This window comes from Ovis aries, chromosome 22 (assembly GCF_016772045.2).
Source record: "Ovis aries strain OAR_USU_Benz2616 breed Rambouillet chromosome 22, ARS-UI_Ramb_v3.0, whole genome shotgun sequence".
NCBI lineage: Eukaryota > Metazoa > Chordata > Mammalia > Artiodactyla > Bovidae > Ovis > Ovis aries.
This window is the reverse complement of record NC_056075.1, coordinates 29,125,329-29,197,417: the sequence shown is the minus strand read 5'-3', so window position 1 is coordinate 29,197,417 and position 72,089 is coordinate 29,125,329. Positions and strand designations below refer to the sequence as shown.

The following is a 72,089-nucleotide window of genomic DNA, read 5'->3' as shown; positions in this document are numbered from 1 at the left end:
GTGGGATTCTCCAAGCAAGAACACTGGAGTGGGTTGCCATTTCCTTCTCCAATGCATGAAAGTGGAAAGTGAAAGTGAAGTCGCTCAGTCGTGTCCGACTCTTGGCGACCCCATGGACTGCAGCCTACCAGGCTCTTCCGTCCATGGGACTCTCCAGGCAAGAGCACTGGAGTGGGGTGCCATTGCCTTCTCCAACTCCAGTACTCTTGCCTGGCAAATCCCATGTACGGAGGATCCTGGTAGGCTGCAGTCCATGGGGTCGCCAAGAGTCGGACACGACTGAGCGACTTCACTTTCACTTTTCACTTTCATGCATTGGAGAAGGAAATGGCAACCCACTCCAGTGTTCTTGCCTGGAGAATCCCAGGGAAGGGGGAGCCTGGTGGGCTGCTGTCTATGAGGTTGCACAGAGTTGGACACGACTGAAGTGACTTAGCAGCAGCAGCGGCGGCAGCAGAGTTGATCCCAGAAGAGGCAGGTAATGATCCAGTGCAGGTGTGCCTACTCAGGACCCAACTGCGGGTTACTTTACAGCAGGCCAGCACTCTCTGATGACTTGTGCTCATTTAAGCTCATGACCACTGCACCTGGGTGCTCAGACTTTTCTAATAGCTCAGTTGACTATTTGACTTGAGCGATAGCAACACCAGATTTACTGCCTTGGGGATTTGATGTTTGGTTGCCTGCTTATGGCAGAGACATCTCATGGAAGATCCCAAGGAAGTAAAATGTGGGACAAAGAAATACTAGCTTCTTCACTGTGCTCCTAGATATAAGGTAAGAGAAAATACTGAATTTAACTGTTCATCCTTACCAAACTTGACATCGAATGCAAATGTGACCTGATGTGACCTTATTTAAAATGTTTGCTGGAATATAGATCAGTGGAACAAAATAGAAAGCCCAGAGATAAATACACACACATATGGACACCTTATCTTTGACAAAGGAGGCAAGAATATACAATGGAGTAAAGACAATCTCTTTAACAAGTGGTGCTGGGAAAACTGGTCAACCACTTGTAAAAGAATGAAACTAGATCACTTTCTAACACTGCACACAAGAATAAACTCAAAATGGATTAAAGATCTAAATGTAATACCCGAAACTATAAAACTCCTAGAGGAGAACATAGGCAAAACACTCTCCGACATAAATCACAGCAGGATCCTCTATGATCCACCTCCCAGAATTCTGGAAATAAAAGCAAAAATAAACAAATGGGATCTAATTAAAATTAAAAGCTTCTGCACAACAAAGGAAAATATAAGCAAGGTGAAAAGACAGCCTTCTGAATGGGAGAAAATAATAGCAAATGAAGCAACTGACAAACAACTAAATCAAAAATATACAATCAACTTCTGCAGCTCAATTCCAGAAAAATAAACGACCCAATCAAAAAATGGGCCAAAGAACTAAACAGACATTTCTCCAAAGAAGACATACGGATGGCTAACAAACACATGAAAAGATGCTCAACATCACTCATTATTAAAGAAATGCAAATCAAGACCACAATGAGGTACCACTTCACACCAGTCAGAATGGCTGCGATCCAAAAGTCTACAAGCAATAAATGCTGGAGAGGGTGTGGAGTAAAGGGAACCCTCTTGCGCTGTTGGTGGGAATGCAAACTAGTACAGGCACTATGGAGAACAGTGTGGAGATTCCTTAAAAAATTGCAAATAGAACTGCCTTATGACCCATCAATCCCACTGCTGGACATACCAAGGAAACCAGAATAGAAAGAGACACATGTACCCCAATGTTCATCGCAGCACTGTTTATAATAGCCAGGATGTGGAAACAACCTAGATGTCCATCAGCAGATGAATGGATAAGAAAGCTGTAGTATATATACACAATGGAGTATTAGCCATTAAAAAGAATACATTTGAATCAGTTCTAATGAGATGGATGAAACTGGAGCTGATTATACAGAGTGAAGTAAGCCAGAAAGAAAAACACCACTACAGTATACTAACACATATATATGGAATTTAGAAAGATGGTAATGATGACCCTGTATGTGAGACAGCAAAAGAGACACAGATGTGTAGAGCGGACTTTTGGACTCTGAGGGAGAGGGAGAGGGTGGGATGATTTGGGAGAATGGCATTCTAACATGTATACTATCATGTAAGAATTGAATCGCCAGTCTATGTCTGACGCAGGATACAGCATGCTTGGGGCTGGTGCATGGGGATGACCCACAGAGATGTTATGGGGAGGGAGGTGGGAGGGGGGTTCATGTTTGGGAACACATGTAAGAATTAAAGATTTTAAAATTTAAAAAATAAAAAACTAAAAAAAAAGTGCTGAGAGAAAACAAAACAAAACAAACAAACAAACAAACAAAAAGAAATAAACGGTAAAATAGCAGCTGACAGGAAAGTTTTTTAAAGATTCCAGTTTCTTTGTGCTTAACACTTCTCCAGCTGAGGGAGCAGCCAGGGGTCCATTATGTCTTGGAGAACTGGGCTAGGAGCTGCTGCTTCCAGACCCCAGCAAGCATTTGCAGTCAGGAGTCCTCTGCTCCTGGGGAGGTAGAGAGCTGCGCCTGAAAGGGTCTGTGCTTCCAGCACGGTTCCATCACTTGTTCTTCATGGGGGAGAGGATGGGGAGTGCATTGCTAGCAATATGGGTAGGAGCCATTGCTTACCAGAGAGCAAGCCTTTTCCCCTCTCAGGTCTCTGTTCCTGAAGAGAGGTTTGGAACTGTGACATTGCTCCTCACTGCTCATGTTTCATTGCTGCTGCTTCTGGCCTCTGTGGGGAAGGAACTAAGATTCCATCTCTACTTCCTGGCAGAGACTGACCCCATCTCAAGGCCCCTATGTGCAGGGGGAGAGAAAGGCAAGGATGTCTTGCCAACTCACCAGGACAAGGAACCCTGATGTACTCTTGAGGGTCTGACGGGGTGGCCTTAGTCCCTCAGCCTCTCCTGGCTGGAGGCCTGAGTGGACAGGGGGCTGTCAGGGGTGACCAAGCACTTGTCAGGGTCCTGCCAAACTGTGAAAGGGCCTGAACACTCTCACAGTTTCTCAGGACCTTGGCAAGCACTCAGGCCAGTGTCTGTTCCACAGTGGGTGTTCAATAACTATTTGCTGGTGGAAAAAGATGAATTCCACCAATCCTCACCCCAGTGGGAGGAGACCAAACTGTGTGGCCTGAAGTCCTACAGAGGGCCATTCCCTGCTGGCCACAGAGTGCTGGCTAGGGCTGGGCCCTACTCTGCAGAAGTCCTCATCTGCCGGATAGCCACAGTCAGCTGCATTTCATCCAGGAATTATGTCTTTCACTTATTCCTTCATTTGGAATTTGTTGAGTATTCATTGTTTCAGTGCTGGAGATTCATTAATGCATGAAATGGTTAACAGTCTATACCCTCCTGGAATTCACATTCTAGTTCAACCAATCTGAACTCTTCCAAATTATGTGACCTCCATAAAGGCCAGCTTACAGGAAAGGCTTTCTCCCTGTGCTGTGAGAGATTACCATTGGTGTTTTATCACTGAGGGTAACACAGCAAGTGATAATTCTCATTACTAGTATGGGCATGATAATGCTTTGCTTCATATAGCCCATTAGATTCAAATGGGACAAAATTCCATCCTATTTGATGTTTAAGATTGAAAAAAAAAATTATGCACATTTAACATGCAGACATCACCTCATATATTTGTATTTAATCTTTGCTTCAAATAGATATTTCCGTCACACTCCCAGCCTCATTTAACACCTCCACCCATGGTTTTAAAACACCCCTAAGGCAACACCAGTGTCTCATTTTTTTGTGTGTTTGTTTTGTTTCTTTGTTTCCTCCAACAGCAAATAGTGCTGAAAGAGAAAAAAGGCCACCCAATCCAGGTTCTGTCATAAGTAGACTCCCCCTCTTGGTGGAACCTGACATTATTCACCCTTGGGTTGCCTAGATTCCTGGTTCTCCTGGTGATTTTTCACTGGGAAATGCTTTTATTTTCTCCCATACCTCTGCTCACTTTTGTTTCCCACTCTTGCTTGTCAGTTCCTTTATAGTTCCTTTTCATTTTGATAAGGATTCTGCTTCACGAACACTATAGATTTTAGTCCTCAGATCACTCTTCGGCCTCCCCTACTTGAGTACAAAACTATTTCCCAGTTAAATTAATTAGGTTCAACTTACAAAAGTTCATGAGGTCATAAGCTGTGTTATTGTGCCTAGTTAAACAGTTTTAAACAAAAAATGGCATCATACTCCAAAAGTATTTTGTGTCTTCTTCCTACTCTATCCCCACTTACCGAAATATCATGGCCGTTTTGTGGAATCACTAAAGCATATTTTATGTGGTTTTAAATTTATTTCATGAATTTGTTATGCCAAAACTAATATTGCAGCCTTGGGTATGTAGGGTCTGTAATTTACTATTTTACATAAAGCAGTAATGAGGAATTTTAGTGCCGCAACATTGACTCTTGCCTAATATTTTTCTTAGGATGAAATGTGTAATTTGAATCTCTGGATCAAAAGGTGTGCATAGTTTTATTGAACTTTATTTTGGATACCTCTTGCTGAATTCTTTCTTCAAGTATCAATATTTAGAATAGGTCCCCCCCCCCCACCCCGCCCATGGCATGATGGTTTAGCTTAGTTTTAAAATTATCTTAGTGGGATAAAAAGCTTGTTGCATTTTGAAGTTCCTGAAAAAGTGTTGTACCAGACATGGTTAGAAGAAAACTTAGAGTAAACCTTAAAAACAGTTTTTATGGCTGCCATAATTTGATTTTACTCAAATGTGAACCATCCAACAGAGTAACTGTCTTGTCACCAATATTGTTCAAAGCAATCATTATTTCTTTTGAATCACATCAGATTCATTAACTGGATTGGGAACTTTTCTCTAATTTTTGAAAAACTAGCACCAGTATATATTTTAAAAGGTAGTGTGTTTGTCTGTGTATATATATATGTATGATGGATATTGATATTGTTATAGCTATAGCTACATACAGTGTTTCTCTTCCTGAATCTTCATCTTTGTCTTGCAGTTCAACAGTCTTAGGAGGCAAGGGAAATTGAGTGTGTGTGTGTATTTCTTAAGAGCTCATCCCATGATGACTTCTAGGAACTTTCCAATATCTTATTTGCTATCGTTCCCCCTTTCCTTTTCTCTTCTTCCCTCCCTCTTGTGCTTTTTTTCTTCCCCACTCCACTCCCTCCCTATGTTGCTTAAGAAGTCAAATACCTCAGCTTAGTAGTTCATGGTAGATTTTGGCATGAACTTTGAAACAATCTACACTCATGATTTTATGATTAGAGAACAATTGATTATAGCTGATTGCTATGCATAACAGTGATATGTTGGGAAAAAGAGCAAATTGAGGTTCTTAGAACATCATAAAGATAAAAAGATAAAGACAGAGGGATCTGAGAGAAACTTGGTTAACTTGAGCCTCATTCCTTAATATTGTAAAGTTGAAAAACATGGAAAGTTTATTATTTTTTTTTTTCTTTTTCTACAAGTAGGCATTGTAACCCTTTTCCTGCCCATTAGCCTTTGGTTGTTTACCCAGTCCTGGGTTAGTAGGGGAACAGAACTCTGCAACATCCTGGTGCATGGTAACTGTGGTCCCTTTTGAATCATCCAGCAATAGCGTGAGGATCCTTTACAGAGCCAGGCAGACAAGCTACAGGCAGTTAGGTGTAGGTCACTTTGTTCTGTTTATCTTTCATTTTTCAAACAGGGATTTGCTTTGGCTAAGAATAAGAGTCAGGGTAGAAATAGCTTCCTCCATATCAAAGTTCCTTATTTAGAGGGGCAGACAAGGTTCCAGCAGGTCTTCTTTCTCCACTCAAACTGAAGTGTAGGATTGCTTGTTCCTTGTTTAACTTTGGAGGCTACCCAGAGGAAGTCTACCCTGACACTGAGAATAATGTCGGCTAGAGCCGCAGCTGGTGGACAGGAAATGTGAGTGAGAACTAAGTCTTTTGAGCCACCTCAATTTGCGAGTCTTCATTGTAGTATAACCTGGCCTGTCCTTATTTTCAGAGACACACAGGGATGGGTGTGTGGGTGCGTGTGTGTAAGGGAGAAGAAAGGTGGAAGGAGAAGTAGAGAGGAGGGAGGAAGAGGGTTAGAGTCCCTCTTTTGGGCCTTTTGTTTTTAACTGAAGAAAAAATGAGCAACTTTAAATCTGTATTCTAAGCTTTTGGAAAGTTTCAGCTGCGTCACATTATTTAATTTATACCCAAACTAATTTATCATATACTATGCAGAGCCTCATTTTGCAAAACAAGATTCTGAGACATGGTTTGGTTAAAGCACTCAATTAAGGTCTCACAGTAAGTAAGCAAAAACCCAAACCTTAGGCTGCCTGTAAACCTTAGGGTTTACATTTTAATGGTTTGCATTTAAAACTGTATTAAATTTATATGGCTTGAAGTTGTTTAAATGATAATTGATCACCGACCTGATATTGGCTATTAAATCTTTGTACTTGGGGATTCTGGTTGACCTGGAATAGAAACATTAGTTCTCCTTGTCAGGCTCTGCTCTAGATATGGTAAAAGCTAAGCAGATAAACAATTCCCAATATATTTTCAAAGAGGGTGTATTTTCTCTGACAGAAAAGAGAAGATAAGAGGATAACATAAAAAAACTCTACAGTGGGATAAACTATAAATACCATAAGAAACGAATATACAAAAGGCTATGAAAATCTAGAGCCATGAGGGATTTCTTCTGGAGTGTATGAACCTAAGTCCTTTTATATAGTTAGTATGAGTGTGAACGGTAAAAAAAATTGCTCAGGAAAACTGTGAAACTAAGCATTAAAGAGTCTATAATATGACCTTAAGAATATATATTTTATCCAAAATGTTGTCATTAAATAAATGAATTTGGAGCACTTCATTTGGAAGGCTAATTTCTAGATGCATTGATAGTAGAGGTTTGTGAAGATGAAATGAGGTGATGCTGGGAGATGAAAAGGGATAATGTTTTCAAAGAGTTCACTGCTAGGTCAATAAATTAGCAATGGCAGTACCAAAGCCCTGATGGCATTTCTCTGGAAACTTTTAAAATCCTGCCTACAGCTATTTTTAATCACAGACATGAAAATTAGCATCACTAGAAACTACAAACAGATGAAAGTGGACAGTACAGCTATGACTTAAAATATGGTCTGATCCTGGATTCTCTCCAATTGCCTTCAAGAAGAAAAGGGGTTATCTTTTATCAGGAGCTATTTATGATTTCCAGAACATAATTGGCAATAATTTGAACCTGTCTTTTTCCAGAATCGAAAGCAAGAGGAACTCTTTGACATTTTGTCCCGTGAATGTAGCACAGTGAAGACAAATTATCACTTTTCAGTGTGGCAAAACTTTTGACATTTATATTTGACTGGTGTTCGAATTTAACTTTCTAGTAATTCCCAGCCTAAGGCATGTTCCAAACCTGGGCTGTCACTGCCAGGTAAGCCTTCTCTCTGGTGGACTTGCAGCATCCTGATTGTACTGATTCTCCCCTTTGTCCCCTTAATCCCCCTGTCTTCCCCTCACCAACATCTCAGACAAATCTGAAGAAAAGAAATTTTCTGAGTGTCTATGATTTTACCAGTCAGTCTGACAACTCTAGTGGGCTCCTGGAGACCACAATGGTGTGGTGGCTAAGGGTGCCATAGAATAGAGTAAAAGCATCTGAAATAAAGCGTATGAAAACATTCACTGAAATTAACAGGGGGATTGGCTGTCTCCACTTATGTAATTCATCTAAGTCTTGGCAAATAATACTTATTCTTTATTAAATAGTACTTACGTGTTCCATATTATAATTCTTGAGGTCAGTACCTTGACATTCTGCTTTGCCTTTGTGTGATTGCACTCATGTTTCTGTTACTTCTTTGTTAAATGAGAGTTATGTGATGTCTGACTCATTCCTGATTTATATGTTGTTCAAAGAAAAAGAAAAAGACAGTATTTCAAATATTTGGGACATCACAGTGAGCAGGAAGTAAAGATATCAATAATTTGAGATTCTTTATTTTTGGGGGCTCCAAAATCATTGCAGATGGTGATTGCAGCCATGAAATTAAAAGAAGCTTATTCCTTGGAAGGAAAGTTATGACCAACCTAGACAGCATATTCAAAAGCAGAGACATTACTTTGCCAACAAGGGTCCATCTAGTCAAGGCTATGGTTTTTACAGTGGTCATGTATGGATGTGAGAGTTGGATGGTGAAGAAGGCTGAGCATCAAAGAATTGATGCTTTTGAACTGTGGTGTTGGAGAAGACTCTTGAGAGTCCCTTGGACTGCAAGGAGATCCAACCAGTCTATCCTAAAGGAGATCAGTCCTGGGTGTTCATTGGAAGGACTGATGCTGAAGCTGAAACAAATGCTTTGGCCACCTGATGTGAAGAGCTGACTCATTGGAAAAGACCCAGATGCTGGGAAAGATTGAGGGCAGGAGGAGAAGGGGACGACAGAGGATGAGATGGTTGGATAGCATCAGCAACTCCATGGACATGGGTTTGGGTGAATCTGGGAGTTGGTGATGGACAGGGAGGCCTGGCGTGCTGCGGTTCATGGGGTCGCAAAGAGTCAGACATGACTGAGCGACTGAACGGAACTGATCCTAGGGAAATACCAGTATCCAACCAAAAACCATTCTACAGTTTGTGTTAATGGTAAGAGGAATGTACCCCAGAGTGGGTTCCATAGGGGTTCTATATAGCAATAGATCCCATAAACAAATTATAAATAAATAAATACATGTGGGAAACATTGGATTAAAACTTTTGTTAATACTATAGGATTACCAAAGGCTTTAATATGGTAATTTGCATTAAAAATCCTCTGATTAATTTTTTCTAGGTCATCTTGCAGGATGATTGTTCTATGAAACCCACTGGAAATAGCTTGTTCAGATGGAATTTTTCTTACTGTTATATTAATATTAAAAAATAAGATCAAACATTATAGTTTGAAGGTGACAGTTTTATCTTAATGGATCCATCAGAGAGAGTTTTGAATCAAAGGTAGCTTACCACCCAATAGTCATTCTTTATTTTTTCCCCCAAATTATTTTCTAACAGTCTTTGGCTTTTTTAGGGGATGTGGTTTTAATTCTCTTACCTTTTGTTGGATACTTATTTTCTAAGTTTCTTACATTTAAGCATATCCAAGTAACTAATTCTGGAGAAAGAAAAATGAGAAATCTATTAAGTTTCTGGGAAATATTGCAATTTCTAGTAGGAAGGCACATATGAAGGAAGAGCTCTTAGACGTCAACATTTCCCCCACCTTCTTGCCTTGAATGTCTTTGGCATTGTGTGAAGTGCCATCTTGGGAAGGTAAAAAAAATCCAATGAGTAGAAAACTGAATTTTAGTTTGTTGATAGTCACAACACTACTGCACTAATTCTGGAATCACTTTCCTCCAAATGGTTTGTTACATAAATGATCAATGTCCTTAGGTTTATGGAGCTACTCAACTACTTTCCTGTGACTTTTAGTTGAAAATACCCTAATACTAATTTTCTTTTGTTCTTAATTGTAACTACTTCCCTGTAGTTCATTTCTTAAATTTCTGCTCCTCAGGTTGAAAGTGTTTCAAAGAAGCAAAGATCTTTCCTTGAAATGTTTTTATAAGTGCCTGAGTTTGGTTTGTTTTCATTTGTTTTCTTTTTTTCAGGTCAAACTGAAGAGTGTTTTAAGAGTACTCTCCTCCAACCCTATATTCCCTAAGATTTTTCAGGTTGGTCTCTGTCCCATTCCCTCACAAGAAACAGGCAAAAGAAAAAATTTTGATGGCATATGCTATATAGGTCTAGCTAATTAACGGGAGCCAATATTCACTTTATAATATTATAATAGTACAGTAATTACTGCTACATTAAGTTGTAAGCATTTTCCTGCACTTCACATAGAATTTGAGTAGCAAAGACTAAGCTTGCATGGAGCCTTTGAGGAACACATCCACTGAATTGGTTGAGGTTTGCCCTTTATTCTCTGTGTTGTTTCTGTCTTTCCTAATAGCTGGGCAGTCAGTTTGCAAGAGGGTTGTCAGGAGCTGAGTTGTACTTTCCCCAGGTCTTGAGGGAATCACTACATAATGATGTATAATTTAGGATTCAGGGAATGCAAACTGAGATAAGCTAAAAAGCAATTGTAGATTACTTAGGATCTCTTAATTTATGGCCATTTTGTGCATAGTGGATAATGTATCCCTTGTCACCTCCTACTAAAATTAAGTAACATTCATATTCCCAACACTAAACCTGGCACAAGATTGTCCTATTCAAATTAGTACACCTTTAAAGAACTCAGAGTGGCCATACCTGCTTTATAAGAATTTGAAAAGCTAGGAAAATAGAAGCAGAAACATGGGTAAATTTTTTCTACCAATCTACCTGCTATGCAGTGGTACATCTGGTGTTTTTGACATCAGAATGCATCATTTTTGGTAGGCCCCTCATCTATGTAACAAAATTATTTTATTAATGATTATATAAAATGAGCAATAAAAATAGTGACCAAAAACAGAGTGAATTTCTTCATTTATCAAGTTTTATATGTATAATCATAATAGTGAAAAAACATTATAGTACAGAAAGTAAGTAGCTCAGACAGTAAAGAATCTACCTGCAATGTAGGAGACCTGGGTGCAGTCCCTGGGTCCAGAAGATCCTTTGGAAAAGGGAATAGCAGTCCTCTCCAGTATTCTTGCCTGGAGAATCCCATGGACAGAGGAGCCTGGCAGTTTATAGCCCATGGGGTAACAAAGAGTCAGACATGACTGAGTGACTACCACTATCACGGCTACTACAGAAAGTAAAAAGAAATTAATACTTTGCAATGACATTAATGTATTTTTTTAAAAAAAGCTTTCATCTGTGTATGAATGTGTGATAACACTGAATAAAAACATTAGTTTGTTTTTTCAAGATTTGACTTCTGCAGATCTGTTAATGACTATATAAAGTTATTTTTCCTTTGTATATCCTTGTTCAATAGTCTATAACTCCATTTGGTACTTGGCTTTGCTGTGCGTGTATGCTCAGTCATGTCCAGCTCTTTGTGACTCCATGGACTATAGCCCACCAGGCTCTTCTGTCCATGGGGATTTTGGGGGGGCAAGAATACTGTAGTGGGTTGTCATTTCTTTCTCCAGGGGATCTTCCCCATCCCGAGATCCAACCTGCATCTCTGCAGTCTCCTGTGTTGGTAGGTGGATTCTTTACCACTTAGCCACCTCAGAATCACCTTTACTTAACTTTAATCTGATAAGCTTCTTTATTTTAATTTTAAAAAGTTCCTTTTCTATGAAGCAACATATATATATATATATCGGGTAAATATAACTATCCTTAGGTAAAATTTTAAACCAAACATAGTTTGCCATAGATTATTAAATATCCCAAATTACAAACAAATCAAGAAATTTCATGTTTTTGGTTCTTCTGAGATTTATTTCTAGTGGCTTTCAAAGGTCTCTGCAGTTTAAAAAATTCTCTACTAAAATATCCATACCAGAGAATTCGTCATAAGTTTATTTTTTAGAGTTTATGAATTGTTTTCTTTTTGCAAATATTCATAGAAAGAGCCTAAATGATAGCAAACATTGAAATTATATTCATTTGTTTAGAATATCCAGTTCTAGAGTAAGTACTTAAAGCATACAGATATTATCTGTTTGAATTTTTCTGTCATTGTTACTAGTTACTTTCTTTTTAAAACTTTAAAAATCATGCTAAGGTATTGTTTTGCAAACCCTGGAATCTCCCACATGAAATCTGAAACTGCCCTTCATACACAGTGGGCAATGAGAGACCAAAGAAAGAGATCACTCCAGATTAGTAGGTAGTAAATCTTATAAGGAAATCTTATAAGGGAAACTTACATATTAAGGTAGTTCTGGGGGGCCACAAGACCAAGATCTCTGTTCCTACCTGCCAGAATCTTCATATAGAGGCCTTAACTGGGTTCAGTCACACACATCATCCAGATAATTTTAACAACACATTCTCTCTCAAGGCTGTATTCTGGAAAAGGGCTCCCTCTGTGGGAACAATGGGCAGAATGTATATTCCTAGGACAAAAGAGGGGGTGAAGAGCCTCTAATCGCCCAGGTTTAGCCCTTTGGTCGGAGAAAGCAGCGGCAACCCACTCCAGTACTCTTGCCTGGAAAATCCCATGGACAGAGGAGCCTGGTAGGTTGCAGTCCTGGGGTTGCTAAGAGTCAGACACGACTGAACAACTTCACTTTCACTTTTCACTTTCATGCATTGGAGAAGGAAATGGCAACCCACTCCAGTGTCCTTGCCTGGAGAATCCGAGGGACGGGGGAGCCTGGTGGGCTGCTGTCTATGGGGTTGCACAGAGTAGGACACGACTGAAGTGACTTAGCAGCAGCAGCAGCCCTTTGGTCAACCAGATATCACATCGTCTTGATCCTTGTTGTTGTTGTTCAGTCAAGTCAAATTCTTTGTGAACCCATCGATGACCAGCTTCAAAATGTGACGTTTGCTTTCCTTCATCTCGGCAAATCCTACACTGTTGCTTCTCAAAGCTAGTTTTCCGAAACTAAGTCATAGCTTGTTCTTCCTTATTGCCAATAGCGACGTGTGGAAATGCACGTGGTGGTGGTGGTGAGTGTGAAGAGTACAAGAAATAAACAAGACCATGGGTCAGATAAAAAGCTGTTGAATACATGTGCTAGTGGAATTGCTTTAGCAGTTTATGATGCTAACTTTTAGTGACAACAGCATTTAAGTAATCCAATATTGTTCGAACTTCTAAAACTTTGAATTGTTTTTTGAGAAGCTTATTTATTTGCGGCTTGTTTCATTTTCTTCCTAATTCTTCGCAGAGATTCAACTTCACCTTAAGATAAGGGCCTCTGCCATTTATTAGCCCCTGCACCACATAAACCCATCACTAAGTTGAAAGTCAAAGCAGTGCTGTAGGCTAGAACACAATTTGTTTTTAGTGACTGGATTTGCATAATAATACCAACAAACATTTACAGGTTATAAATTATGATGTGAGAAGAAAAGGGAAGAAGAGTCCTTCTTATCTCCCAAGGGAGAAGAAAATTATTTTGATCCTTTTATTGATAAATCTATTGTAGATCTAGAAGCAGAGTTTATTCAGCAAAAGGTACACAAAGGCAATAAGTCTCTTTTATTTTTATGTTGCCAAATAGGCTTTGTCAAGACATTTTAGAAAATAGAGAGCAGCTTGCTATACTAAAAAGAATAACAAATAAGGGAATTATTCCTGAGCACTGGTTCTGGCTCTATTGTTGATGAGCTCTGTGACCAAATCACCTTCTATCACTGAAAACTAGTTTTTCAGGATTATGTGAGAGATCTGGACTGGAAAATTTTCAATCTTTTTCAGATCAACATTCTATGATGTGTCTGTCTGTCTTGTCTTAAAAATCCCCAAACAAGGCAATTTCATACCTTCTTCATTAAGGCATACTTCAATTTTTGGAGTTTGTGAGCAGCCTGTATATTCCTAAGTAGCTTAGGATATGAGATAAAAGGGAGATGCAAGATAAGGGAGAATTTGAAGTAACCCCCATCTGTACTACTTATTCAGCTGCTCTATCATCTTGTCCTTGGTGTATGGAGAATGGGTGCTATATTGGTTAAGCACACGGGTGCTGGAATCCTACGATCCAAGCTGGAATTCAGGTTTTTCATTTACATATCATCTGACCTTGGATGTGTTATCTGACCTCTTGGGCTTAGGTTTTCTCAGTGAAATTCAATTCAGTTCAGTTCAGTCACTCAGTGGTGTCCGACTCTTTGTGACCCCATGAATCGCAGCACGCCAGGCCTCCCTGTCCATCACCATGTCCCGGAGTTCACTTAAACTCACATCCATCGAGTCGGTGATGCCATCCAGTCATCATGCTCTATCGTCCCCTTCCCCTCCTGCCCCCAATCCCTCCCAGCATCAGAGTCTTTTCCAATGAGTCAACTCTTCGCATGAGGTGGCCAAAGTACTGGAGTTTCAGCTTTAGCATCAGTCCTTCCAAAGAAATCCCAGGGCTGATGATCTCCTTTAGAATTGACTGGTTGGGTCTCCTTGCAGTCCAAGGGACTCTCAAGAGTCCTCTCCAAAACCACAGTTCAAAAGCATCAATTCTTTGGTGCTCAGTTTTCTTCATAGTCCAACTCTCACATCCATACATGACCACTGGAAAAACCACAGCCTTGACTAGACAGACCTTTGTAGGCAAAGTAATGTCTCTGCTTTTGAATATGCTGTCTAGGTTGGTCATAACTTTTCTTCCAAGGAGTAAGCGTCTTTTAATTTCACGGCTGCGATCACCATCTTCAGTGATTTTGGAGCCCAGAAAGATAAAGTCTGACACTATTTCCACTGTTTCCCCATCTATTTCCCATGAAGTGATGGGACCAGATGCCATGATCTAGATTTTCTGAATGTTGAGCTTTAAGCCAACTTTTTCACTCTCCTCTTTCACTTTCACCAAGAGGCTTTTTAGTTCCTCTTTACTTTCTGCCATAAGGGTAGTGCCATCTGCATATCTGAGGTTATTGATATTTCTCAGTGAAACTGGGTAACTAATATACCTGTCATATGAGGTAGTTGATATAAATGGAGAGAATCCATAGAAATAGCATGTTTCTCATGCTTTTTCATGAATATTTTCTTTTCAAAGCATCTTGTGGCACTAACTGTGCTTATGCTGCAAAGCTTCCCTTTGATTCTTTGTGTTGACTTCAGTCAAGAAAGCTCTATGAGTTACTCTTTCAGTTTGACAAGTTGTTAAAAACAGTAATATACTCCTTTATGGTACAAATACTTATTCAGCATTTACTGTGATCCTCACAGCTTAATGCAAGAGTAGAACTGAGGAATCTTTATAAATCCAGTTTCCTTTTGCCTAATTAAAGCAAATTTGTCTGTGTGATTTCATGTTTATGGGTGGCAGAAATCAAATGTTCAGTATCATGTGAGATTCAGAGATGATAGAAGGAATATGTGGACAAGTGGACACTAGACAGGCTGTTCCTCTCTTACAGGGATTCTGGGATGTTCACTAAAAAAAGGGATATAACCTGCAAAGGTAAACAAGGCTGAATCCTAGAAGAAAATAGATTTTGATTTGTGCAAAAGTATTTTTTAGGTTGAAAGGGTCCCTGCCTCCTAGAATTAAACCTCTGCCGGATTTTCCCCCCTATTTTAAAATCCTATTTTAAATCCCTATTCCCGCCCCCCCCCCCCCCCCCGCAGTTTTTTAATCTTATCTCTCTCCTATTCTTAAATCCCCATTCTTCAAGGCTATCAATTCTGTTCCATTTACTGCCCTTCCTCTTTTCATTACTATGTAAAAATGCTCCAAAACATGCATTTAAATTTTTATGTACTACTTGTTTATTATACTAATAAATTCTCTTTTTGTTTGCCAATGGCCTGTAGTGGATATGAGAGTTTATATGTAAATTAAGAAAGCACTTTGTCATTTTCATGATACAGAGCTGTATATATAAGAGCTAACAAGTACTGGTTGAAAGAGAAGGCGAGCTGGGAAGTGAGTTTCTCTTCAGTCATTTTTGTAGGTCAGTCCTCCAGGGTTGTTGTCTCCTCGGCTCCAGCGTGGTGGAGTACCTCCCTACTCCAGCAGAAAGAGGGGCATCTCTTCCTTTCTACACAGTTACTCTTTCCTACCTAACCATGATACAGATAAAGACTCACATAATTGAAACAACTCAGGTTCCGTGAAGAAATTCAGCCTTTTCACAGGCAGGGTGGTTTTGAAACCTGGTTTGAAACCTATTGATTTTAATAAGGGCAGGTTAAAAATTATTGTCTGGGCCTCATACAAGAAAAGAATGATTAATAAAAAAAAGTGGTAGAAATAGGGTTTATCATCAGAATGATTTTAAAAGTTTACACGTTATCTGCTTTGCATTCAAGTCCTAAAAAATTGCTTTCCTAAAGATCTGTTTGATAGCAACACAGTAATTTAGGAGCACTGCTGGACTGAGTAGAAATTTCTCAATCCTTTCCTTTGTTAAACACACAAAAAGTCAGGCATATGCATAGAGTTTCAAAGATAGTTTTACTGACAGACAGACTTAATTGGAGACATGCATGTATAGCCCCAGAAATACCGTGAGATACACAGTCATATTCCAGGATGCCCACTGGCACAGGCTCAGAGAATAGACATACATATTCACAACACAGGTGCACACACAGACATAAAGGTATACACAGATAGAATGCAGATATACACAACACAAAGACAAACATACAAGCACAGATACACATACGAAGACTTGTGTAAACACAGCTGTAAGCACATAGAGTTGCCCATAATAAAAATATCCAAGGGTTCACACATAGAATCATCTATATAGAGATATAGAGAGACCAGTCAGGAAGCCATAAACTCACATAAATAGAGAGAGACAGTCAAACTGACCTTGGAAGAGTTTTCCTGTTGGCTCTCAACAGGGTCATGGAATATCATGGGATCATCTGCTGCCTCTCTTTGGATATGATTTGGCCCAACTCAGTGCAAGCTCATGGATCCCTCACTGAGATGGGTGTCATAGAAGCTGGGGTGGCAACTGTAGCCTCAAAGGAGGAAAACACTCAACCTATCAATGAAAAATGAAATTGTATTAAATTGTCCCACACAGCATTGAGTGCGAAGGGACATGAATAGCAGACTAAGAAACCCCCAAAATGATAATTAACAATTTCTTTGAGTGGCATCATACATTACCCAATTGCTTTCATTCCTTCAAGCTCATTTTGTTGTACCTATATTTATAGGTAGCTTTATAGATTTTATTTTAATCTTACCTAATCTTCCGAGCAACTCAATTAGATGGGTAGATTTATTATCTTCATATTATACTTTGAGATTTAAACTGACATTATGATTATTCTTAACTTACAGATGAAAAAAAAAATCATTCAGAGAGACAAAGTACCCTATTCAAGGATAACCCAGGAAAAACCCAATTCCTAGTTCAGAGTCAGTTTCACCATTACAATGAGCTGTATAGAGCTTGATAAGGTATAATAGAAGAGAGATAACTTAGATATAAACCTAGCTCTAGACATAAAACATCAGTATGCATGCTTCAGTGACTTAAAATCAAGTTTCCAACCCCTAGAAGACAATAGCATGCTTAGTCACTCAGTCATGTCCAACTCTTTGCGACCTCAAGGACAGTAGCCCACCAGGGTCCTCTATTCATGGAATTCTCCAGGCAAGAATACTGGAGTGGGTAGCCGTTCCCTTCTCCAGAGGATCTTCCCGGCCCACAAATCAAACCTGGGTCTGCTGTATTGCAGGCAGATTCTTTACCATCTGAACCACCAGGGAAGCCCAAGAAAACGATCGGTGAGTGCATAGCAAAATATGTGCAACTATGTTTGGTCACATGGATATTTGGAATTGTCTTTTAAATCTCTCCTTTATGTTGGACTCTAGGGGATATCTGTGCACTCAAAGGCTTGGTTATAAGAACTTCTGCCAACCTGCCCGTAAGTATGGATTTATTGAGCCATTATCATGCACTTTTCTCTGAGACTGAATCTGTGGTAGATACAAATGAGAATCTCTCTACTTGAACAGCTTCAGTTTTTATTTAAGAGACAAGTAGTGACTAGAAATTATAGAATGATTAGACAAAGATAAATCAAAGATGACAGGTTGAGGCTAAAGAGACTAATTCAGAATATAGTTAAATTTCATTGATTTTACTTTAAGTGAATTGCTTTAAATTACATGGAATCACTTTACAACATGTAAAAATAAAGATTTTTAGAATAGAAATACAGATTCCTAATGATATTTTTATTTATGTACTTTCAAATGATTAGCACATCTGGGTTTATGTTCCCATGTGGCTAAGATTGTTAGGAACTGCTCTGGTCTCCATATTTTCTATTGACTTAGTTTGGTTCCACTTCACCCATTTGGGTTACCTTCCTGCCACTACTGGTCTATGAGTTTACCATCTCTAATTAAGAAATAATGAAGTCCAGACCCAGTGACTGATGTCTTGGGAGCTGAGAGAAGAGAAGGTCAGTGAGATCTGGAATAGTCAAGGGAGGTCTCACAAGGAAATGGGAACTAAATCCTCTTGTAGAAGATTGAGGACTTAGACAAGGGAAGGGATATATGCAGTGTTCTTGAGACCAGAGTTCCTGAGAACATGCAGAAAAAACTGAATGAAATTTAAGTTCCAGATGGATTAAAGTTTTCCAAATGGAAATAAACATTTGAAACTTTAAGGAGACAATATCAGAATTTGGAAAGATGTTTTCCTCTACTCAGAATAATCACAAATTAAAAATTATGTTTGATGTTTTCTAAAAGTAAAAAAAAAAATTTATCCAGTGTATTATATGGGTTTTTATGTGTTGGATATACACTTACATAATAGACCTAAATTATATTTTTACATAATATTCAATATTAAATTTCATATACACATCGTATGGCCCTTAAAAAAAACTAAGGGGCACAATATTAAAGAGTCTTTCAATAAAGCTGATTCTGTGAGGGGCAAAACTAATGTAATTCAAATACATATCCTTATGTAGTATAGCTGGTTTTGATCTATAATGAAATGTAAGTGCTGAGGAAAAAATATTTTGATCCAAAAATAAATCATAGATTTAGAATACAGTGGATTCCTTATGTTGAATGAAATTGGCAAATAATTATATAATGTACAGAGAATTCCTACAAATCAATATGGAAAAGGCAAGTTACTGAAGAGGCACAAAGGAGTGAAAATACCATTCAAGGAAAAGGAAACAAATAGTGAAGTTATGAAAGCATACTCATCTCTTAAACTAATGTTGCTGTTGTTCAGTTACTAAGTTGTGTCCAACTCTTTGTGATGCCAGGCTTTCTTGTCCTTCACTGTCTCCAGGAGTTTGCTCAAACTCATGTCCATTGAGTCAGTGATGCCATTCAACCATCTCAGAATTTTCCTGCAATGTGGGAGCTCTGGGTTAGATCCCTGGGTTGGGAAGATCCCCTGGAGAAGGGAATGGCTACCCATTCCAGTCTTCTTGCTGGAGAATTCCATGAACAAAGGAGCCTGGCAGGCTACAGTCCATGGGCTGCAAAGAGTCAGAGATGACTGAGTGACTAACTTAAACTAATAGGATTATATAAATTGAAATACCAGTGAAATGTCATTCTGTAATAATTATAGTTTCAAAATTCCAGACAGTTAGCAGGGATAGGATATGGAAAGATCGTAACTCTTATAGGCTGCTGGTAGGAATGTAAATTGGTAAAATCCTTTTGTACTTTTGCATGTTTTGTAAAGTTGGACATTCATTATAAACATTTGCACAAGGAATCGTGTGTGTGTGTGTGTGTGTGTGTGTGTATACACAAATCACCTAGAGAAATTATCTCATGTTTACACAAAGAATCATTTGGATTCAATGTAGAACTGCATGTAAAACCCAAAATAATTAGAATTTAATGTTCCTCAGCAAGACAATAGCTAAATAATTGGTGGCAGACATACTTAAGGCGGGGGGGGGGGGGGAACACACAAAACAAACCTATACCATAGTGAAAATGAATGGGCTAGTACTACATAGTTTAACTTACCAAATGAAAATCAAGGTTAGGAGAAAAAAAAAAATCAGTTCCAAACAATATATATTGTGTTGTACTATTTATACCGAATATCAAAACATGCAATTCACAGCAAACAATCCTATAAAAGACTGAATAAATGTAGCCTGTTGGGAGGAGATATTTTAGCCTAGAAATATTTTTTTGTTACATAAGATAAGACTGGCCTGATCTGATTCAGAGACTCAGGGAGTCCTGGAATGGGGCAGCCTCTGAAATACAGGCTCTTTTTTTTTTTCTTTTTTTTAAATTGGCGGTATAGTTGCATTACAATGTTGTGTTAGTTTCTGCTGTACAACAAGTGAATCTGCTTTATATATACATATATCCCCTCCCTCTTCGACCTCCCTCCCTTCCCCATCCCACCCCTCTAGTTCATCACAGAGCAGTGGGCTAAGTTCCCTTTGCTATACAGCAGGTTCCCACTAGCTCTCTCTTTTATACACAGTAGTATATATATGGGCTTCCCTTGAGGCTCAGCTGGTAAAGAATCTGCCTGCCATGCAGGAGACCTGGGTTTCATTCCTGAGTCGGGAAGATCCCCTGGAGAAGGGAAGGGCTACCCACTGCAGTATTCTGGCCTGGAGAATGCCATGGACTGTATAATCCACGGGATCGCAGAGAGTCAGACACGACTGAGCAACTTTCACTCACTCAATATATATATGTCAGTCTTCCAATTCATCCCCTCCCACCCCCTGCCACCCCATGTTTGAAATGCAGGCCTAGAAACACAGACAGGCTCTATTGTGGAATTTTGAAAACCACTCTACTTTCATTTTCTGCTCAAGCAGCCATTGCCACTGTCTTCTTTTCAAAGCTGTTACCTGGAGGGAAATAGCTGTTATAGATTCATGTGTAAGACACCATTCATGTATGGTTACAAAACATTATCTGAAGAAAGATGAAAGTCTTTGTAGAGCAGTCAGCTCTGAGGGATAAATGAGGAGTAACGAGGCATTTTTCATTCTTCTCTCACCTGGGGGGAAGGTTCAAACACTCACTCAAGATCATTCACTCAATCAGATAAACACTCCCTATCGCTTGGATGTTTTCAGCGGCCTCTTCAGCTGCTCTTCCTGCTTGTGTGGCTGAGCACGGTCTGCTGCCTTCATAGCAGATGAGTCTCTTAACAGCACAGCTCTCAGTTTATACCCAGATTCTGCCCTCTCCCACATCTGGCTTCATAGTCTTTTGCTGGTCTTGCTACCTGCCTCCTCCACAGGTGTGCGCCAAGACCCAGTGTTGTGCCAGCTTCTTTGTGTGCACTGGGGGCTTGAGACAAAAGTGGGCAAGGATGCTTTCCTCAGAGCACTTTCATTCCAGATGGGCTACAGACAGCAAACAATGAAACCACAAATGGGTGACCACACACGACACAAAAGCTAGGCGTTTAATAAAGTAAGTGTGATGGTGAGTGATGGGGGACATGACTATGTGTGGTCAGGGAGGACTTTTTGAGAAGATGACATCTGAGCTGAACTCACAGCAGAAGCAGGAGCCATGCAAACATCGGTGGGATTGATGTCTCAATTTTCTTTCTTTCACTCTGACCTAACTGGCCACTGTATCCTAAGTGTGTTCTATTCTTCCTGACAGCTATTTTTTTGGCCCATGCTGTTTCCTCTTTCTAGAATATTTCCTCCAATCTATGCCTGTGGTCACTCCACAGCCCACTTTTGAGATGCTGCTTCCTCCATGAAGAGGAAGAAAAAGAAGGAAGATCCTTACTGATCCCCTGCACCAAGCCAAGTACCATCTGTCTTGTCCCTCAGAATTCAACGTTAATGGTGGTATCTTCTCTCATTCAGTTAGGATTACATGTGATAGAAGCTCAACTGATTTAAGGATAAGCATGTAATGGCAAAATGTATTGACCATAGAATGAGTAGGGGTAGAGCCAGTTCCAGGAATACCTGTGTGTTGCCATCTGTCAAAACGAAAGTGATTCTGTGAGTTGCCCTTTGCCTGCTGTAATTCTTAAAGCATCACCCCAAAGGTGCTTCTTTGCCCCAGTAGCAGCAATTTCTTGCCATTTTGGCAGCAGCTGAATCCTGTCTGCAAGTTTTTTGACACATAAATAATCCAATTCTTTGTTCTTGCCTTACTCACTTTGACCCTCATGGCCCTGCTGGACACCAGTACCAGCTGCCTGGAACCCATCTTAAGTCTGGGTCGCAGGTCCATGTAATCAGTTTTCCAGGTTCTAAGATCCTTCATCAGGTGGCAAGCAGCCTCACCTCAGATGCCTGGGTCTTGTCCCACGATGTGCCTCTGGACTGAGTTTCAGCTTTTACTGGGGTCCAGCCCTGGTGGATCCAGGGTAATTTGAAGGGGGGACAGCATGGTGAGGAAAAACTTACTTATAAGAAATATAAAGAGAGATTAGGAAAAAATAGTGTAGTAGGAAGATTTAGAGGAGAAAAGATGCTGAATAACTTGGTCTACATGGAAAGCTAATAAAACCATGAGACAAGAGGTTTGCACCATCTACGTTAAGCCATAAGTGCCCGCTTGAATAGCGGATGGTGCCCCACCTTGGGCTTCCTCTCACGTGGGTCTTAGAAGCCTGGGCAAGTAAGTAGACTCAGAGAGCCTCCATGCTCCAGATGGGAATTCAGCCTGAAAAGGTGAGGGAGGAAGAGGGAGAAAGAGAAAGTCCACATTGGGGGAAACCAGTCTTTCCAGTGACTGGCCCATCTTTTATTGTCCGGAAAGGCTTTTTATACTTTTGGTTGTAAATAGAGATCAATAGATAATACAAAATTATGTAGTGTCAGCAGCCCTGACTCTTATCGAGACCAGGCTTTCTCTCTGCATACCTAGCTGTTTACACAAGTCTTAGGTGATTTACATCATCTTCTGGCAAGAAGGCCAATTAACATTTTACAGCCCTTTTCTGATAAGGGTAATAGTGTTGTTCTTCCCAAATTCTGGTGCCACTCTCAGAAAGCACTAAGTAAAGTTACATTCTTACATAGCAAGGACACAACAATTTATAACAAAGAAAGAGGAGTACAGTGATTTATAACAAAGAGAAAATTCATTAACTCAAAAGTCTAGTATTGCTAACATCAAAACTACTATATTCCTATTTCTGCATCCTGTTTACATTGATTAATATCCTCACAGGTGCCTAAAAGATAAAGGATATGGAGGCCTGGCATTAAACATTAACTCAACAATCAAACTAATTCTTAGCTCTAAAAGGCTCTATATCTTTAAGATGTTTTAAGCTTCATGCCTCTCACAGTTGGGGGCTGTAAATAATCACAAGTTGTAAAAGTCCGGGGGAAACTGTCAGGCAAGTTAGCCATCAGAGGGATTTGAGATGAAACATTCCTTTCATATGCAGGTGACCAGTTGGAGCTCTAAGTTAACTTTTTCCAGAGAAAGGTGGTTGGGGTTAGCCCCCTGTAATGTCAGAAATGTATAGTATAGCAGACAGTAAACAGACAGATTTTGGTTTGGGGGTAGATGCGCAGAACCCCTTGAGACCTGACTCGCCTTGCCTGTCAGGTCTCTCCGCATGACCTTGTCATGGGTGGGATCTCCCGTGCTGGCTCCCGGCAAGCTCGCTTCTTCATTTCTAAATTGTAATAATTTCAATTTCCACTCCTTGCTTCCTCATCCCTAGGGGTGAAGTGCTTCCTCATTTGCTATCTCATTAAAACTGAATGTCTTTTTTAACACTGTGAGTTACCTAGTTATAACGCTATACTTGGGCTTTTCTGCTGGCTTAGCAGTCAAGAATCTGCCTGTAATGCAGGAGCTGCAGGAGACATGGGTTCAATCCCTGAGTCAGGAAGATTCCCCGGAGGAGGGTATGGTAGCCCACTCCAGTATTCTTGCCTGGAGAATCCCAAGGACAGAGGAGTCTGGTGGGCTACAGTCCATAGAGTCACAAAGAGTTGGACATGACTGAAGCCACTTAGCACACACACACAACCCTATACTTGGTTAATAACATTGTATACCAGACTGTCTCTGTTGAAATAACAAATGTAGTAATTTCTGCCTTCTGACAGGTCCTCACAAATCATAAGGAACAGATCCAAAAGTTCTCAGAGCTAGACAGTATCATGCAAAAACCACAACACTGAGTCTTCTAAATTTCTAATAAAGCCTTAATACCACCTATGTTACATGTATAATACATAAAAATAAAATAATGATTAGTTAAACTCATTTATTCTCATGACCTGTCAGGTGTCTGGGATGTGGTGGTCCCTAAAGTTACCTGGAAAATTGCATTTAAAACACTCTTGTTATCCTTTGGCATTTCTGTGCCTATCATTGTGAGTTTTGCCATCAATCAAATGGGCAGTGTGCATCCTTGTCTTCAGCCTCTTTCTTAGACTCTTTTGATCCATTCAAACGTATTCTGTTTTGAAATTCAGAAGCCTTGCCTTTCTTGAAGGGGAGTGCCCTTCATCTTTTTTTTTTTTTCAAACTGACACAAATATTTAACCTTACACCTTTTATCCCATCCCCAAACCAAACTGATACAGCTGCCCTAACACTGGCTTAGCACATAACATTTTGTTTGTACCTTTAAGGAATTTATTATATCTAGCACTTCTCTGTATCTAGGACAGAGATAAAGAAAATGATATTAATTCCTAAGTGTTTGCAATTGTCCTCCCTCCCTGCTGCTTTTATGGAGGAGTAACTGTTGATTTCTGTGTCAGCTCCTAGGTCTTTCTTTATGGTGTAGAATCCAAGTAAAGAGGATTAGAAATTTTGAAAAGGGCCATAGACTTAAGTTGATATGAGTGACAAATAACTAAGTCAGAGAAGGCAGAGGTGGGAGGATAACATAAAAGCCTATTGGGGCTTATGGCTGATTTAGAAAAAGATGATTTTTATTTGTATTTTTAAAGTGATTTCATGATGGAAGAGTAGAGAGATGAATTTTGAAGTCCTGCAGCCATGCATGAGTGAGGGAGGCTGAGTGTGAGAGAATTTAAGGAGGTTTGCTGAGAGTTACATATGGGACCCTCATGTGGCATACACTACTAGGCTTCAAGAAAAATAAATAGTAAATTTCAATGATTTATGTTTGTTACACTGAGGTTTCTTAAAATATGACTCTGTGGTACGATTGGACCAAAAGTTGTTTGATTTGCTATGTTTCATATTTTTTTTTGGTATTTTCCTAGCTCAGCTCCCCACTCCCCAATACAGAAGATATTTTCTGAAAGGCAGAGGGTTGACCTCTCCCCCAGTGTCTACATCTACGCCTTGAAGATACTGCTCATTTCATGATTACTGAAAAGTGATTTTATCATCATCATCATCATCTACTAGTATATATGTGGGCCACCTCTTCTCTATCAATAGGTGATCCACATACATACTAAATGTGTTGAGATTTAATTTCAAAGCCGCAAAGCATGGGCATGATTACCATTTCAACTTTTCAAGAGAAAACAAAGGATTCTAGTTGTTAAGTATCTGGCCCAAAGTCATGCAACTTAAGAAAAATATTGTTAGCAAAAATAATCAGCCAAGAAACCTGTAGTACTCAGGCCATTTCATTCGTCAGAACATTATTACAAAGTGCAGCTCTCTGAAAGTCATTATGTTTGTCTGCTATTTACTATTTTCTACCAATCGAATAGGTGACATCAGAAGCTGCCAGGATGGCCTTGTTAGTTTTCAATAGGTGAGCCTGTGGTCATTCCCCAGGATATTTCAGACTGGAGGTTGGAAATATTAGAGTCCCTCATATTTTATTTATTGGTAAGTCCTTCACCCAACTGTCCCTCTCCCTATGATCCCCAAACTGCTAGAAGATGGCCCAGAGGAAATGGGCTTATCTCACTCTTTTTGTGGAAGAGTTTTCTCCTGTCTTTGGATGTTTTTCTTTTCTAGTCATCAGGAAATTTACTTTCGTGAAGAACTGAAAAAAGGACTATGTGAACTTGTGTGGAGAAGCTGTTCATGGCAAGGGATGTAGCATTTTGCTGAATAAATGGCTGAAAAAAAGTGAGGGAAACATAAGATATAAGAAATAGCCTCTCTTCTGGATATAATGATGTATCTTGGTGGAGGGAGGCCATGGGAGCTAAGTTTCTCTGTGAGATGCAGGCAGTTATTATTCCAGAGCACCTGCTCTGCTCTTTAGCACAGCTGCTTCCAGTGCAGAGATTCAGCTTCACATTCCTTTGGCAAAGAGAGAGGCATTGCAAGCTATTTGGTTCTCAATATCTGGAAGAAAACAAACTCTTAATAATGTGGCGATTCAAAGAATCTAGTAATTAATTCATGGAGATATGGTTAGATCACAAGGAGTATTACCAGAAATAATAGTCACATTGCTACTGCCACACCACTATAACTTATGAAAATATACTATGTACTTGAGCCTGTGGAACTTATGAAAGTATACTGCATGCCAGAGCCTGTGCTAAGAGGTTATCTATTTCCTCATTCATGCATTACAGTAACCACAAAGGTAAATAATACTGCCATATTGTGTCACTGATGAAGCTATGGAGGTTCAAGAGGGTCAAGTTTGATAGGGTGGTAAGTAGGAGGTCTGAGATTTGAACTCAGGTCTGTCTGCTTACACTAAAATGTCAGACTCTGGAGAAATCTAGTAAGGGCTTTGTTATTATTATTTCACTTACACAGGTGAGCAAACTGAGCTTCAAGGAGATTGACTATCTTTTCAATCAGGGATGTAGGTTGTTGAAGTCATTTTAACTCAGATTTGACTCCCAAATTTGCCTTTTAAAAGTTGCATAACCTTGGACATTTCTTTAATGTCCCAAAGTCGGCTTTTGAAACCTGTGTGCTTGGCTTAGTAACTCAGTCGTGTCTGACTGTTTGTGGCCTTATGGACTGTAGACCTCCAGGCTCCTCTATCCATGGGGATTCTCCAGTCATGAATACTGGAGTGGGCTGCCATGCCTAACTTACAGTTTCTAGAAAACGGGGGAAAAATAATACCTACTTATGGGGTCATTGAGATCATTTGAATGACATAATGTATGTAAACTCTTTAAGACAGGCTCTGCTTGGCTCCTACGTAGAAAGCTCGATAAAATTTTCACTTTCTGTTTCTCAGTGCATTCACACATCCAAACACATGTAGTAAAAAAGGGTTTGATAGTGGCTGTATGAAGTAGGTGAAGGGCTCAGAAAGAGTGCTGTCATGGTGGCAGTATAATTCCCAATTTCCCTGGGAATTGACACTGTGTAAGAAGAGGTGGCAAGAATACACGGAAGAACTGTACAAAACAGATCTTCACGACCCAGATAATCATGATGGTGTGATCAGTCACCTAGAGCCAGACATCCTGGAATGTGAAGTCAAGTGGGCCTTAGAAAGCATCACTATGAACAAAGCTAGTGGAGGTGATGGAATTCCAGTTGAGCTATTTCAAATCCTGAAAGGTGATGCTGTGAAAGTGCTGAACTCAATATGCCAGCAAATTTGGAAAATTGAGCAGTGGCCACAGAACTGAAAAAGGTCAGTTTTCATTCCAATCCCAAAGAAAGGCAATGCCAAAGAATGCTCAAACTACAGCACAATTGCACTCATCTCACATGCTAGTAAAGTAATGCTCAAAATTCTCCAAGCCAGGCTTCAACAATACATGAACTATGAACTTCCTGATGTTCAAGCTGGTTTTAGAAAAGGCAGAGGAACAAGAGATCAAATTGCCAACATCCACTGGATCATGGAAAAGCAAGAGAGTTCCAGAAAAACATCTATTTTTGCTTTATTGACTATGCCAAAGCCTTTGACTGTGTGGATCACAATAAACAGTGGAAAATTCTGAAAGAGATGGGAATACCAGACCACCTGACTTGTCTCTTGAGAAACCTATATGCAGGTCAGGAAGCACCAGTTAGAACTGGACATGGGATAACAGACTGGTTCCAAATAGGAAAAGGAGTACGTCAAGGCTGTATATTGTCACCCTGCTTATTTAACTTATATGCAGAGATGCAGAGTACATCATGAGAAACGCTGGACTGGATGAAGCACAAGCTGGAATCCAGATTGCCGGGAGAAATATCAATAACCTCAGATATGCAGATGACACCACCCTTATAGTAGAAAGTGAAGAGGAACTAAAAAGCCTCTTGATGAAAGTGAAAGAGGAGAGTGAAAAAGTTGGCTTAAAGCTCAACATTCAGAAAACAAAGATCATGGCATCTGGTCCCATCACTTCCTGGGAAATAGATGGGGAAACAGTGGAAACAGAGTCAGACTTTATTTTTGGGGGCTCCAAAATCACTGCAGATGGTGACTGCAGCCATGAAATTAAAAGACGCTTACTCTTTGGAAGGAAAGTTATGACCAACCTAGATAGCATATTGAAAAGCAGAGGCATTATTTTGCCAACAAAGGTCCGTCTAGTCAAGGCTATGGTTTTTCCAGTGGTCATGTATAGATGTGAGATTTGGTCTGTGAAGAAAGCTGAGTGCAAAAGAGTTGATGCTTTTGTACTGTGGTGTTGGAGAAGACTCTTGAGAGTCCCTTGGACTGCAAGGAGATCCAACCAGTCCATTCTAAAGGAGATCAGCCCTGGGGTTTCTTTGGAAGGACTGATGCTGAAGCTGAAACTCCAGTACTTTGGCCACCTCATGCTAAGAGTTGCCTCATTGGAAAAGACTCTGATGCTGGGAGGGATTGAGGGCAGGAGTAGAAGGGGACGACAGAGGTTGAGATGGCTGGATGACATCACTGACTCGATGGATGTGAGTCTGAGTGAACTCCGGGAGCTGGTGATGGACAGGGAGGCCTGGCGTGCTGTGATTTATGGGGTTGCAAAGAGTCGGACACGACTTAGTGACTGAACTGAACTGATTGATATTTATCTCATCATCCATCCAGCATGGTCATGGGTAGCAGCAGGGGCTAAATAAATCCATGGCAAATGGAGTAGGGGCTTCTCTAGTGGCTCAGTGGTAGACTCTACCTGCCAGGAGACATGAATTTGATCCCTGGGTTGGGAAGATTCCCTGGAGAAGGAAATAGAAACCCACTCTAGTATTCTTGCTAGTGAAAGATCCCAAGGACAGAGGAACCTGGTGGGCTACAGTCCTTGGGATTGTAAAAGAGTAGGACACGATTTAGCAACTAAATAATAACCACAACAGGAGTAGAGTGGAGATCAAAACCAAAGCTGAATTTAAATAGAATAAAGCCTGGAGTGGTTAAACCCTTACCTGAAGGCACTACAGATTTTCCTGCAGAGGTCACATTGAGGGACATGATCAAATTTTTGTCTAGGGTAGTATCTGGAGAAAAAGAGACTGAAGACTTCTTAATACTATTTCTAGCCTTTAAAGTACAGATTTTTCCTAAAAGGAGGGGAGAGCTAACTGACTTTTGGAATGCGTACCAAGTGCCATGTCCTCTGCATCTATCTACCCTATCTCATTTTATCCCAGTTCTTGCATAACAAACCACCCATTGTGGATCTTAAAATGATGATGTTTATTTTGTTCGGAAATTTGAGGGGGACTGGGCACAGCAGGCACAGGATTTCTAATTAGGCTAGAGTTGGAGGCTGGCTCTGGGGTCATAAAAAAGCTTCTTCAGTTATATATATGGCATCTTAGTTGCAAAGTTCAGATAACTGGGGGCTATTCTTTCTCTCTCCTCTCTTCCTTCCTTCCCTTCCAAGTAGACTTTCCACACAACAGCCTCAGGGTAAACTGAATTGCATGGCAGATGAACACTTGCAGAGTCAGTGGACCAGCAGCAGTAACAACATGAAATTTTCCTATTCTAGCCTCAAATCATGCAACATCACTTCTGCCACATTCTGTTAATAAAAGGAGTCATAAAAGCCACTCAGATTTCAGGGACTCCATCTTTGATGGGAAGAGTTACATAGTTTACAGATATGTTTTAAAAGGAACAAGAAGCCACCGCCTTTACAAAGTTATTTACATTTTTCCCAAATACAAAATGTACTCAGTATCTCCTAGGATCCCTGCGAAGTGTCATGTGTTGTGGCATCAGACTCAGGGTCAAGGTCGAGTATCTCTTCATCTAAAACACTTTCATGAATGATAGGTGAACTTCTCAAGCATGGTTTTCTGAATTCTTGAGTATGGCTTTTCAAGAAACAGTCCTCAATCTGAAGCCTTCTGAATGAAAGAAACAAGCTACCTGGAAATGTTTTGTCTTATTTTGCTTTTACATTCATGTGCTTTGTACTTAAGCCTCCACAACTTAAAAAAAAAAAAAAAGTGTCCTCAACAATATATGTGGTTTATCCCAAAGGTTCCTTTACTCACATATCGGTACTTGGGTGGGGGCTGAAATCCTCAGGTGTTGGAATAGCTGAATCTTGAGTCTGTCTCCCTCCCTTCTTCTGTGTTATCTCTATATGGTACTTCCACATGACAGCCTCAGGTAGACTGACTTCTTAAATACATGATGCTACATTCTTGTAATGGATCATTGTACAGCTGTCAGAAATTGTGCTTTTAGAGTCTTAATTAAATATGAAAATGCCTGGTACATAAAATATATGGAATAAATCAAGGTATAGATTATGTATAAAGGATCATTCCATGAGGGTACTAGACAGAAATATATAAAAGGGTAATGGTCATCTCTAGGGTGTCTTCTGGACTATTTAAAATGTATTTCTATTAATTTTCTGTATTTCCACATTTTCTACAAAACACTTTTTATTAATATTCAGGAAATATATGAAAATAGTATAAGGCTTATCGATACTAAGGAACTTCCCCAAGATTCAAGTTGCCCTGAGTTTTCAAATTGAAGATTAAGCCCTGGTCTCTCTTAATTCCCAACCTTATAACTCTCCCATCGATGCTATGCTTTCTCCCTATAGGAAGAACTGAGATCATGTCTGCCTTAGCTAATAGCACTTACTCTATATATATTTGTTCAAGTATTCAAGCCGGTCTTGTCCAATCACACTTATTCAGCAGTACATAGAGAAGGCATGGTGAATAAAGTGTCGGTGCCTTAGGGTGAATATTCATGTTGTATGTCTCTTGGCCTTTAGAAAGCACAGGATCCACTGTCCATCAGATGTTACCTATGTGAACTGAATGTGTACATTTAGCTCATCTCTTAACTGAGCTCCCAGAACTCCCTTCTCTGTGACAGCTTCTTCAGTAGCTGCCAGCTGCCTCCTACATTACTGCTTTCTCCGTTGCAATGTTTTCTTTCTTTTTTGTCTTGCTCGACCCTCAGCCTCATCACAGTCTCGACACATCAGCCTCAAACATCCATCTCTAAATGGAACCAGCCTTCATATGATCCTACATCTTGGTACCAATTAATTCTCTTCCTTTTCTGGTAGTTTTAAACAACTCAGTTTTGCAAGGTCATAATTCAGGTTAAAAGTTAATCAGGATTCAACCTAGAAATTAAATTTTAGCAAGTTTTTCTTAAAATGGTCAACTATTGGACTTCTGTTAACAGCTTATCAGGTGCTAATAAATTTGGCAAGGGGGAAGTTTTCCACTAGTTTAATTGACTAAAGATGGAGATTAAATTGTGTCATCTATTCAGGCTATCATTTCACCCTCATTAATTTTTTTTTTTAATTGAAATGTCCTGGGGCTCAAAGAAACTTGTTAAGAAAATAAGACATCTATAGAAGTCAAGACCAGGGTCAGCAAGATATTTTTAAGTATCTTTCTCTCCTTGGAGCATGTTCTCTTCCTTCTTTGAGCTTTATGTCCTCCTTTCTCTTGGGAAAATGCTAATTTAACTATAGTCATATCAGTCCTAGCCTTCGCCCTGTTTCTGGAGGCTCCTACAGTTGAGGTCCAGGAGAACAAAGGATAGGCCAGTTTGCTAATGAGAATATGTTTCTCTGAGTCACAACTGATTTTCATGAACACAAACACACGGGATGATCATATTGTGTACTTTTCTATATAGCACTTTACATTTGTCTGCAGGAATAATTATACTTTCTCTTATTTTTCATCCATAGACTGTCATGAAATGAGGTTTGCAAGTATCATCATCTCCATTTTATACACAAGGAAACTGAGGCTTGGAGGAATTAGAGATACTCTACTTTTCACACCTTTCTCCTGGAAATCATTTTGCACACTGGTGCCCAAATGATGTTTCTGTACTACAAATCTATGTTACCCCTCTCCTTTAAAACCTCCCGCTGCCAATGGGCAAAACTATAGACTCGGAGAAGCTTTAAACAGTCAGAAATAACAAGACCGGGAGCTGACTGTGGCTCGGATCATGAACTCCTTATTGCCAACTTCAGACTGAAATTGAAGAAAGTGGAGAAAACCACTAGACCATTCAGGTATGACCTAAATTAAATCCCTTATGATTATGCAGTGGAAGTGAGAAATAGATTTAAGGGACTAGATCTGATAGAGTGCCTGATGAACTATGGATGGAGGTTCATGACATTGCACAGGAGACAGGATTCAAGACCATCCCCAAGAAAAAGAAATGCAAAATAGCACAATGGCTGTCTGAGGAGGCCTTACAAATAGCTGTGAAAGAAGGGAAGTGAAAAGCAAAGGAGAAAAGGAAAGATGCTGGATGTCATCGTCAACTCAATGGGCATGGGTTTGGGTGGACTCCGGTAGTTGGTGATGGACAAGGAGGCCTGGTGTGTTGTGGTTCATGGGGTCGCAATGAGTCGGACACGACTGATCAACTGAACTGAACTGAACTGATGATATTTTTGATATTTTTCTTGATTGTTTGTAGCCTTCTTAAATGTAATCCCATACTACTGAATACTGGCATCTCTAGTCAAAATTATTTGCTAGTAATGACCAATCTATGGAACCTTTACTGTAACCTACACACTTAATAAATGATTTATATGTCATTATTTTTTATAAATATGTGAGACAGACAGGATTATGATCAGTTCAGTTCAGTCACTCAGTTGTATCCGATTCTTTGTGACCCCATGAATTGCAGCACACTAGGCCTCCCTGTCCATCACGAACTCCCAGAGTTCACTCAGACTCACGTCCATCGAGTCAGTGATGCCATTCAGCCATCTCATCCTCTGTCGTCCCCTTCTCCTCCTGTCCCCAATCCCTCCCAGCATCAGAGTCTTTTCCAATGAGTCAACTCTTCACATGAAGTGGCCAAAGTACCGGAGTTTCAGCTTTAGCATCAGTCCTTCCAAAGAAATCCCAGGGCAGATCTCCTTCAGAATGGACTGGTTGGATCTCCTTGCAGTCCAAGGGACTCTCAAGAGTCTTCTCCAACACCACAGTTCAAAAGCATCAATTCTTTGGCGCTCAGCCTTCTTCACAGTCCAACTCTCACATCCATACATGACCACATGATCACCACCTTGCAAATATATTCATTCATCTTACAAATATTTGTAATAAGTCCTATGTGTCAGACTGTACTAGAGAGTAGAAATACAATAATCTAATGGGTAAAGCACATTATGTAATTTTTATTATAACTGGGTTAATTAAATGTTTTACCTGAGTTTATTTTAAAATAGGGATCTTTACTGTATTTAAGACGCTATTTTTCAAAACATTCAAACTTAGGGCAAAATATTTTTTTCCCTTTGTGATTAGTATAAAAAAGGAGATGATTGACTCAAAACCCATAAAAGTCTTCCTAATTCTAGAGATGTGGAAAACTCAGCCTTCATCATAGGACAGGGATCAACTTGTTTGGGCTAAACTGCATTGATTCCCTATATAAGTCCTAGTTTGAGAAGCTGGCATTTGTGTGTGACAAGGAAAGCAATCAAAAGACAAAAAAATACAGCCCCAGTTTGTAGCACATCATATTATCTTTGCAAGTGCCCTCAGGAAATGGATGCCTTGCTGTTCACTCCACTCATTTCCTTCCCTCACTCCAGTCTCACCTGATTTCCTGCTGGGTCTCACATAGTCACTTTCAGTCTTTGGAGATGACAAGCTAGGCCAAAATCTGATATTTATCTTCTTGATCAATATGGTCAGGTGTCAAAAAGAAATGTGAAAGGAACTACGATTATGGATCTTGTACTAAGTACTTACTATGTTGTAAGCATATATGTGCAACTAGATCACCTAAACCATGTTGACAGGGTGGAAAGGTGGGTATACATTGTCCTTTTAAGGTCTGGAGATTTGGAGTTAGAATACTTGGGTTGGAATCCTGGTTCTGCCACTTCACATAATCACCTTATTTGATTCTCCAAATAAACTGTTACTCCAGTTTTCCAGGTGAAGAAAGTGACATTAAGAAAGTTTATATAGTTGGTCAAATTTGCACAGTCTTCTAGAGTTAATGGTGGCATTGAACCTCTGTCTGAGTGTAAAGCCTAGCTTCTCAGTTGTGGCACCGAACAGAGGATGTGATGATCAGTCCTTTATCATTATGATCTCAGTACATAAAATGGTCTCTCCTGGATAAAATTATAAGGCTGATCACCCAAAACTCTTCCTAGTAAGCTCAACTGAGAATTACAAAGTTCCCAATAAGGGAGTTTAATAACTTACTGAACATTGAGATTTTATAATTTCAATTTCTTAAAGACATTAAAAAATAATTAGCTCTCATGTTGCCAACTCTTTCATTTATGAATATTATAAACTTATTTATTCTGATTTTTCTACAAGCAGCTAATATTCTAATGCAATTTTCTAATAATTTTAACTTAACATAAAAACATTGTTGTTGTCTTTGCTATTACCTCCAGAATCTCCCAGCATTTCTACTTTCACCGATATTTCGTATCCTTCAAAAGCTCTACTTGCTTGCTGTACAAAGCGGAATGTGCCCTGTGCCCCTAGATCTTCTTATATAGTACAATTTAGTTTCTCCAACAAACCAGGTTTTAACAATGTATTTATTAAGTTATTAATCACACCTCAGTGAGAACTTGGCTATGCTTCCAACTTTTACACCAATGTGAAAGTTCAATTCATTTTCAAATTATTGAATGCTGTACTCTGTTCCTTAAAATTAGATACTAGTTAATATTCTTCTACTTGCTCATTTATTTGGAATCTTCCTTTTTATTTATACCTCTGGAGGCATGTGTTTTTCATTAATGATTCTGAAACAAAGCAGTAGAGTTACCACTTTATTGACTGGGGGATTTTTGCAGAACGCCTGTGGCCATAATATGTCTCTGGTCGATGAAACTGTGTTAAATAAATTGAACTGAAACTGAACTGAAATTGTGTCAAAATTTATAATAGTTTAACACTTCTTTTTGGCAAAGGTGCAACATCATAGAGGTATTAATATTATTAACTTGATGGTAATTTAAAACTGCTATAGCCTTCTTCAGATGAAGATGCACTTTGATTTTAATAATTTTCTGAACTGAGATAAATAAATCCTTTAAAGTTTCTTTCAAAACTAGAGATTTGATACAATTTGAGGAACAACATGGGCTCAATAAAGGAAGAAATGGTAGGGAACTAACAGAAGCAGAAGATATTAATAAGAGGTGGCAAGAATACACAGAAGAATGATACAAAAAAGATCTTCATGAAAGATAATCACAATGGTGTGATCACTCACCTAGAGCCAGACATCCTGGAATGTGAAGTCAAGTGGGCCTTAGAAGCATCACTATGAACAAAGCTAGTAGAGGTGATGGAATTCCAGTTGAGCTATTTCAAATCCTGAAAGATGATGCTGTGAACGTGCTGCACTCAATATGTCAGCAAATTTGGAAAACTTAGCAGTGGCCACAAGACTAGAAAAGGTCAGTTTTCATTCCAATGCCAAAGAAGGCAATGCCAAAGAATGCTCAAACTACTGCACAATTGCCCTCATCTCACACGCTAGTAAAGTAATGCTCAAAATTCTCCAAGCCAGGCTTCAGCAATACGTGAACCATGAATGTCCTGATGTTCAAGCTGGTTTTAGAAAAGGCAGAGGAACCAGAGTTCAAATTGCCATCATCTGCTGGATCATGGAAAAAGCAAGAGAGTTCCAGAAAAACATCTACTTCTGCTTTATTGACTATGCCAAATCCTTTGAATGTGTGGATCACAATAAACTGTGGAAAATTCTGAAAGAGATAGGAATACCAGACCACCTGATCTGCCTCTTGAGAAATCTGTATGCAGGTCCGGAAGTAACAGTTAGAACTGGACATGGAACAACAGACTGGTTCCAAATAGGAAAAGGAGTGTGTCAAGGCTGTATATTGTCACCCTGCTTATTTAACATATGCAGAATACATCATGAGAAACGCTGGACTGGATGAAGCACAAGCTGGAATCAAGAGTGCTGGGAGAAATATCAACAACCTCAGATATGCAGGTGATACCACCCTTGTGGCAGAAAGTGAATAACTAAAGGGCCTCTTGATGAAAGTGAAAGAGGAGAGTGAAAAAGTTGGCTTAAAGCTCAACATTCAGAAAATCTAGATCATGGCATCCAGTCCCACCACTTCATGGCAAATAGATGGGGAAACAGTGGCTAACTTTATTTTTCTGAGCTCCAAAATCTCTGAAGATGGTGATTGCAGCCATGAAATTAAAAGACACTTACTCCTTGGAAAGAAAGTTATGACCAACCTAGACAGCATATTAAAAAGCAGAGACATCACTTTGTCAACAAAGGTCCATCTAGTCAAGGCTATGGTTTTTCCAGTGGTCATGTATGGATGTGAGATTTGGACTATAAAGAAAACTGAGCGCCGAAGAATTGATGCTTTTGAACTGTGGTGTTGGAGAAGACTCTTGAGAGTCCCTTGGACTGCAAGGAGATCCAACCAGTCCATCCTAAAGGAGATCAGTCCTGGGTGTTCATTGGAAGGGCTGATGCTAAAGCTGAAATTCCAGTAGTTTAGCCACTTGATGTGAAGAGCTGACTCATTTGAAAAGACCCTAATGCTGGGAAAGATTGAAGGCAGAAGGAAAAGTGGATGACAGAGGATGAGATGGTTGGGTGGCATCACCAACTCAATGGACATGGGTTTGGGTTGACTCCGGGAGTTGGTGATGGACAGAGAGGCTTGGTGTGCTGTGGTTCGTGGGGTCGCAAAGGGTCAGACATGATTGAGCAACTGAACTCAACTGAGGAACAAGAAAATGGACATATCTGTTGGGAGTGTGTAATTGCCTTGGTTCTGTCTTGCCACAGCAAAGAGTTGAAACAGCAGACTAGTGTTACAGATCCGTTAAAGCTCAGTTTTATTTGTCAAGCAAAGGATAGTACACCCTCGAGGCATGAGGGCAGGTTGACCCCAGAGGAGAAGCCTCAATCAGTCTTGGCTTATTCCTTTTATATATTTGTCTCCTCCCCCACCTTGAGCCTGCCCTATGCAAATTGGGCTAGTCAAGAATGGGGCATATTTGTTTCACCTAAAGTTCTCATTCCAGTCTGTGTATTCTTTTATTCTGTTTTCACTGACTTTCCCCTTTCTTTGTCTTTAAGCCACCATTTTGAACTCCTTTTTCCTATTCTAACTACCTAACATATCTTTTTAAGACATTGGATAAAATTTTAGCAGTTGTAACTTTTTTAGAAGAAAAAGTTAAATGCTTTATGTGCCAATGACTTGTTTTATTTCATCTTTTTATCACTGCCAATCACTGGTATTTTAGTCCCATTTTATAGCTAAGATAAGGTTGGGAGTGGTTAAAAAAGTGACCACCCAAGGTAGATTAAGAGAAGAACTGCAGGCATCAAAGCCCACGTGTGCAAAGACTTAAGCTAGAAACGAGCTGGCTGAAAGTTGGAAAGAGGCAAAAAGTGGTCGGAGCAGAGGCCTGTGAGATAGACCAGGCTAGTAATATGGATAATTTTCTAGGAAATGTTGAGTATTTATAGCTTCAGGCATTACATTTTGGAAACTTCACTCTTGGTGCCAAAAACTCAGCCTCTATGCACTGGTGTCAGATCGAATCTCAGAGAGAGTTTTGGACAAGTAGGAAATAAAAACTTTATTGCTTTGCTAGGCACAGGGGAATACAATGAGCTCATATCCTTCAAAATTCTGTATCCCAACCTGGGGAGGGGAGATTTGTTGAGTTTAATAGCAGTGGTTCAAGGGTGGGGTTGTTCTTGATTAGGATCAGAGTTATATAAGCCCAGCATATACCATTAAGCTGGCCACTGGTGGTCTCCTGATGAGTTTATCTCTGGAATAAAGAATGCTTCATCAAGCAGTTAACATCTTCCATTTGTTGGGGGCTTACTTCTCAGAAGAGTTCGAAGATATTGTTATGTACATCCATTGAGGTACAACCAGGATCCTGTCCCAAGGCTGGACTATTGTATCTTGACCTGCTCCTCACTTGTCTCTGCATCACCTCCCTTCCCTGATTAGCAACTCTTTGAATCTGCTCTTTGGAACTGAGGGAAAGTCATGGAGACTGAAGCCTATGCCCTACAAACATGAAATGGGTGACACAGAAAGACTCTGTGCCTAGAAGCCCTGTAAGGTCCTACTCAGCTTCACTCTTACCACTGTATAATAGAAATATTGGAGGGTGCAAGTGCCAGAGCCTATTTAGAAGGTTCTTGGAGTCATTAAAGCAACATGGTGGTAGGGCGGACTTGGGAATTTTTAGTATAAGTGGAGAATACTTGGCTGCAGAGGGATTTGGGGGATAAAATGATAGAACTAATTTATAGTCATAAGGAGATGGTAGGAAATGTTTGTGAAGAATGTATTGAGCATAATTCCCAGGTACAGGATTGCAATACTGTCAACATTGGTTGAGATTTATAACAGCAAGAAAGAACCAAATTTTCAGCAAAAGATTATCAGTTTATTTTAGGGCATAATATTTTGACTGCCTTTGAGACATTCAGAATAAATAGTTGGATGTACAGCCTTGGAGTTTAGAGAAGTTGTTTGGATGGAGATGTAAGTGAGAGAAGAATAGTAAAGAACATGTATTATTTGTTGGAAGATTCTCAAACTCTGCTCAAGCTCAATTGTTGCAGAAACCAGTACTTGAGAAACCAAGCAACATACTTGGAGAGTTGGAGAACTCAGGTTTATTATGCCGGCAGGCCCAGAGGAGTTAACATTCCAAGCTCTGAACCCTGAACAAAGGGATTACTGAGTTTCTATAAACAGACTATAGTGGGCAGCACTAGCTGTTAATAGGCTGGTTTAAATTAAGGGGTTTCATGCATGTGGGAACAGCAGTGAAGAAGGCTAGGGGGAAGCTTTACCTGGACAGGCATGATTAAGCAGGTTTGCAGGGGCTGGGTGATTGCAAAGAGCAGGACAAGGTGAATGAGATATACTCCAGTTCCTAGTAAGTTCCTGCTTTCTGAGATGACGTGACCTACGTGATCTCGACTTCACAAGGGGCAAGCCGAGTTACAGATGCAGAAGGAGAAGGAGGTTATGTAAAATTTTAATTTTTCTTCTTCATTCTCCCCTCTTAAGGCTTCTATCACTCATTGTAGAAAGCATCATCTCATGTTTTTGGTATGACATTTAGAGCTCCCCATCATTTAAGGTGTTATATTGAACTATTATAATTTGTAACTTTATGGATTCAATTCGAGAGGTTATGAACTGGGTAATTGCATTGAGAATACAAGGGTCAAAAAGAGCACCACAAAGAGTACGAAGAGAGGGCCTGTTAAGGGAGAAGTCATGATGCCTAGATCCAGATATTGTTCTAATTACCCTAGGAACTAGCTAGTTTCTCTCTCCTTTTTATGATTTGTTCCCTTAGCTGTTGGGCCATGTCCCTGACTATTCCTGATTGGTTTACACAAAAGCAACATTTTTCATTCAAGAAGAGGCAGAGTCCTGCCTTTTCAGCTGTCAGTAGGTCTAGCCCTCTCCTATTCTGTAAAACCACCTCAGCCAGGGAGTTTAGTTGGTCCTGTAAGGCCACTAAAGATTTGGCCACTCTTTCAATGTCATCTGTGAAGTCTTTAGATAGTGTATGGTAAAAGGTGATTGATGAAGCAATTCCTCCTATTCCCATACCTATCCCAGCCATGATTCCCAGACCAACTAGTAGAGGTGTAAACTGGATGGCTCTTTTTGACCACATATGTGCTGCCAGAGGTATGGTGAGAGTCTGGTTGTTAGGGACAATATTCATCTGGGGAGTGAGGAAAGCTTAGGTGCAGATACCCATCTAATTGATTGGTAGACATAAGTAAGCATCTGTCCCACAAAGGCCTTAATGGGGGTGGCACCATCTGTTACAGCAAGGGACACCCAAAGGCTGCAAAGCAGCCTGCACATAACAGATAAATGAACATTAGCAAAAGGTTTTCTCCCCATCTTTGGGTTGGCACAGCTATAACAACTGAGCCTATCATGAAGGGGGGTCAGCTATACTGTGGAGCAATTTAGTTAATACTGAGAATTGATCATAAAAGACATCTAATAAGAATGAGGCTTCCCACTACAGTGAGATAACAGACAGCTAACTGCAGATTCTGACCCAAATTCCAGTCCTGGGGTGCGACTGGAGCTAGTCCTGTAGTGAAGAGCACAGCAATAATACCAATCAGGGATAGAGGTCAGGGTTGACAATGAAAATCCATTGATATTTTGATAGCCAGATCCTCAAGCTTCAGCCTTGTGTTGACTAGCCTGCTGCCAGAGTGTGGCTGGAGTAAGGCTGAAGAATCCTCAAGCTTCTGCTCAGTGTTGACTAGTCAGCTTCCAGAGTGACTAGAGTGTCCTTCATGGGTGAGGTTCATTGTTTTTGGAACCAGACATTGAGGGGGTTTGGGGGTCCCAAACTCTTTTCCAGTCTTCATCACAGGAAGCCACTGTCTTCTTGACTCTGGTTTGGTGTATCCAGGGGATGATACCTGTAACTCATCTTCTGGCTGATAGGGATGAACCCATTTCCCATAGTAATGGAGTCCTTTCTCAGGTTTCTCGAGCAATATGGCAGAAGACTTCTCCAGGGCCTGGAGGTATCAGGACATCTCCAGGTCAGCTAGTTGTTGGTGGTCTCCCATGTAAGATCTCAAAGGGAGAATAGCCTGAGGACCCCAGGGTGCATTTATAGAGGGAGATGACAGTCCACAGAATGATAAGGCAGCTTGTTCTGGCATTGTCTGGGTATTGACTGGGGGATATTCTTGTTGTACTGCTACTTGGAGAAACAAACTTAACGAGAAAGTTAAAGATATTTGGCTCAAAGATTAATAGAAGTAGGAAAGCTGCTGAGGAGATAGCCAGGAAACACTGATAAGCCAGGTCCAGACATTGATTCTTGATATTAGTATTTCTCTAGGTATGAGAAGATGCAAGAATTTAGACTCATAAAAACCTTTACCTGAAAACATTTATCTGAAGGCTTGTTTTTCTGGGTTTCTCCCAGGGCACAGAGTGTCTTAGTTTTTGTCTCCCACTGAACTCCTTTCAAGGGGATATTGAAGGTCAGCATCTTATAGTGGTCATGACTTAATCTTTGTAGAGGCAGCTGGCAAGGGCCAACTTCCAGTCAGCAGGGCCACTTCATAGCCACATATTTGACCATGTGTTGGGGGGCATTTCATGGTCATTGTGTTCCACGGTGCTGGGAAGGCTCATTCCCAGGTCTAACAAAGATTCCATTGACAGGCCACTCATTGTGTTGTCACTAGACCAGGCCTTGTAAGTAGCAAAAGTCTCTGGACCATACCTATCTTACTAGCCTCCTGGCCCAGGAAAATATTTCCTCTTGTTGCTTCTTCCCATATCTAGAGCTACATCATTACAGTTTTTGATCTCATATGGAACTGCATATCAGCATTTTATCACAGGTTCAGTCACACATTTGGTAACATAAGAAATAATCTTCTGAAGCAAGCTACATAGACAATAATATAGCCAGCAGTTATTAGTAAGGTCAAAAGCAAGAATTTAAATCAAGAACATTCACTGGGTATAGCCCGGTATACCCAGGTCATCTGACTCAGTTAAATGACTATAGCCAAGTGTTCATCTCCTGGTTGTACATCATGGAGCATCTGACCTTTTCCCAAAGATTGGTTACTGAGATAAGCTTTAGAAACAATCTCAGAGTGTCCTTTTTAATAACTTAATTAAACCTTTTAGCAATATAACATAACAAGGAACTGTTTCAGAAGTGAGTCTTCGTAAGCACAGACCTTAATTAACAAAACTAGAACTTAATATTCCAGATAAGGCAATGGCACCCCACTCCAGTACTCTTGCCTGGAAAATCCCATGGACAGAGGAGCCTGGTAGGCTGCAGTCCATGGGGTCGCTAGGAGTCAGACACGGCTGAGTGACTTCACTTTCACTTTTCACTTTCATGCATTGGAGAAGGAAATGGTAACCCACTCTAGTGTTCTTGCCTAGAGAATCCCAGGGACGGGGGAGCCTGGTGGACTGCCATCTGTGGGGTTGCACAGAGTCAGACATGACTGAGGAGACTTAGCAGCAGCAGCAGCAGAACTTAATATTCAGTGAAACTTTTTTTTTTTAAGAACTCATTGTGAGGGTATTAAAACTGTAGATAGGTAACGCTTTAAACCATCAAATAAAAATGAGGTCTGCCAGGGAGCCAGAAAAATCTAAGTGGCCATCTTGGATTTCGTATAGCCCTGGCTCTTTGATTTTCAGCTGTTGTTTATCCATTTTTAATTTCCTGATTTAGGAGCAGACTATTGCCATGTTTTAAGGACATCAGGATAGCAAAAGTCTAACTGTGAGGGGTTATTTATTTATTTATTTTTTTGAAGCAGAATGAGCTTTGTCTAAATGTACCATAATCTTAAATAATGTTTATTTACTTTACCAAAGTAACAAAAATATTTTAAAAACAAATATAAATCACTTAAAGGCAAAGAAATGTACAATCTGTTATCAAACCTGCATCTTAAGAAAACTTTGTTCTCTAAACAAAGAGAAGACCAAATTCCAGTCTGGTACTAGCTTATTATTAATAAAAAATTTGTTTATCTGCTTAATCTTGCAAAGTCTTTTCCACAAATCTTGTAGAACTAGCAGTATTTTTTAAAGACATGAGAGTAAAACCATAGAAGGCATGTTTAAAATCTGACTCTATTGCAACTGACAAAGAAACCTGGTCATTACACTTTAATATGATAACTAGAATTATAATTGACCATATTTTATCAGGGCATATCAGATCTAGATGAATTTTGCATAATTTTAGGATATCTATATTAGTAAAATCAACCATACAGTATAACCTGAAAAGATTTATCACCCCTTTAACAGTACTTCTCATGTAATTTAACATGTCCAATGAACCAAGGTAACTTAAGAGCTCTTTGAGTTGTCTCAGGGGCCCTCTGAAGCATCCCAAAGTTAGCTAGAAGTCAAGTTATTTAGGAAGTTTTGTCAATAAATATCAAAAGGGTTTATAACATTCAGTCAGGTAGGATCATATAAGTCACTGAAATAATAGTTATTTACATAGCCAAAGTTAACAAAAGATTTCAAAGGTAAATATAGAACAGATCAATTAAGAGGTAAAGAAATTTAAATCTATTATTAAAAGCAGTTTAGTATCTGAAGAAAGTATGTCTTCTTAACAGAGAGAAAGACCAAATTCGTTTTGTACTAGCTTACTTTAAATGCATTAGCTAAACAATTAAATTTATTTTAAACTTAGTCCTTAAACCATGCACAAAACTTTTTTTTTCAGGGTCCACGTTCCACAAACTTTCTAATCACTTTTTGTAACAGCCACCTGTAAGTCAGACCTACTTTCTTTTCCCTTTGCTGCTGCTACTGCTGCTGCTGCTGCTAAGTCGCTTCAGTTGTGTCCGACTCTGTGCGACCCCATAGACGGCAGCCCATCAGGCTCGCCCGTCCCTGGGATTCTCCAGGCAAGAACACTGGAGTGGGTTGCCATTATATCTTCTTTGTTAAAAACATACTACTTCCTTATTAGATTAGCAAACAAACATTAATACTAGATATTTAATATTGAATAGTTCCCAGTTCACATGAATCTGAAATTTATTTAGGTAAATTTTTCTTGTATTTAGAATTGTTTGATTTGTAAGGACTTACTTTTCTTTAGTCTAATTAAGTTGGAACTCATTTACAACTTCAACAATATTATATATATATATGTATATAAAGACATACTCTGAGACATACATAAATCCAGACAGACAGACTGACAGAGACCTTATAGTTTTCTGTTTGAGATTTAAAATATCTCTTTGACCACCCTACCTGCCCCCTCCCCCTTTTTTTTCTTCCTTTGAAGTTCTAACTTGCCCAAGGCTGAGGTCTCAGACAAAGCTGGCTGTGTATTTCAAAGACATGGAAAGGGATAGCTTCAAGCTTTTTCCCTGGGCAGACCTTTTAACAAGCAAGTTGTTAATTGCCTATGCAAAAAGAATTGGTTTTGCAGTTTCCAAAAAGAAAAATTTTTCTCCATTCAGTCAGCAATCACACACTCATAAACATTCAGAGGCTATCACAGTGCCTCCCTTCTTCTGAGTCCCCAGGTTTCCTTAACCGTTGCCCTCTTCCTGGGAGCCTCAAGGAGGTTCTCAGTCATGATGCCTCCCTTCCTTCTGAGTCCACAGGTATCCTTTGTGGACTCCCTTCCTGGGAGCTCCAGGAGGTGATCAGTCTCCTCTTCTACCCGCTGGCGTAGGTTCTGCCTGGGGACTGGCCCGGGGCCTTACCTTATCCTGTGGCCATTCCTAGTGAGTTGGTCCATCCCTCCAGTGAGTCCAGCTGGGGCTCGGCCATCCCGAGCGTCGGAACACCAGTCCAAAAGAGAATCCATATACGTCAGGTGGCGTGCCTCCTCGTTTGCCTTGGGGTTCCTTCGCTCCAGCCCAGCCAAGCCACCAGTCTGGAGGTTCAAAGGTTCAGAGTGATTGGAATCTCACTGGGGCCTCCTGAAATGTTGCAGAATCTAGTACTTGAGAAACCAAGCACCACACTTGGAGAGTTGGAGGAGTCAGGTTTACTACACTGGCGGGCTCAGAGGAGTTAACACTCCAAGCTCTGAGCCCTGAACAAAGGGATTACAGAGTTTTTATAGACAGACTGTAGTGGGCAACACCAGCTGTTAATTGGCTGGTTTAAACTAAGGGGTTTTGCACATGGGGGAACAGCAATCAAGATGGGGAGGGGGATGCCTGACCTGGACAGGCATGATTAAGCAGGTTTGCAGGGGCTGGATGATTGCAAATGGCAGGACAAGGGTGAGTGAGATAAACTCCAGTTCCTAGTATTACAAGTCCCCACTTTCTGAGACTACGTGACCTACCTGATCTAGACTTTGCAAGAGGCAAGCTGAGTTACAGAGGCAGAAGAAGAAGGAGGCTATGTAAAATTTTAACTTTTCCTCTTCACAATAAGAAGCTTCTTCATGTTTATCCTTAAGTTGATTCATTTTGGAATGTAAGGTGTATCAGAATCACCTGGATAATAAATAATGCAGTGAGAAAGATTGAGAGTCACACTGCTTAGATTTAAATTCCATCTCTGTCATCATCTGCTATGTTTATATTTTAATTTTTTTGTGCCTCAGTTTTCTTATTTCTAAAGTTGGCTATAATAGCTAATTTTTAATGTTTCTGTGCAATCATTGATGCAATGCTCCCATAACAGTGCTTCACACATCTTGGAAAAATTAGCTAATATTATCAGCCTAAGAATTGTTAACATGTGTATACCTGGAGCTCACTAATTTTGAGAACCACTGAATTCCAAGATAGGTATTCATTCATAACTTAGTCTAACTGTGGCCCTGCTTAGAAGTAGATAACAGATTTGAATTAAGTTATTTTGATTAGAGTATATCTCTAACCTGGGGTACAACCTGAGGGAACTTTTAAAATATCCATTTCTGGATAGTACTGAAGACTTTTTAAAGCATGATATATGAATCAAGAGCCATGGGAATATGTATTTGAGAAGAAATTTTCTATGTACTTAGTGATATGCTGACCCGCAGCCTAATCGTTAAACAATTAAATGACTTTATTTAGATCATGTCATGAGATTCATTTTGCACTTTAGATGTCTAGATGGCCAACAAAGTGTGTGTTCCTCCTTTCAGAGTAGAGAATTTTTTCTGACAAGAGGCTATGTATGTAGAAATCATATTTCCAAGCCTCTGTGCTTGTAAGTATGGCTATGTGACTGTTTCTTGCCATTGAAATGTACGTAGAAATAGTGTAATTTCTGGGGCAAAGCTATGAAGAAGTAGTTGTTCATATTCAATATTTTTCTGTTTTGCTGACTGGTTGCAGAGGATGCTGAGACCCTAGGTAATACTGGATGCAAAACATGGAAGAAATATGAGTTTATGAACAACCATGTGCAGGAAGAGTGTTTACAGTATCACATTGAGCTATACTAAGGGTAAAAATTAAGCATCTGTTTCATTAAATCATGGGGGCATGTTTGTTACAGGAACTTGTTATACTCAATGGTTTTCAACATGAGACTTTCCCTCCCTCTAAGACTGTGATCGTTAAATTGTTGTGCCAATTTGGTTAGACTATGGTACCCAGTCCTTTGGTCAAAATTAGTCTATATATTGTTGTGAAGATATTATATATTATATATATTATAGATATATTATAGATGTGTTTAATATCTGTATTCATTTACTTTAATAAGATGATGGCCAATGATATGGATGAGCCTCATACAATTAGCTGAAGGATTTAGGAGCAAAACTGAGATTTCCTGAAGAAGGAATTCTGTCTCAAGATTGTAACACTGAAATCCTGCCAGAGTTTCAAATCCATTGGCCTGACTTATAGACTTCAGAATTTCCAGCTCCCTTAATTATCCATACACACATGTATATCATATTGATTATGTGTCTCTGGAGAAGCCAGACTAATACAAAGTCTGTACTCTTCAGAAGATGCTTAATAAAATGTGTCTTTACCATCCTAAATATATACATGTAGATCATACGTTGCATTCTGGAGGACATACCAGACCCTGAAGGAGAAAGGAAAAATAAGACTATCATTTGTTTGGTGTCTACAATATATGCCACAGTATGAATAAATGTTAACATTTCAGTCATTGTTGGTTTTATATCTTACATAGTTCAAATATGTAGTCATTTAAAAATATGCGCATTTTATGTGTGTGTACGTTAGTCATTCACTCATGTCTGACTCTTTGTGACCCCCTAGACTATAGCCTGCCAGGCTCCTCTGTCCATGGGATTACCCAGGCAAGAATAATAGAGTGGGTTGCCATTGCCTTCTCTGTGCATTTTATAGACTCATTTAAATATTTTAAGACACTTATTATTGGTACCTTTATACTTGGCATCACTGCTTTTTTAGAGTTTGGTTGAAAGTGAAAGTCACTCAGTTGTGTCTGACTCTTTGTGACCCCATGGACTATAGAGTCCATGAATTCTCCAGGCCCAGATACTGGTGTGGGTAGCCTCTTCTGTCTCCAGGGGATCTACCTGACCCAGAGATTGAACCCGGGTCTCACGTATTTCAGGCAGATTCTTTACAAGGACGTCCAAGAATACTGGAGTGGGTAGCCTATCCCTTCTCTGGTGTATCTTCCCAACCCAAGAATCAAACCAGTGTCTCTTGCATTGTAGGTGCATTCTTGGTTGAAGGTGAAGTGAAGTCGCTCAGTCGTGCCTGACTCTTTGCAACCCCATGGACTGTAGCCTACCAGGCTCCATCCATGAGATTTTCCAGGCAAGAATACTGGAGTGGGTTGCCATTTCCTTCTCCAGAGGATCTTCCTGGCCCAGGGATCGAACCTGGGTCTCCTGCATTACAGGCAGATGCTTTACCATCTGAGCTACCAGGGAAGCCCTAGGAGATAGATCAGATCTCTATTTTGTAGCTCCACAGACAGAAAATTACTGAGCTTTATAAAATCAAATAATGTGCTTATAAACCATTTAAAAACTTCTCAAATAGTATAAATATAAATATTCATAAATTATTACTCTTTTAAATATATTAGTTCAGTTTATATAGAGTTAAGGGTTACAATTTATGAAATGCTATTTTCTGTTCATGCTCATGGTTTAATGCCAATCATTTATGGCTGAGGACCTGGGTCAAAGTGACCTGCATTGCTACATTTGACTGAGAGCACATGATTCTTATCCTGATATGAACAACAAAGCGTTAAATTCAAACTAACATTCAAAGATGGATCGGAGAGGGGCTGGAACTTGGAAATTAGAATGAAGTTACTTCATTTGACTTGAGAAACTTATAATCAACCTGTCTCCCCTTAAAAGATAGGCTATAAATGGAAGTTTTAATTATTGAGGTTGCATGCCTGGTGCCAGCTTTTGATCAGCACCATCTGAGCTGCTCTGTCTTAGGAAAAGACAGTATCTCTTTGCCCAAATGTTTATCACACAGGCATTGATATACATTCACAAACATGCATGCACACCCCCTTTGGGAAGGCTCTTTCACTCATGGCTTGATTACAAGTAGATATAAGACCCTACTCTTATTTTAGATTACTTTTTAATTGCTTTCATTTTGGATTGGGTAACAGGAGGTATCTGGAGAAGGAAATGGCAACACCCTCCAGTATTTTTGTCTGGGAAATCCCACGGACAGAGGTGCCTGGTGGGCTACAGTCCATGAGGTCACAAAAGAACTGGACACGACTTAGGGACTTAAGAGCAACCACAACCCTCCCTCTCTACTGTCTCCTCCCTTCTCCCTCACACACAGGTGCACTTGGGTAGGATGAACAGAACTACCTCCAGCTTCCTCCAAAGACCTGGGACAGTGTAAGACATAGCCTTTGTATAAAATAAGTGTCCTTTAAATCTTTTTGGTGAATAGGCCATTACTTATGAACAAATATGCTAGATAAGCAGAAAAATCAAGGGCATTCTAGAAGCTTCAGACCTCCAACTCTCTGATCTTTGGGCCATCAGGAATCTCAGTAGCCTTAGGAATATCTCTAGTTCTGCAAAGTAGGTGAAAAATAAGGTTTTTACAGGTGGATAATAGGGATAATATAATATCTTTACTACTTACAAGCAGATACCTACATTTGGTGTACTATAATAACTATTCACATTTTTATATATTTAATACATGCAAGACATGTTTTCTTCTTTTAGTGCTTGAGCCCCTTTGATGAGAGCTGCATTATTGAATTTTGTTTTTACATTGGATAGAATCATGCAATAAATGAATCTATGAATTCAACCCAAACTCCACAGAGTCAGGATTGAAATCCTTTTGCAAAACAAAAACGAGGGTGTTCTCATTTTTGCATGATTCTGATTTTACACAGAGATCACAGGAACGGCAGATGGGTACATATTTTGTCTTGTGAATATCTCTAAACCTGGTGATTATAAATGATCTCTAGTGTGTGACTCCGGAGAAGGCAATGGCAACCCACTCCAGTACTCTTGGAGTGAGCGACTTCACTTTCACTTTTCACTTTCATGCATTGGAGAAGGAAATGGCAACCCACTTCAGTGTTCTTGCCTGGAGAATCCCAGGGACGGCGGGGCCTGGTGGGCTGCCGCCTATGGGGTTGCCCAGAGTTGGACACGACTGAAGCAACGCAGCAGCAGCAGCAGCAGCAGCAGTGTGTGACTCAAGCGATAAGTTGCCTCCCGGTTATTCTATCCTCACCTTGCTGGGTGACTTTGGGAGAGATATCTAAATTGTTGAACTTCAAGATCTTTATCTGAACAGTGAGACGATAAACCTGGTTGATGTAACTCAGGGAATCATTAAACCTGATTATGTTATTATGATGCCTCAATAGACTAATATTGTGAAAGATAATTACTTCATGGCATGAATGCTGTTTCATCTCAACTTTCATCCTTTTAGTCTATGTGCTGTGCTTAGTTGCTCAGAGGCCCTCCAGGGTCCTCTGTCCATAGGGACTCTCCAGGCAAGAATACTGGAGTGGGTTGCCATGCCCTCTTCCAGGGCATCTTCCCAACCCAGCGATCAAACCCAGGTCTCCCACATTGAGGTGGATTCTTTACCATCTGAGCCACCAGGGAAGTCTATGGTCATATTTAGTCTATAGGCATATTTATATTATCATTACTGATATTGTCATTATTGTTATCATCATGAACACTAATATGGGAATAATAAAACAAATCCAATAATATCAAAGTGGAAGTCTCTGTCATGACCGACTCTGCGACCCCATGAACCGTACAGTCCATGAAATTCTCCAGGCCAGAATACTGGAGTGGGTAGCCTTTCCCTTCTCCAGGGGATCTTCCCAATCCAGGGATTGAACCCAGGTCTCCTGCATTGCAGGTAGATTCTTTACCCAGCTGAGCCACAAAGGTACATTATAAAAAGTGCCCCCACCTCACTGAACTGCAGCTGTAATTTCATGACCTGAACACAATTTTAATTATTTTCTTTTTTTAATATTTATCATATTATTGTAATTTTTCTATACCTCTGTCTTGATTAACTTTATTCATTCATTCTACTTATATTTTATATTTTCCTATATACCTGTTTGAAAAGGTCATTTTCTTCCTATATCAAACACACATAAACTGAATCTGAAGGAAATAGGGATTTTTCTCTTATTTCTGAGATCCAGGGGTCCTGTCTAGGAAAAGCGTTGCTCTGAAACCAAAGGGCAGTCTACTGCTGTCAGTATCTTTGGGCGCTCTGAGAGAGTGCCTCCAATGGGCTGTCTATCCTATCGTGAGACGAAATATGAAAAACCAGTCAGAACCTTCCAAAAGTATATCCCAAAGTCATTTAAGAAATGTGCTACTCATTAAATTAGTCAGTTTATTGGTTTTGAGCCTCAGTGACTCTGAGTCTTTGAATTTCTTTTTTTCATTTTTGTACCTTTCGTTATCAATATTAACACACATATTTGGACTTGAACTTCTGCAACTGTCAGAACAAATGAGACAAAACACAAATCTATTGCTTTTCCTGTTGCCTCTGGTTTGTTTTTAAAACCCAATAATTCACAAAAAGTGGCATTTCACTGTTTTCCTTGGAGCTGTGAATAAGGACTTGGCATAAATCAATGCCTTATTTTTATCTGGAATTGCATAAGAAGAGGGTTCCTAAAAGAATTGGAAGAATTAGAGGAAACAAACATTTCTCATAAGGAGAAATGAAAGGAATGTTTAAATTAAGCAAGAAAAGATTCAGGGAAAATTAATGACTCTTGTGGAGAAAAATATTCACTGAATATTACACAATAAAAATAAATTTTTACCTCGATAAAACCAAAACAATTCTTGAGGCACATATTTTAATTTATAAGAATTATTGCCGGGGTCCTGCCCCAGTGGATCCAGGGTAATTCGAAGGGGAGACGGAGTAGGTGAGGAAAAACTTATTTATTTAATTAGAAATATAAAGAGGGATTAAGAAGAAATAGGGTAGTAGGAAAATTTAGTGGAGAAAAGAGGCTGAATAACTTGGTTTACAGGGAAAGCGAATAAAACTTCGAACCAAGAAGTTTGCACCATCTACGTTAGGCCACTGGTGTCCATTTGAATATTGGAGGGTGCCCCACCTTGGGCTCCCTCTCTCATGGATCTTAGAAGCCAGGGCAAGTAAGTAGACATGGCGAGCCTCCATGCCCCAGATGGGAATTCAGCCAGAAATTAGAGTAAAGAGAAGACAGTCCAGAGACTTGCCCGGCCTCTATTGTCTAGAAAGGCCTTTTATACCTTTTTGATTGTACATAGAGATCAATGGGTAATACAAAATTATGCAGCATCAGCAGCCCTGACTCTTATCAAAACCAGGCTTTCTCTCTGCATACCTAGTTGTATACACAAGTCTTAGGTGATTTACATCATCTTCTGGCCAGAGGGCCAATTAATGTTTTACGGCCCTTTTCTGATAAGGGTTTGTCAACCAGAAGACTTATTTGTGTTGTTCTTCCCAAAGTCTGGTGCCACTCTCAGAAAGCACTAAATAAAGTTACATTCTTACATAGCAAAGATACAACAATTTATAACAAGTAAAAGGAGTACAGTGATTTATAAAGAGAAAAGTAATTAACTCAAAAGTCTAGTGTTGCTAACATCAAAACTACTATATTCCTTTTTCTATATCCCAATTACATTGATTAATATCCTTCAGGTGCCTAAATGATAAAGAATATGGAGGCCTGGCAGCAGTCATTGAGTCAACAGTGAAAACCCAACACCAATATAATTTTTAGCTCTTAAGAAAAGACTCTGTATCTTTAAGATGCTTTAAGCTTCATGCCTCTCGTGGTTGGGGGGCTGTAAGCAATTCACAAATTGTAAAAAGTCTGGGGCAACCTGTCAGGCAAGTTAGAGAGCCGTCAAAGGGGGTTCAGACCGAGACATTCTTTTTACATGCAGGAGACTGTTAACTGGAGCCCTAAGTTAATTCCTATTAGAGGCAGAAGAGTGGAAAGCACAGTACAATAAAATCAGGCCGACTCTGGCTTTTGGGGGGAAATGTTCAGGAAAACTCAGGGGGAACTCCTGAAGCCAGATCAAGCCTTTGTGTTTTGTCTGGCTTCCTTCCTCATGAACATTGCCATGGGTGGGATTCCTCACATTGGCTCCCAGCAAATTCTGATACAGAGAAAAGGTTAGCAAAAATAGCTTCATAAAATTGAAAGAAATGTTTTGGATAAAATATTAATTGATATATTAACAGGTATAAAAATTTTCCCTTTAGCTGTCTTTTAAAAATATGCTTTTGTATTAGAGGCTTAATTTCTCTAGAATTTTATAAAGAATGTGACTAGAGTTTTATGCACATGAACAAGATTTCAGTTCAGTTCAGTTCAGTCGCTCAGTCGTGTCCGACTCTTTGCAACCCATGAAGTGAAGCACGCCAGGCCTCGCTGTCCATCACCAACTCCCGGAGTTCACTCAAACTCACATCCACTGAGTCGGTGATGCTATCCAGCCATCACATCCTCTGTCATCCCCTTTTCATCCTGCACCAAATCCCTACCAAAATCAGAGTCTTTTCCAATGAGTCAACTCTTCACATGAGGTGGCCAAAGTACTGGAGTTTCAGCTTTAGCATCATTCCTTCAGGGAACACCCAAGACTGATCTCCTTTAGAATGGACTGGTTGGATCTCCCTGTAGTCCAAGGGACTCTCAAGAGTCTTCTCCAACACCACAGTTCAGAAGCATCAATTCTTCAGCACTCAGCTTTCTTCACAGCCCAACTCTCACATCCATACATGACCACTAGAGAAACCATAGCCTCGACTAGATGGACCTTTGTTGGCAAAGTGATGTCTCTGCTTTTTAATATGCTATCTAGGTTGGTCAAAACTTTTCTTCCAAGGAGTAAGTGTGTCTTTTAATTTCTTGGCTGAAATCACCATCTGCAGTGATTTTGAAGCCCCAAAAGATAAAGTCTGACACTGTTTCCACTGTTCCCTCATCTATTTTCCATGAAGTAATGGGACCAGATGCCATGATCTTCATTTTCTGAATGTTGAGCTTTAAGCCAACTTTTTCACTCTCCTCTTTCACTTTCATCAAGAGGCTTTTAGCTCCTCTTCACTTTCTGCCATAAGGTTGTTGTCATCTGCATATCTGAGGTTATTGATATTTCTCCCAGAAATCTTGATTCCAGCTTGTGCTTCTTCTAGACCAGCGTTTCTCAAGATGTACTCTGCATGTAAGTTAAATAAGTAGGGTGACAATATACAGCCTTGACACGCTCCTTTTCCTATTTGGAACCAGTCTGTTGTTCCATGTCCAGTTCTAACTGTTGCTTTCTGACCTGCATATAGGTTTCTCAAGAGGCAGGTCAGGTGATCTGGTATTCCCATCTATTTCAGAATTTTCCACAGTTTATTGTGATCCACACAGTCAAAGGCTTTGGCATAGTCAATAAAGCAGAAATAGATGTTTTTCTGGAACTCTCTTGCTTTTTCAATGATCCAGCAGATGTTGGCAATTTGATCTCTGATTCCTCTGCCTTTTCTAAAACCAGCTTGAACATCAGGAAGTTCACGGTTCATGTATTGCTGAAGCCTGGCTTGGAGAATTTTGAGCATTACTTTACTAGCGTGTGAGATCAGCACAATTGTGTGGTAGTCTGAGCATTCTTTGGCATTGCCTTTCTTTGGGATTGGAATGAATACTGATCTTTTCCAGTCCTGTGGCCACTGCTCAGTTTTCCAAATTTGCTGGCATATTGAGTGCAGCACATTCACAGCATCATCTTTCAGGATTTGAAATAGCTCAATGGAAATTCCATCACCTCCACTAGCTTTGTTCGTAGTGATGCTTCCTAAGGCCCACTTGACTTCACATTTCAGAATGTCTGGCTCTAAGTGAGTGATCACCTTATCATGATTATCTGGGTCGTGAAGATCTGTTTTGTACAGTTCTTCCGTGTGTTCTTGCCACATCTTCTTAATATCTTCTGCTTCTGTTCAGTTCAGTTCAGTCACTCAGTCGTGTCCAACTCTTTGCGACCCCATGAATCGCAGCATGCCACGCCTCCCTGTCCATCACCAAATCCTGGAGTTCACTCAGACTCATGTCCATCGAGTCAGTGATGCCATCCAGCCATCTTATCCTCTGTCATACCCTTTTCCTCCTGCCCCCAACCCCTCAGAGTCTTTTCCAGTGAGTCAACTCTTCACATCAGGTGGCCAAAGTACTGGAGTTTCAGCTTTGACAACATTCCTTCCAAAGAAATCCCAGGGCTGATCTCCTTCAGAATGGACTGGTTGGTTCTCCTTGCAGTCCAAGGAAGTCTCAAGAGTCTTCTCCAACACCACACTTCAAAAGCAGCAATTCTTCAGCACTCAGCTTTCTTCACAGTCCAACTCTGACATCCATACATGACCACAGGGAAAACCATAGCATTGACTAGGCAGACCTTAGTCAGCAAAGTAATGTCTCTGCTTTTGAATATGCTATCTAGGTTGGTCACAACTTTTCTTCCAAGGAGTAAGCATCTTTTAATTTCATGGCTGCAGTCACCATCTGCAGTGATTTTGGAGCCCCCCAAAATAAAGTCAGACACTGTTTCCACTGTTTCCCCATCTATTTCCCATGAAGTGATGGGACTGGATGCCATGATCTTCATTTTCTGAATGTTGAGCTTTAAGCCAACTTTTCCAGTCTCCTCTTCCACTTTCATCAAGAGGCTTTTTAGCTCCTCTTCACTTTCTGCCATAAGGGTGGTGTCATCTGCATATCTGAGGTTATTGATGTTTCTCCCGGCAATCTTGTTTCCAGCTTCTGTTAGGTCCCTACAATTTCTGTCCTTTATTGAGCCCATCTTTGCATGAAATGTTCCCTTGGTACCTCTAATTTTCTTGAATAGATCTCTAGTCTTTCCCATTCTGTTCTTTTCTTCTATTTCTTTGCATTAATCACTGAGGAAGGCTTTCTTATCTCTCCTTGCTCTTCTGTGGAACTCTACATTCAGATGCTTATATCTTTCCTTTTCTCCTTTGCTTTTCACTTCTCTTCTTTTCACAGCTATTTGTAAGGCCTCCTCAGGCAGCCATTTTGCTTTTTTGCTTTTCTTTTCCATGGGGATAGTCTTGATCCCTGTCTCCTGTACAAACAGTGCTGTTTTAGTTGTATAGTTCTTTTCTAAAACTATTTTCAACATGAGTTCATATTTACTCTCCAATCTGATTGTCATGAGAACTCCAGAAATGGGGCAAGTATGTTTGTCTGTATTTTGTAGATGAGTAATCTTAGTTTCACAAACTGAATGACTTTATCATGGTCATAAATGAATCAGCTGCTAAGCCTAGACCCAAATCCACTTTTCTTTATCTCTAATTTCTATGATGTTTTAATAAGAAATAAAGTTCCATTTGTGGCTGGAAAAACATAGCATTGCATTCTCTTTTGACATTAACCAATCCTTTAGCCTTCTGCAAAGTTGCGTGCCATGTCATTTCTCCAAGTTCTTTATAAATTCTCTTACTGCATGATATCATCTCTAATTGATATCTGGGAGCACCTTGTTTTCCGTATTGATCATCTAGTTTTGTTTTCTTCTCCTCCCACCTCACACTCTCCTTCCTCCTCCAACACCCTCCCCTGTTTCCCTCCATAACTGTTAGCACCACAAAGCAAGGACAGAGAAGGCAATGTATTGATAGCTTAGATATATAATTCTATTAGACCTAGAATTAAATCCCATTCTGATAATTTACATGGATGATATTTTATAGGTTATATAAACTCTAAGCTTTATATTCCTCATCTGTAAAATAATACCTCCCTGTAATTAACATAACATTTTGAAAATTTCCCATTTACCACTCATTTCTGGTGGATTGTCAATCATGACCCACTTTTTGATCCTTGGAGGTGGGCAGCAAGGAAGCTTCACTTTCCCTGTTATGAGAACTGGATAAAGGATAGACATGTGAGGCAAGCAATTTTGATCAGGTCACTTCCTTGGAACTTTGCTTAAAAATTCAAGGGAGGTTCTCCTTATAGTTTTAAGTGTCTGTCTTCTCTGTCACATGGAGGAATACTGGTCTTACAATGAGATAATGAGGTCAAAACATAAAGAGAAGTGAGAGATAAAAGAGTGTGTAGGGATTGTAGGTAAAAGCCTAATCCATTTTCACTCACCTTTCCTAACACATTGACATGCTAAAGCCATCTTATTGCCTTTATTATGATATTATTTTACTTAATATAGCTATGATTCAGCTTCTTTTGGTTGCATTTCAGGGACTCTTTTTAAATTTTTTATTTTATATTATAATGTAGTTGATTTACAATGTTTTAGTTTTAGATGTACAGCAAAGTGATTCAGACACATATCTCCGTTCTTTCAGATTCTTTTCCCATATAGGTTATTAGAGAATACTGAATAGAGTCCCTTGTGCTATATAGTAGGTCCTTGTTGGTTATCTAAACTCCTTATTTATCCCTCCCAGCTTTCCCTTTGGTAACCATGAATTTTTTTTCAAAGTCTGTAGATCTGTTTCTGTTTTGTAAATAAGTTCATTTGTATCACTTCTAATTTTCACATTGTATGTGATATCATAGACACTTTTTTTTTCACTGTCTGATTTACTTCACTTAATATGATAATCTCTAGGTCCATCCATGTTGCTACCAATGACATTTCACATTAATTTTTATGACTGACCAGTCCATTCTGAAGGAGATCAACCCTGGGATTTCTTTGGGAGGAATGATGCTAAAGCTGAAACTCCAGTACTTTGGCCACCTCATGCAAAGAGTTGACTCATTGGAAAAGACTCTGATGCTGGGAGGGATTGGGGTCAGGAGGAGAAGGGGACGACCGAGGATGAGATGGCTGGATGGTATCACTGACTCGATGGACATGAGTCTGAGTGAACTCCAGGAGTTGGTGATGGACAGGGAGGCCTGGCGTGCTGCGATTCATGGGATCCCAGAGAGTCAGACATGACTGAGCGACTGGACTGAACTGAACTGAACTGAACTGAACTGAATATTCCATTGAGTGAATGTACCACACTTATTTACCCTTTCCTCCTCTGATGGGCATTTAGCTTCCGTCCATGTCTTAGCTATTATTAAGTAGTGTCTCAGAGAATATTGGGTGCGTGTATCTTTTCAAATTTTGATTTTCTACAGATATATTCCCAGGAGTGAGATTGCTGCATCATGTGGTAGTTCTGTTTTTAGTTTTTAAAGGACCCTCAATACTGTTCTCCCGGAGAAGGCAATGGCACCACACTCCAGTACTCTTGCGTGGAAAATCCCACAGATGGAGGAGCCTGGTGGGCTGCAGTCCATGGGGTAGCTAAGAGGCAGACACGACCGAATGACTTCACTTTCACTTTTCACTTCCATGCATTAGAGAAGGAAATGGCAACCCACTCCAGTGTTCTTGCCTGGAGAATCCCAGGGACAGGGAGTCTGGTGGGCTGCCGTCTATGGGGTCGCACAGAGTTGGACATGACTAAAGTGACTTAGCAGCAGCAGCAGCATACTGTTCTCCATAGTGATTGCACCAAATTACATTCCCACCAACAGTGTAGGAGGGTTCCCTTTTCTCCACACCCTCCCCAGCATTTATTGTTTGTAGTCATTCTAATTGGTGTAAGGTGACACCTCATCGTAGTTTCAATTTGTGGTGGTTTAGTTGCTAAGTCATGTCCAACTCTTGCAACTCCATGGACTGTAGCCTGCCAAGGTCCTCTGTCCATGAGATTCGCCAAGAAAGAAGACTGGATTGGGTTGCCATTTACTTCTCCAGGGGATCTTCCTGAACCTGAAATGAACCCAGGTCTTCTGCATTGCAGGCAGATTCTTTATTGACTGAGTCACCTTCACTGGCAGTTTTAATTTGCATATCTCTAATCAGCAGTTTTGACCGTTTTTCCACGTACTTCTTGGCCATCTGTATAAATTCTTTGAAGAAATGTCTATTTAGATCTGCAAATTTTTTTGATTGCACATTTTATTTGTTTCTTTGATATTGAGCTTCATGAGCTGTTCATAAATTTTGGAGATTAATCCCTTGTTGGTTGGGTAGCTTTGCTTGCAAATATTCTGTGAGCTATCTTTCTGTTTATGGTTTCCTTTTCTGTGCAAATCTTTTAACTTTAATTATGTCTCACCTGTTTATTTATTTATTTTTTTTGTTACTCTAGCAGGTGGATCCATAAAGATATTCCTGACATTTATGGCATAGAATGTTCTGCCTATGTTTCCCTCCTAGAGTTTTATAGTACCTGGCCTTACATTTAGGCCTTTTAACAATTTTAACAACTTACGGATCAGAGATGTATTGATACATTGTTTATTACCTCAAAATAATTGACTGGGGTGTTTCAATATTCACTTACATAACAAATTACCAGCTACATGCATTAGTTTCTGCAAAGAGTCCCCTGGTCAATACTGTGATTTTTTTGATATTATGTTAAAGAATGTTGTAATTACATTCTTTTACATGTAGCTGTCTAGTTTCCCAGCATAATTTATTGAAGAGACTGTCTTTTCTCCATTGTATAGTCTTGCCTCCCTTGTTGTAGATTAATTAACCTTAGGTGTATGGGTTTGTTTCTATTTTTTTTTATCCTGTTCTATTGATCTATATTTCTAATTTTATGCCAGTATCATACTGCTTTGATGACTGTAGCTTTGTAGTCTAGTCTGAAGTCAGGGAGCCAGATTTGTCCAGCTCAGTTCTTTTCAAGATTACTTTGGCTATTTGGGGTTTTTTGTATCTCCACACAAATTTATTATTATTTTTTGTTGTTGTTTTTCTAGTTCTGTGAAAAATAGCACTGGTAATTTATAGAGATTATACTGAATCTGTATACTGCCTTGGGTAGGACATTCATTTTGGCAATATATATTCTTCTAATTCAAGAACATATTAGGGTCATCTTCAGTTCCTTTCCTCTACATCTTACAGTTCTTTGAATAATGCATTATATTGTAAGGTTGTAGTAAAAAGTGAACTAAGTAATATGTACTATCTTTGATGCCTGGCATGGGGCAGTATAAATAAAATAATTGAAAAAATATTGAAAATATTAATAATAATATTTTGTTTATTTTATTCCTACAAAATTTTCTGAACATGTCAAGCAACTTTGCAGAAGTTTAAAGGATTGGCTAATGTAAAAAGATACTATGATCTCTTGATTTAGTAAAAATGAACTAGTAAAAATGAATTAATCTTTAATGCATATTGCTAAAAGAAAGACTACCCTGAAATGGCAAAAATACTATGATTTTATTACATACCATCTGGAAACTATAGAGGCAGTAAAAATATCACTGGTTTCTATTGGTTCAGGGGAATGATGAGGCTGAATGTTGAAAAACAATGGATTTTTTAGGATGGTGAAACACATTTTGTCAAAATGCATTGAATTTTTTTTTAACTCAAAGAGTGAAACTTAAGGTATAAAAATAAAAAAAATCATTTAATAGAATTCCAAGATAAATTCAGAATGAACAGAGACAATCTAACTCTATTACAAATGTATAAAACTACTGTATTGAAGGTGATGATGAAGGAACTCTGATCTAAGTAGCTCTGGACTCCAGTGGGATCTATAGGAAAAAGTGAAACATATAAATAATTATATTTTAGGTGGTTTTCTACAAGCATTCAGTTCAGTTCAGTTGTTCAGTCATGTCCAACTCTTTGTGACCCCAAGGACTGCCCCAGGCTTCCCTGTCCATCACCAACTCCTGGAACTTACTTGAACTCATGTCCATCGAGTCAGTGATGCCATCCAACCGTCTCATCCTCTGTTGTCCCCTTCTCCTCCTGCCTTCAATCTTTTCCACCATCAGGGTCTTTTCCAATGAGTCAGTTCTTCCCATAAGATGGCCAAAGTATTGGAGCTTCACCATCAGTCCTTCCAATGGATATTCAGGAATGATTTCCTTCAGCATTGACTGGCTTGATATCCTTCCTGTCTGAGGGACTCTCAAAAGTCTTCTCCAACACCACTGTTCAAAAGCATAAATTCTTCAGTGCTCAGCTTTCTTTACGATCTAACTCTCACATCCATACATGACTACTGGAAAAATGAAAGCTTTGACTAGATGGACCTTTGTTGGCAAAATAATGTTTTTTCTTCTTAATATGTTGTCGAGGTTGGTCATAACTTTTCTTCCAAGGAGTAAGCGTCTTTTAATTTCATGGCTGCAGTCACCATCTGCAGTGATTTTGGAGCCCCCCCAAAATAAATTCTGTCACTGTTTTCACTATTGTTTCCCCATCTATTTGCCTTGAAGTGATGGGACTAGATGCCATTATCTTAGTTTTCTGAATGTTGAGTTTTAAGCCAACGTTTCCAGTCTCCTCTTTCACTTTCATCAAGAGGCTCTTTAGTTCTTCTTCACTTTTTGCCACAAGGGTGGTGTCATATGCATATCTGTGGTTATTGATATTTCTCCTGGCAATCTTGATCCAGCTTGTGCTTCATCCAGCCTGACATTTCTCGTGATGTACTCTGCATTTAAGTAAAATAAGCAGGGTGACAATATACAGGCTCTTTTTTTCCTATTTGGAACCAGTCTGTTGTTCTGTGTCCAGTTATAACTGTTGCTTCTTGACCTGCATACAGATTTCTCAGGAGGCAGGTCAGATTGTCAGGTATTCCCATCTCTTTCAGAATTTTCCACAGTTTGTTATCCACAGTCAAAGGCTTTGGCATAGTCAATAAAGCAGAAGTAGACATTTTCCTGGAACACTTGTGCTTTTTCGATGATCCAGTGGATGCTGGCAATTTGATCTCTGGTTCCTCTGAATTTTCTAAATACATCTTGATAATCTGGAAGTTCATGGTTCATGTACTGTTGAAGTCTGACTTGGAGAATTTTGAACATTACTTTTCTAGCATGTACTGGATAACAATTCTGTATTGTTATATTTTTGCATTGTTATTTTCACTAAGCATGAAAATCAAGTAATTAAATAGTGGATGGTAGAAACCAATTTTCTTAGTATTGGGGTAAATGTTTATATATATATATATATACTCTTACAAGAGGCTGGAATAAACCTTAAAGCAATGACATCAGTATGAGTTAATGTTTAGCTTAATACAGAGATAATTACATATATAAATATTTATAGAGGTGTATATCAAGATGGTTAGTATACACAAGTAAATGTTTTCTTACTGTGTAAGTTACAGAGCCTAGAAACAATAAGCACACACAAAACCAATATTTTATGTTCAACACCATTATTCATTAAAAGCAACCAGGGTCCTTGAAGCAGGAAATATGCAAGATAAATTTGAATCATCTCAGTCCCAGAAAGCAATAAAGTGTTCAGAAACAAAGCAATCAAAAGGTATCCACGAATCTGTAACAATATAAATATATGAATAAATAAATATTTGAGGGAGAATAAGCAAATTTCTCATGCTGAAAATTTGCAACTGATGAGTGGATAAGCAATCAGTTGTAACTAGTTCATTCATAGTATAAGATATTATGGACACAATATCTGGACCTAGGAAAGCGCTGTAACAACCGGGATGAATTTCAAAAGAATTTTGCTTAACATAAAAAAAAAAGGTGCATTTAAAAATTGACTCACTTATGTCCTGCTTATAAGCCCATCTTTTTGGACATATGAAAAAATTATTTGTTTTTAATTGGAGGTTATTTGCTTTACAATATTGTGTTGATTTCTGCCATACATCAACATGAATCAGCCATAGGTATACATATGTCTTCTTCCTCTTGAACCTCCCTCTCTCCTCCCACTGCATCCCACCCTTTAGGTTGTCACAGAAGAATGGTTTGAGTTCCCTGTGTCATACAGCAAATTCCCATTGGTTATCTGTAAATGTTTATATTTCCATGCTACTCTCTTAATCCATCCCACCCTCTCTTCCCCCACTGTGTCTGCAAGTCTGTCCTGTATCTGCATCTCCATGGCTGCCATGCAAATACGTTCATGAGGGCCATCTTTCTAGATTCTATATCTTTATGTTAATATATATTTATTTTTTATTTTTCTGACTTACTTCACTCTGTATAATAGCCTCTAAGTTCATCCACCTCTTTAGCACTGACTCAAATCCATTCTTTTTTATGGTTGATATCCCTTGTATATATATCTATTGTATATATGTATATATATATATACATACATTGTATAAATATCCATTGTATATATGTACCACAGCTTCTTGATCTATTCATCTGTTGATAGACATCTAGGTTGCTTCCCTGTTCTAGCTGTTGTAAATAGTGCTGCAGTGAACACTGGGGTACGTGTGTCTTTTTCAGTTTTGGTTTACTCAGGGTATATGCCCAGTAGTGGGATTGTTGGGTCATGTGATAGTTTTGTTCCTAGTTTATTAAGGAATCTCCATACTTTTCTCCATAATGGCTGTGTTAACTTACATTCCCACCAACCCACTCCCCTTTTATTCACACCCTCTCCAGCAAATACTGTTAATAGACTTTTTTGATGATGGCCATTCTTACTGGTGTGAGGTCATACCTCATTGTACTATTGATTTGCATTTCTCTAATAATTAGCGATGTTGAACATCTTTTCATGTGTTTATATATGTAGAAGCCCACTTTAAATATAAATACACCAATAGCTTAAAAGTAGATGAGAAATGATAACCATGCTAACACTAATCATAATATGTCTGTAGTAGCTATATTAATCAGATAATCAGTGATAATATCAATATTATAATTAATATCAGATAATGTCAGATATTAATATCAGACAGTAAGTATTAGAGCAAAGAATATTACCATGAATAAATAGGGTCATATAGATAATGTATCATAACCAATGGAGTTCATAGCAGGAAGTCAATATTGGTGTAACATTTGAGAACTAATTATTTTAATTCACTATTATCAGTTTTACAATAAAAGCCACATGATTCCTTCAATAAGTGTAAAAAAAAGCTTTGGACAAATTCATAGATGTATTTAGTAAAATCTATCAGCAAACTAGGTGTAGAAAGTGTAATCAAAGTAATGAAAAGTGTGGATGAAAACTATAGCTAACATAATGTGAAATGATAGCAATCTCATAGTTTTCCTATAAAACCGAATTACAGCAAGAGTAATCCATCTTGCCCTCAGAATGGAGGTATAGTAAAAGTAATTCAAGAAAATGAAATGAAAGCTACTTAGATTAGAAAGGAAGAATTAAAACTCTTCTTATTTATAGAACATTACACAAATCTCAAAAATTAAGTAAAATCTCCAAGAATTAATACATAAATTTAGGAAGGTTATAAAATCAATGTACAAAAATCTGATATGTTTCTACAAATATAATAACAAATGTTAGTTTTTTTTATTAAGAAATATTGTGAAATAAACCTGATTAAAACCATTTGAAAGTGTTATGTACTTGTTTAGAGAATTAGAGAACACCTAAATAAATATACATGGATGGATACTGTGTTCATGGGTCATAAAACTCAGTGTTAAGGTATCAGTTTTTTCAAGTTGATCAAAATTCAATAAATGTTAATTGAAAAAATATCAATTAACTTTTTTTCCCCTTTGGTATTTCCTCCCCAGAGATAGTAGAAAATCCAACCATGTAGGGAGTTAAATTGAGTTCTAACCCTGAATTATCACTCTTGTTTTCAAAATAAAAGTATGGGTCACTATGTTTTTGAATAAGGATTGAAAGCAAAGATATTGTGCATAAATATATGAGGTTAAAACAAACAGCAGCTCAGAATTCAATCAAATTGAGTATTGAAAAAGGCTCCAGAGACAGATGCCAATGCATATTAAATATTTAAAGTCTTGGCAGACAGTAAGTCAAGGCAAAACTCCAGACATTTAAGCACTGTGATTGGAAACAGATTTAATTTTAAGGTATACGTAGACAGAAATTTCTTATTTAGAGAAATTTATCAAATTAGAGGTGACTGACTCTAAAAAGAAAGCTGAATACTGAAGAATTGTTGTTTTTGAACTGTGGTGTTGGAAAAGACTCTTGAGAGTCCCTTGGACTGCAAGGAGATCCAACTAGTCAATCCTAAAGGAGATCAGTCCTGAATATTCATTGGAAGGACTAATGCTGAAGCTGAAGCTCCAATACTTTGGCCACCTGATGTGAAGAACTAACTCTTCTGAAAAGTACTGGTGCTCAAAAGATTGAAGAAACGAGGAGAAGGGGACGACAGAGGATGAGATGGTTGGATGACATCATGGACTCAATGGGCATGAGTTTGAGTAAACTCTGGGAGTTGGTGATGGACAGGAAGGCCTGGTGTGCTGCAGTCCATGGGGTCACAAAGAGTAGGACACAAGTGAGCAACTGAACTGAACTGACTCTAGGAATAAAGTGGTGTAAGCTTCAGCCCTGATGACTTATTGAGTTTACCTGACAGATTTGTCACCAGCTCAAATTCAATTATATTCTTATTTATAATTTGACATTCACTTATGGTATTTAGAAATATCATCTTTGTGAAGCAATAAACTACATTTTGTATGAGGATAATATGAAAGACTTCTTTGAAGAGATCTTTTGTGAACTCTACTTATTGGAATTTAGTATAGTTATTTCCCAATATTACCTTAATTTTTACTATTTTGTCAATAGCTAAAAATTATAATATATATATTTTAATATTTCATGACATAAAACTCCATATCTCTAATGCTTATCATTGGGACAGAGGACTAAATGTAGTGTTCCTAGATATGTATAATTCCTCAAATTAAAAAAAAATGATAAATTGAACTTCATCAAAATTAAACCTTATTTTTAATTGAAAAAGACCTTTTTAAGAAGATAAAAAGTGTACACTAAGGTAAATTATCTACAAAATCACATATCTAACAAAATTCTTATGTATAAAATAAGGAAGTCTTAAGTCTCAACAGTAAAAGAAATAAATCCAATTATAAATGGACAAAAGACATGAACAGTCATTTTACCAAAGAGAAGCAATACAGGCATTACTGAAGTCCCAACAGAAGAGAGGGCAAAAGGGGAAGAGAATTTATTCAAAGAAAAAAAAGACTGATCAGTAAAGTAAGTCACATAAATATAAATATTGCATTTTATCACTTATAAGTGAAATATAAAAAGTAAATGAATATAACAAAACAAAAACATACTCAGATACAGAGAAGAAACTCACATTTACCAGTGTGGAGGAGAGATGAGGGGAGAGCCAATATAGGGGTAGCAGTTTGTATGTTTTATACATACAACTATTATAAAATAAATATGATACAAGAATGTACTGTACAGCACAGGGGATGCAGCAATATAGCCAATATTTTATAGCAATTTTAAATGGAGTATTGTATCACTATGTCATACACCTGAAACTAATATATTATAGATCAATTATGCTTAAAAAAAAAGAAAAGAATAATTGAAAACTTCTAACATCTAGGGCAAACTTTAGACATTCAAAACTCATATGTCCCCCAACAAAGACAATTTAAAAATATGTTCTCCAAGACATACAATACAACTGCTTAAAATCAAACACACAATTTTTTTTTAAAAATAATCAGACAAAAATATCCTCACCTACAAAGGAACTACTATAAGGCCATCAGCAGATTACCTAGCACACAGCTTGCAGGTCAAGAGAGAGTAGGATGATATAGTCAAATTGATGAAAGAGAAAAAACCCTGCCAACCAACAAAAATGTACTCAGAAGAGTTGTCTGTTACAAATGAAGGTGAGGGAAAGACTTTTCCAAAAAAGCTGAGGGAGTTTATTACTACTAGACTGGCATTACAAGAAATGCTAATGGTAGTTGCTCATGTTGAAACAAAAGAACATGGACACAAAAATATAAAAATTTCAAAACTCACTATAAAGTTAAGAATGTAGTCAAATTCAGAATATTTTAATACAGTGATGGTGGTATGTAAATCTCTTTTAACTCTGGTATAAGTGTTAAAGGATAAGAGTATAAAAAATAACTATAGCTACAATAATGTGTTAATGGATATGATATATATATATATATATATATATATATATATATATATACACACACACAAGATGTAAATTGTAATGAACATCAAATGTGCTGGGAGAAGTTAAAGTGTACAGCTTTTGTATGTGGTTGAAGTTATCAGCTTAAATTAGACTATTACATCTATAAGATGTTTTATATAGGCCTTTGTAACTACAAATATAAAACTTGTAGCAGAACACAAATGGTAAAGAAAAAGGAGCCAAAGATTATCACTATAAAATATCATCTGGTAACAAAAGGGAGACAGCAAGAGAGGAAGAAAGGAACTACAAAACGGTCAGAAAACAGTAAATATAATAACAATAATAATTAAGTATAAATGATCAATTCTCAAATCAAAAGAACTAGAGTGGCTGAATAGATTAAAATATCAAGACCTATCTATATTCTAAGACAGTCACATTAATTGCAGGACACACATAGGCTGAAAGTAAGAGGGATGGAAGAATTATTTCATGCATTTGGTGACCAAAAGTGAGCAGGAGTGGCTATATTTAAATCAGACAAAGGAAAGTGAAAGAGGAGAGTGAAAAAGTTGGCTTAAAGCTCAACATTCAGAAAATGAAGATCATGGCATCCAGTCCCATCACTTCATGGGAAATAGATGGGAAACAGTGGAAACAGTGTCAGACTTTATTTTTTGGGGCTCCAAAATCACTGTAGATGGTGATTGCAGCCATGAAATTAAAAGACGCTTACTCCTTGGAAGAAAAGTTATGAGCAACCTAGATAGTATGTTCAAAAGCAGAGACATTACTTTGCCAACTAAGGTCCATCTAGTCAAGGCTATGGTTTTCCAGTAGTCATGTATGGATGTGAGAGTTGGACTGCGAAGAAGGCTGAGCGCCGAAGAATTGATGCTTTTGAACTGTGGTGTTGGAGAAGACTCTTGAGAGTTTCTTGGACTGCAAGGAGATCCAAACAGTCCATTCTGAAGGAGATCAGCCCTGGGATTTCTTTGGAAGGACTGATGCTAAAGCTGAAACTCCAGTACTTTGGCCACCTCATGTGAAGAGTTGACTCATTGGAAAAGACTCTGATGCTGGGAGGGATTGGGGGCAAGAGAAGAAGGGAACGGCAGAGGATGAGATGGCTGGATGGCATCACTGACTCGATGGACATGAGTCTGAGTGAACTCCAGGAGATGGTGATGGAAAAGGGAGCCCTGGCATGCTGCGAATCATGGGGTTGCAAAGAGTCGGACACGACTGAGCAACTGAACTGAACTAAGTAAAAAAGGTCAAGAGACCAAGGTCACTATCTAATGATAAGAGTCAACTCAGCAAGAGGATATAGCAATTATAAATGCGTATCTACCCAACACTGAAACATATGTAAAGCATTAAGTGTTAATTGTTAGTTGCTCAGTCGTGTTCGACTCTTTGTGACCCCATGGACTGCAGCCCACCAGGCTCCTCTGTCCATGAGATTTTCCAGGCAAGGATACTGGAGTGGGTTGCCATTTCCTTCTCCAGGGGATCTTCCCAACCCAGGGATCAAACCCAGGTCTCCTGCAGTGCAGGCAGATCCTTTACCGACGGAGCTACAAGGGAAGCCCCATATGTAAAGCATATGTTAACAGAAATGAAAGGAAAATTGGTTAACCTTAAGGTAATAAGGGATTGCAATGCCCCATTTTCAATACTGAATAGATGATCTAGACAGAAAATCAGTAAGGAGCCAGTGAAAGTGAGTAAAACTATAGAGCAAATAAACCCAACAGACATATATTGACCATTCTATCCAACAGCAGTAGAGTACATATTTATTTCCAATACACACAGAATATTCTCCAGTTTCGATTATATATTAAGTCACAAGACAAGTCCTAGCAAATTTAAGAAGATTGATATCATTTCAACTGTCTTTTCTTACAGTAATAGTATACAGCCATGAAATTAAAAGATGCTTGCTGCTTGGAAGAAAAGTTATGACCAACCTAGACAGCATATTAAAAAGCAGAGACATTACTTTGTCTGTCTAGTCAAAGCTATGTAGTAGCTTTCCAGAGCCATGTATGGATGTGAGAGTTGGAGTGTAAAGAAAGCTGAGCACCGAAGAAATGATGCTTTTGAACTGTGATGTTGGAGAAGACTCTTGAGAGTCCCTTGGACTGCAAGGAGATCCAACCAGTCCATCCTAAAGGAAATCAGTCTTGAATATTCATTGGAAGGACTGATACTGAAGCTGAAGCTCCAATACTTTGGCCACCTGATGTGAAGAACTGACTCATTTGAAAAGACTCTGATGCTGGGAATGACTGAAAGAGGGAGAAGGGGACGACAGAGGATGAGATGGCTGGATGGCATCACCAACTCAATGGACATGAGTTTGAGTAAGCTCCGGGAGTTGGCGATGGACAGGGAAGCCTGGCATGCTGCAATCCATGGGGTCACAAAGGGTTGGACATGACTGAGTGACTGAACTGAACTGAGAATGAATATTAGGAAAAATAGAAAATTCATAAATGTGTGGAAATTTAGAAACTTACTTCTAAACAACCTGTGGGGCAAAAGAGGTAATCAAAAAATAACTTGAGACAAATGAAAATGGAACCAATCATATCAAAGCTTAAGGCATGCAGCAAAAAACAGTTCTAACTGGGAAACTTACAGCAATGATATCTGTGCGTGTGCTCAATGGCTTCAGTCTTGTCCGAACTTTTGTGGCCCTATGGACTGTAGCCCACAAGCCTCCTCTGTCCATTGGATTTTCCAGTCAAGGATACTGGAGTGGGTTGCCATTTTCTCCTCCAGGAGATTTTTCCCTATCCAGGAATCAAATCCAAACCTGAGTCTCCTTCACTGTAGGCAGATTCTTTACTGCTGAGTCAATGGGGTAGACATTAAGGAAAAAAAAAAAAAGAATCTCAACCTGACTTCAGACATCAAGAAATTAGAAAAAGAGCAAACTAAACCTAAATTTAGAAGGAAAGGAATAATAAATATGAGAGCAGAAATAAATAGTCTAAAAAGCAATAAAACAAAGAAACGAGGTTTTTTTAAAGATGAACAGAATTAACAAATTATTAGCTATACTAACAAAAAGAGAACTCAAAATTAAAAATGAAAGACAACACATTACAACTGATATCATAGAAATACAAGGATCATAAGAGACAATTATGAATTCATAATGCCAAATAATTGGACAATCTATAAGAAATAAATCCGCAGAAAAATAAAACCTACCAACAATGACATAAAGAAAAAGCAAATATAAACATACAAATAATGAGAAAGGATATTGAATCAGTAGCGAAAGCCTCCTCCAGAATAAAAGTTCAGGACTTGATGACTTCACTGTTGAATCCTAACAAACATTTAAAGACAAGGCCAGCATTGCTCTCATACCAAGTCAGATAAAGAACTACAAGAAAATAAATGAATAGACCAATTACTTATACACATAAAATTCCTATAAAACAATCCTAAACCCTAGTAAATTGAAGTTAACAGCATATTAAATAGGTTAAGTACCATGATGAAATGTGATTAATTCCTGGGTGCCAGGATGGAACACATATAACTCACTAAATGTGATATACCACATTAAAGAATGAAAGATAAGAATCATATGGTCATCTCAATAAATGCAGAAAAATTATTTGACAAAATTCAATAGACTTTCATTTTAAAAATGAACAAATAAGATTTAGGAAAATTGTACCTCAAGATAATACAGGCCATGTGTGAAAAGCCTACTGTTAACATTATATACAATGATGAAAAATTAAAAGTTTTTTCTCTAATATCAGGAACAAGACAAGGTTTCCCATTTCTACGTTATAACATATACAAAAATCAATTCAGTTGATTAAAAACTTAATTATAACATCTAAAACCATAAAACTCCTAGAAGTAAACACAGAGGGCAACCTTCAGGACATTTGTCTTAGTAATGATTTTCTGGTGGGATTTAACATTCAAAGCAAAGGCAGCAAAAGTAAAATTAAATAAATGAGAATACACAAAACTAAAAGGCCTCTGCACAACAAAGAAAATCACTAAAGCAAAAAGGCAACCTATGGGGTACCTGTGTGTGTACTCGGTTGCTCAGTTGTGTCCTACTCTTTGCTACCTCATGGCCTTTAGCCAACCAGGCTCTTCTGTCCATGAGATTTTTCCAGGCAAAATCCCACTGGAGTGGGTTGCCATTTTCTCCTCCAGGGAACTTACACAGTAGGGAACAATATTTGAAAAGCATACATCTAATAAGGGGTTAATACCCAAAATATATTGGGAACTCAATAGCACAAAAACAAATAACCTAATTAAAAAATTTGCACAACACCTGAATAGACATTTTTCCAAAGAAAATGTAAAGATGGCACACAGATACGTGGAAAAGTGCTCAGTGTCAGTTAATCATTCAGAAAATGTACATCAAAATCATAATGAGATATCACCTTATGGCTGTTAGAGAAAATATTTAAAAAATGATAAATGTTAGCAAGGATATAGATAAAAGGAACCCTTGTACATTGTTGCAAGAAATGCAAATTGATACAGCTTTTACTGAAAGCAATAAGGATACTCCTCAAAGAATTTAAAATAGAGTTACTATGATCCAGCAATCTTATTTCCGCATGAATATCCAAATAAAGTGAAATCAGGATCTTCAAGTGACATCTACACTCTCAGGTTCAATTGTAGCATTCACAATACCCAAGATACGGAAACAATCCAGGTATCTATCAATAGTACATTGATGCAATGGCATCTCAGAACAAAAGAAATTAACTATTGATACATGTAAAATCGTGTGTCTCAAAAACATTATGTCTTGTGAAAAAAGTTTGCCTCAAAAGTTTTCATAGTACATGATGCCATCTCTATAACATCCAGGCATGACAAACAGAGACAGACAGGGCAGGGAGCAGGAGTGTGGTACAGAGTGTGCTAATATGTAGCGATAGCCCAACAGTTTGTGTGTGTGTGTGTGTGTGTGTGTGTGTGTGTGTGTGTGTGTGATATTGGAGCCATCTGTATTTTGGGTGTGGTGTTGATTACACAAGTTTGTTCATTCACCTATTAAGGACATTTTGGTTGCTTCTAAGTTTTGAACAAAGCTTCTACAAACATTAGTGTGGAGGTTTTGTGTAGATATATTTTCAGCTTACTTGGGTAAATATCACTGAGTGCAATTTCTAGATCATATGATAAGACTGTTTAGCTTTGTAAGAAATGGCCAGGTTGTCTTCCAAACTGGTCATAGCATTTCGCATTACAACAAACAATGGAAGAGAATCCCCACTTTTCCACATCCCGCCTGCATTTGTTGTTGTCAGTGTTTTGCATTTTAGCCCATTCTAATGGATATGTTAGGATGTTTCATTTTTTTTTAATATGACCTGTGATATTGAGTGGTTTTCCAGGTGGCTCAGTGGTAAATAATCTGCCTGCCAATACAGGAGATGCAAAAGATGTGGGTTTAATCTCTTGGTCGAGAAGATCCCCTAGAGGAGGAAATGGCAACCCGCTCCAGTATTCCTACCTGGACAGTCCTATGGACAGAGAAGCCTGGAGAGCTACAGCCCATGGGGTGGCAGGGATTTGGGTGTGACTGAGCATGCATGCATGATACTGGGCATCATGTCATATGTTTCTTTGGCATCTATATATCTATTTAGTGATGTGTCCAGATCTTGTGTTTATTTTTAATTTGGTTGTTTGATATATTATTCTTGAATTTTAAGAGTTCTTTGTATATTTTGTTTATGTCTTTTATCAGATATGTATTTTGAAATTTTTTTAATAGTCCATGCCTTTTCATTCTCTCAACAATGCCTTCTGTAAAGCACAGTTTTATATTTTAATGAAGTCTAATTTATCAGTTTTTTTCCATTCATTGATGCCTTGCTGTTATGTTCTTGCTTTTTAATTTAATTATTCCTAGGGATATATATATATATATATATATATGGAATAATTTTACTAGATGAGAGTTTTGGAACACTAAATAGGACTAGTTAAATAGATAAGAATTCTTCCTATAGATCTTAGATTCCAGTGGGTATCATATGAAGATAGTGAGGGATATATGATTTTCTACAATTTAAAATGAGTGAACCTGAAGCAATTTAAGTAAATCATACTAAGATTAAGTCATTCAGTGGCATAACCA

General features: G+C 38.8%; 1 non-coding gene across 1 annotated transcript; it reads right to left on the bottom strand.

Annotated features, from left to right (window-relative positions):
• Positions 1-47,267: 47,267 nt before the first annotated feature.
• TRNAY-GUA (transfer RNA tyrosine (anticodon GUA)) lies at positions 47,268-47,340 on the bottom strand. Its single transcript has one exon. It is a non-coding gene; the product is annotated as a tRNA-Tyr (tRNA).
• Positions 47,341-72,089: the final 24,749 nt, after the last annotated feature.